Below are 64,635 nucleotides of genomic sequence, written 5' to 3' on the forward strand. Positions count from 1 at the left end.
GGGGCATTTAACATAGTATTCACCCATCAGGGTGGCTGTACAATAAAAAATCAGGTCTGGGGGTGCATTTAACATAGGAATCAGCCATCAGGGTGCCTGTACAATGTAAAATCGGCTATGATCGCGTTGCATCGCATCGCATGCCATTATAATGGCATACGATGCACCGCGATATTAAAATTGTACAGTCGGCCCTGAAAACCCTCAAATCGGGTCCCATTGTATACCATTGCATACCCTAATTAGTGGTATGCGATGCAATGGGTGCCCAGATAATACACAAGTACCGAAAAAAATGTTTTCCTGCCAGAGACTGCCAGCGGCCGCCAGGGGCGGATTGGCCTACCGGGAAACCGGGACATTTCCCGGTGGGCCGGTCTCCCCGCTGGCTGGGCCGCAGACCGCGCTACCACATTGGTTAGCGGCCGCAGCATCCCTCTCCTGCCCAAACCAAAAATGGCCGTGGACGTTACTGTGACAGATTTAAAGTGGCCGCGGGAGGAGCTGCAGCAGTCCTCCTGCGGCAGCAGCCCTCCCGGATCGTCTATCGCGGGTGACGTTGCCGCGCACCTGCAGTGCACACCAGCCTGAGCCGACTACAGGCTGCAGCGTGGGAAGACAGGCTGCAGCGTGGGAAGGCTGAGCGGCAGTGGGCAGACTCTTGAAGTAGGGGAAGATTCCTGGCAAGTTTTTTTTTTTTGTGTTCAATTGAAATGGAGATGTAAGGGGATCTCTTCATAAGTGTCAGTGCATAAGTTGCTGCCTGGGATGGAGTTTTGTGCCCCCCTCCCCCCATAAGTAAATATATATTTTTTAAGGGGGCACAAAACTCCATCACAGGCAATTACACTTGTGAAGAGACCCCTTTCCATGCCCCCCCCCCCCCCGCCAAACAGCATTAGTATTAACACAGTCCTGCACATTTAAGGTCAGCGTTTACATGAATCACTAACCGCTTGTTATTTGCAGGTATAAGGGTGCACTGGCTTTATATCCACACAAGCAGTAGTCATCTTTGCACTCACCCCATGCTGTGTTCAAAAAGTCTGAAACAGTCGCCCGTTTCACACCCACATGTTGCAATCTAGCTGGCACGCACTCCTTCAAAACTACTATGAGAGGGAACCATTCCATGTGCTAGCATGGCTACTGCACACAAACACATATTGGGGCAGATGTATGAAGGGTCGTTATGGGGGAGAAGGGGTATTAGCGCATGTTATGTGCACTGATACCGCTTCTCCCCCATGTATGAAGCGGCCGGGATGCGGTAATGGACAGGGGCGCTATGCGTTCCGCACGAAGCCTGCTTTGGCTTCGCCAGCATCAGGCTGGCGAAGCCCTATCTAAACAGCAGGGACAGCGCTGTCCCTGCTGTTAGGTCTGGGCTGCGCTGGGGATCTCGCGTGAACAGCGAGATCCCGCGCATGCCCAGTGCTGCCGGCCGGGGGACAGGAGATAGCGCATCAGTATTAACTGATGCGCTATCTTCAGAAAGGGACATCGCCGAAGGGGGGAGTTAATGCTCCCCCGCTTCGGCAGACAAGATGTTAATACATCTTGTCGATGTCCCTTCCTGCTTCGCCTCGCTATTGAGGCGAAGCAGGAAGTATCATAGCGGCGCGATAAGCGCTGCTATGATACATCTGCCCCAAAGTGTGGTCCAGCAGCGGACACCTCATTCTGTACACTCTGCAAATAGTAAACTATGTTGTAGCTCAAGAGAGGGACAGGGGGCATGGGCAACAACTCATAGAGCACTGGCATATCTGTAATGGGTATCATGGTGTGTGGCATATGTATAATGGAGCATCACGGTGTGTGGCATATGTATAATGGAGCATCACGGTGTGTGGCATATGTATAATGGAGCATCACGGTGTGGGACATATGTATAATGGTGCATCACGGTGTGGGACATATGTATAATGGTCATCACGGTGTGTGGCATATGTATAATGTGCATCACGGTGTGCGGCATATGTATAATGGGCATCACGGTGTGCGGAATATGTATAATGGGCATCACGGTGTGTGGCATATGTATAATGGAGCATCACGATGTGTGGCATATGTATAATGGAGTATCACGGTGTGTGGTATATGTATAATGGAGTATCACGGTGTGTGGCATATGTATAATGGAGCATCACGGTGTGGGACATATGTATAATGGAGCATCACGGTGTGTGGCATATGTATAATGGGCATCACGGTGTGTGACATATGTATAATGGAGCATCACTGTGTGTGGCATATGTATAATGGAGCATCACGGTGTGTGGCATATGTATAATGGGCATCACAGTGTGTGGCATATGTATAAAGGGCATCACAGTGTGTGGCATATGTATAATGGGCATCACAGTGTGTGGCATATGTATAATGGGCATCACAGTGTGTGGCATATGTATAATGGGCATCACGGTGTGTGGCATATGTATAATGGGCATCACGGTGTGTGGCATATGTTTAATGGGCATCACGGTGTGTGGCATATGTATAATGGGCATCATGGTGTGTGGCATATGTATAATGGGCATCACGGTGTGTGGCATATGTATAATGGCATCAGGGTGTGTGGCATATGTATAATGGGCATCACGTGTGTGGCATATGTATAATGGGCATCACGTGTGTGGCATATGTATAATGGGCATCACAGTGTGTGGCATATGTATAATGGGCATCACAGTGTGTGGCATATGTATAATGGGCAACACGGTGTGCGGCATATGTATAATGGGCATCACTGTCTCCCCTCCCTGCATCCTCCACCACTTTGTGACTCCCCTCCCTGCATCCTCTGCCTCTCTGCATACCCCCTCCTACCCTGCATCCTGTGCCACCATGCCCCCCTCACATTCTGCGTCCTGTGCCACCCTGCGTACGTCCTCCCTCCCTTCATTCTCAGCCACCCTGCATCTCCCCTCCCAGCATTCTACGCCACCCTCCGTCCCCCCTCCCTCCCTGCATCCTCTTCCACCCTGCCACTCTACTGTGTTGGGAGACCCCCTGTCACCCCCCCCCCCCCCTGTCTCTATCTCCCCAGCCCCACAGGCTGCAGAATAAACGATGTACGCATGCACCTATTCTGCAGCCTGAGGGACTGGGTACATAGCCAGCAGCTCAGAGAGCCACTAACCATGCCTAACAACGGCAAAAATTGGGCATGGCCTCGTTGAAATAGGCCACACCCCCACATTGCTAGGCCACGCCCCAAAAAAACAGGCGCGCCTTCGGCGCGCAAGAACTCTCCCGGCACACACCCCCCCGCCCCCCATGACGGCCCCCCGCATTAGGGCTGCCTCAAGATATTTCCCGGGCTGGTTTTAATTCCCAATCCGCCCCTGGCGGCCGCCCTCTCTCCCATGCCTCTGGCTCCAGCTAGGGATGGCCATCGACCATCGATGATTTTAAATCATTGATGGTTTACAGCCGATGTCGAATACTTTTGCCATTGATGTGGGAGAACCAGATGGTTTCCCTACATCGATGGCAAAGGAGAACCGATAGTTCCTTTTTTTTTTTTTTCAAGGTGCCGGGACACTGAGCATAGCTCCGATCCCCAACACCCGGAAGTCCTGCCCCCAGGTTTTGATTGGCCCAAGGGCCATTCAGTCATATATAATGGATGACCATCGATAGATAAAACTATCGATGGTTATCCATCAAATAGTTTACTACTATTATCGATGGCTGGGTGCAGAATCATCATCGATGGCAACCATCGATGGCGTCTGCACCGATGGCCATCCCTAGCTCCAGCACTCTGAGTCTTGCTGTGATCAGTTCAAGAGCCGTGCAGGCAATGTAGAGGCCACCCCTCCCTTCAGCTGTCTCCTTCTCTGGGGTCCTGAGCCTGTCACTCAGTTACAAGCCCCGCCCCCAGACTACACGAGGAGCTGCTGCTGCTGCATGAGGCTTGGGACTTTGTAAGTAGTTTAGTAGTGTATATACTGTATTTGTATGTATATATGTACTGTATGTGTGCAAATGTGGTGGTGTGTATCTGTGTGTATATATATATATATATGTGGTGTATGTATATGTACTGTATGTGTGTGTGTGCATGTATGTAAATCTGTGTTGTGTGTGTGTGTGGTGCATATATATGTACTGTATGTAAATGTGTGTATACTATATGTTTTTTTTATGTGTGTATGTATATGTGGTGTGTGTGTGTATATATGTATGTATGTATATATGGGGTTGTGTGTGTTTGTGTATGTGGTGGGGTGTGTGTATCTATGTGGTGGTACCACCTACCATCAATGGTTCCTGCTATCACTTAGCCGAACATGCGCAGAAGAAGGGGGCAGGCTACCGCGTCGCTGTGGGCGGCCCTGCCCCGCCAGGATGTGCGCGCATGCGCAGAAGAAACTGTAACTAGATATCCATGTAATGTTTCCTCTGTGCGTGCTGCACCTCCCAGCATCACCATTGACTAATGGACTTACTATATGAGACCAGTATATAATCTGCAATGAGTTTCAAGCTGCCGCAATGTCTTTGTGAAGTGTTAGGCCCCATACACACCAGAACGACCAGGATCGTCTAACGATCGGCTACCGATTTGGCGTGCACTTTCCTGGTGCGCTCTCCCGCTGCCGGTAAACGACTAGGGAACGATCATGTTCCCTGGTGCACACGATTAGCTAACGATCCGACATCGGTAACGATGGTCGTACGACCGTCGGATGTGCGGATCGTTAGTAAATCGCGAGTACAGTGGTACAGTCGTTTTTAAAATGTTAATAAGGGGCAGGGCTAGCATAGTGGGGCAAGGGGGAAGGAAAAAAGAAAACAAAGAATATGGGCTGGGCTAGCAGAGGGGGTACAAAGACTAGGGGCCATTTTGCAGGACCTCATTTCTGCTTTGTGACTAGTGAGGCTTGGTGTATACCTGCTGAACGCTGCACATTGCTATTTTTGGCTGCTTTGTTTTTGCTTTGCACTACAAAGTTTGCTTTTTGCTTTTCCCATACTGCTATTTGCGTTATGGATTCTGCCCAGCAAGATTTCCTGCTTTCCTACGCTGTGCTCAGGGTGAGGAGGATGAGGGCCCAGCGCAGGAAGGCTCGATCTTGCTGGACCAAGCAGTGGCTCCTGGGCCGACAGGCGCGGTCTCATATGCCCCTGCTGATGGAGATTCGCGAGAATAATCCCCAGGATTATCGGAATTTCCTTCGCATGGACGATGAGACCTTCCAGGAGCTGCTGCGTCTGGTCACCCCCCACATCCAGAAGCAGGATACCAAGTACCGGATGGCTATCCCTGCTGAGGACCGGCTGGTGGTGACCCTCCGTTTCTTGGCTACAGGACGATCGCTGGCGGACCTAAAGTTTGGATCCATCATTTCCCCGCAAGCGTTGGGACTCATCATCCCGGAGACCTGTAAAGCCATCGTGAAGGTCCTGCAGCATCAGTATTGCAAGGTAAGTAAAAATGTACTAGACACGTGTAGTGAAAATAACTGTTTTTTTATTAAATAAGTAAAAGACTGCAATATTTTTTTACAAATGTACTGAGGTAGAGACAATTTTTTGTTGTAGAAATATAAAAAAGGTACAAAAACAGTATTGCTACTATTACAGCTCTGTCCTGGCATGAGGTAGAGAAAAGTAAATTTTTTTGAAAAAAATGCACTTTTTGGCTACATCACGTGTTGCATAGTGCAGATGCAATGGTCCCGGCACCATTGATGTGCACTATGCACCACGTGAAGCTTTGAGGCATCTGCAATGCTGCACCCTGCATGCAGCAATGGTGACATCACGAATAAAATATTAGCAAAGTGCCCAAAAAAGTATAATACTGAACATACAACCAAACAGAAGTCACCTTGCCATGCGGTCACAGGTAGCATTGCAGATGCTGCATGTAGCACAGATCATAAAAACACCCTCATGCATCTGTGGTGCATAGAACAGAAGCAATAGTCCCGGCCCCATTGCTCTGAACTATGCACCACAGCTGCAGGAAGGTGTTTTCAGTATTTGTGCAACAAGCAGCATCTGCAATACTGCACCCTGCATGCAGCAATGGTGACATCACAGATAAAATATTAGCAAAGTGCCCAAAAAAGTATAATACTGAACATACAACCAAACAGAAGTCACCTTGCCATGCGGTCACAGGTAGCATTGCAGATGCTGCATGTAGCACAGATCATAAAAACACCCTCATGCATCTGTGGTGCATAGAACAGAAGCAATAGTCCCGGCCCCATTGCTCTGAACTATGCACCACAGCTGCAGGAAGGTGTTTTCAGTATTTGTGCAACAAGCAGCATCTGCAATACTGCACCCTGCATGCAGCAATGGTGACATCACAGATAAAATATTAGCAAAGTGCCCAAAAAAGTATAATACTGAACATACAACCAAACAGAAGTCACCTTGCCATGCGGTCACAGGTAGCATTGCAGATGCTGCATGTAGCACAGATCATAAAAACACCCTCATGCATCTGTGGTGCATAGAACAGAAGCAATAGTCCCGGCCCCATTGCTCTGAACTATGCACCACAGCTGCAGGAAGGTGTTTTCAGTATTTGTGCAACAAGCAGCATCTGCAATACTGCACCCTGCATGCAGCAATGGTGACATCACAGATAAAATATAAGCAAAGTGCCCAAAAAAGTATAATACTGAACATACAGCCAAACAAGAAGCTGCAACATGCAGCATCAGAAAAAATGCATAGCATCTTACGACAAATCCTGTAATAAAACAGGGGTGTCATCAGTCCCCGTACCCTCTTCCAGCAATGAAGAGTACAGATGGGTGTAGCGAGGAGGTGTGGTTGATATGCTAGAGGATTGTCCGCTAGTTGGTGTTGTTTCCTGCAACGAGGCAGGGATGGGCGATGTTAATTCGGTACTGGTGGATGGTGTATCTTCCCACGGTACAAGGCCGGCCAAATGCGTCTGAAATGACAAACGGCGAATGCGACCCATAAACACCAGCTCACTGCAGACACGTTCAAAAGCCATCTGTTGTGCGGGTTCCAATTGGCGTAAGCTCTCTGCCACATATTTCCCATATGTGTCAAAACGGTCTGGGGGCCTACGCAGCACCTCTTCAGCTCGCTGTAGCAATTCATCCTCTGGTTCATGGACCGGCTTACATCTTTTTTTTTTTCTTTTTTGGGTCGTTACCGGCGGTGTGGGTGTTTCTGGCACTCCGCTAAATGTACCTGAGGATACAGGGCCAGACTGTTCCAGGGGTGGGTTTGTGCAGATCTCTTTTTCTGTACTTGTGGTCTGTTGAAAAAAAAACACAAAGACATGTCAAACTAATGTTTTTTTTCTATTTCTTTTTCTCCCAGTTCCCCAACACCGTGCAAGAGTGGAAAGATATTGCTGCGGAATTTGAGGACACTTGGAATTTCCCTAATTGTGGAGGAGCTATTGACGGCAAACACGTGCGCATCAACCAGCCACCCCACAGTGGATCTTATTACTTTAATTATAAAGGGTACTTCAGCATAGTGCTGATGGCTGTGGTGAATGCCAATTATGAATTTATTTTTCTGGATGTCGGCAGGAATGGGCGAGCCTCAGATGGTGGAACTTTGAAGGACACAAAGTTCTACCACAGGCTCGTCTCCAACAGCATGCACTTGCCGACAGTCCAGGAAACCAAACATGGTCTGAATTTTGTGTTCGTGGCGGATGAGGCATTTGGACTTCATGAACACATCATGAAGCCATATGCCAAAAGGGGACTAGACCACGACAAAAGGGTCTTCAATTACAGGCTGTCCAGGGCACGGCGGCTTGTGGAAAGTGCGTTCGGTATCATGGCTAGCCGATTTCGCATTTTCCACACGGCCATAAACCTGCGCCTGGACAAAATAGATTGGGCCGTCATGGCGTGCTGTGTCCTGCACAATTTGTTGCGCCGGAAAGAAAGGCCCAATCGCCAAAGTGGACCAGCGCCTGATGAGGACCCAGAAGAGCCAAGGGAAGTAGCCCCAATCTCATCCCTGCAAACGCCGGCACTGCAGTATCGAGGGAGTGCGCGTGCCAAACAGGTCAGGGATGAGTACAAGGCCTACTTCAATGGAGTGGGTGCTGTCCCTTGGCAGGAGGACCACATATAATTGGCCGGCAAATGAATTTAAAGTGGAGACAAAAAACTGAAAAAACTTGTGTAATCAGTGGGATGGTACTTACCGATAAGGCCTGTGAACTTTCATCCTGTACTGGCACCACGTCATCTGTTTCGCTCTCTACCATGAGGCAAAGCCCCGTCCTTGGTAACTCCTGGCTCAAGGTGAAGCAAATCAGGTCGTAGTACCAAAGGGACGTTTCATAGACATCTGCTGCTCCTGCCCCTGATTTTTTGGACGCCTGTATCTTTTTGTGTTCCTTGAGGAACACAGTCCGCAGGTTTTGGATTTTCTTTTTGACCCATTCGGAGTTGGCATCTGGGTTGTGACTGCGGCTGAACTGGACAAGGTCCTCCAGGGCTTGACTGCGCTTTACTTTATTGCTGTAGTCCTTTGATTTGGTTTTCCAAAGGCACTCATGTTCCCTGTATTGTTCGATGAATGCCTCAATGAACTCTCTTTCTTTTTGTATGGCTTGTGACATGTCTGCCCAAAAAAAAAATATTTAACAATAAATATACATTCACACAATGAAGGAAAATTAAATGTATTATTATTTCTTAAAAGGACATTAGGAAGACAGTACAGTTGGGGTGGGCTGCTGTGTCCTAATTAGCAGGCCAGTGGATACACAGTACAGGTGGGGTGGGCTGCTGTGTCCTAATTAGCAGGCCAGTGGATACACAGTACAGGTGGGGTGGGCTGCTGTGTCCTAATTAGCAGGCCAGTGGATACACAGTACAGGTGGGTGGGCTGCTGTGTCCTAATTAGCAGGCCAGTGGATACACAGTACAGGTGGGGTGGGCTGCCTGTGTCCTAATTAGCAGGCCAGTGGATACACAGTACAGGTGGGGTGGGCTGCTGTGTCCTAATTAGCAGGCCAGTGGATACACAGTACAGGTGGGGTGGGCCTGCTGTGTCCTAATTAGCAGGCCAGTGGATACACAGTACAGGTGGGGTGGGCTGCTGTGTCCTAATTAGCAGGCCAGTGGATACACAGTACAGGTGGGTGGGCTGCTGTGTCCTAATTAGCAGGCCAGTGGATACACATTACAGGTGGGTGGCCTGCGGCGGCCTGTTTACATTGCTGCGCCTGGCACACTGTGCAACCTGCGGTGGGGCACCATTGGTGGACAGTGGGGACACATACAGGTGGGGTGGGCTGTGTTTGACCAACAAACAGTGGTGGGCAGTGGGGACACATTACAGGTGGGCACCATTGGTGGACAGTGGGGAAGGCTTTGTAGAGGGCTGCGTGCAGTTCACATACCTGTTTTTTGTTTTGGCAGCTTCCCACGCCGAGAACCTCCGTAGCTGTGCTGTCTGCGGCATCCACGAGGCAAAATGGCTGCGGTGGAGTGTCTTTATAAACAAGCCGGATTGGAACGACGGTCCGTACGACGGGAGCACACACAATGTGCTTCAGATGTGCATACAATCAGCACCCGACCTGCGGTCGGATTGGAGATTCTGCTGCAGGAGGCAAAATCTCAATGCGACACACGACGTGACGGGAGCGCGCATCCCGTCGCAAACGATCCTGATTGTGAGTGAAAAACGAACGATTGACCCACAATGCATGCACAACCGTCGTTACAACGGTCGAAATTAGCCCTAATCGTGAGCTAATCTTTCTGGTGTGTATGGGCCTTAGTGTCTTCCAGCCTCAATCAGTATTATGGAGTCGGAGACTGCAGGCAGTCAGTGTATGGTACAATGCATTATGGGGATTGTTGTTCAGCACTGCCCGAAGCCCTAAAATACACAGAGTGAGACAAGTGAGTAGTACACTACATAATTTCTTACCGGCATATATGAGAAACGGAGAGTGGTAGGTAGGAGAGACGGGACACAGGGACTGGGCAGGGAAAAAATCATTGCCATCGTCCATCGATGCCCAAAACAGCAAGCACTTGATCCCAACCGTCAATGTTTTGGGAACATCGATAGTCGATGACCATTCCTAATGTGGTGTGAGGTGTGTATATGTGTGTGCGGGGGGTGTACTGTGCGTGTCTGTGTACCCGGCTGCCGCTGTTTGGATGACACGGTGGCCGAACCTGGAAGGTCGACCCGGCGGTGCACGCGAGTGAACAACACGGAGGAGGGTAAGTGCACTGTATACCTATTTATTGTATGTTTGTTCCCTGTACACTGTGTTATTGTATTTGTCCTGAAGATGCGGCGTCTGAGCCCCGAAACGTAGACTCCCAGTAATAAAACCTGGTTCCACCTCTTCATCATCTACAAGCCTCCGAGTGCCTTTTATTTCATTTTGTGTACATATCTCTTATATATTTAGCCCAGTGTAGCCATCTCCAGTCCTCGAGAGCTACCAACAGTTCACATTTTCCAGACAACCTAGCTGCTGCACAGGTGCACTCATTACTCTCTGACACATTTTAAATGATCTACAGGTGGAGCTAATTACTTCACTGGGGATTCTGTGAGGAGATCTGGAAAACATTAACTGTTGGTAGCTCTCGAGGACTGGAGTTGGCTACCCCAGATTTAGCCCAGATCTGTCACTCATCCCCTGTGTATGTAACGTTCCCGCCCAGCGGATACACAAACCCTCCCCCCCCTAGGGAAAAGACCAGTGTTCTATGTGTATAACGTTCCCGCCCAGCGGGATACACCACCCCCTTGACATCACCTCCCCCGCCCAGCAAGGGCTACAGTACACACCCACCATCCACCATTACTCCACAGCCACCAGGTAAGGGGCCTCCCCCCTCCTGTGATTCTGGCCCACCCCATGCCCCCTCCCGCGATTCGCGGCACACCACCACACCCCCCATCCCTGGGACCCCCCTCCGCAGTTTGCGGTCCCCCCACGATTCGCGGGCCCCCCTGCGATCCCCCCTCCCGCGATTGGCGGCACCCCCCGCGACCCCCCTCCTGTGATTCGCGGGCCACCCCCTCCCGCGATTCGCAGCCCCCGCCAAACCCCCCTCCCGTGATTCAGCCCCCCTCACGTGATTCACGCCCCCCGCGACCCCCCTCCCAAAATTCGCCTGCACCCCCCCTCCCGCGATTCATGGGCCCACCCCCTCCCGTGATTCACGGCATCCCGCGATTCGCAGCCCCCCGCCTCCCGCGATTCTAAACACCACACTCTGCGCCCCCCTCCCTTGAGTCACGGCACCCCCCCGCGCCTCTCCCCGCGATTCAAGGCACCCCGCCCGCCCCCTCCCTCGATTCACGGACCCCTGCAACCCCCTCCCGCAGTTCACTGACACCCACACCCCCCTCCTGCAATTTGCGGACCCCCCCTTCCCGCAATTCACGCCCCCTGGCGCCCCCCTCCTGGAATTTGCGGACCCCCCTCCCGCAATTCCGCTGACCCCCCGCCCCCCCCCCCCCTCCCGCAATTTGCAGACCCCCCCTGACCCGCTTCCGCGCAATTCCACCCCCAGCGGACCCCCGCATTTCATGTACCCCCGTGACAATGGGGGATCCTGTACCGCCATAAGCAGGTGCCGCCCCTAGGTGGGAAATCCGGCCCTGGCTGCCGCACTGCAGGTTCCCCCACTGCCAGAAGTGTCCCGTCGGTCCTCTGCACCAGCGCCACAACTTTTATCAATGTCTTGCCCACATACCACTATTATACAGCCTCCTGCTCTCATGCACGCTCACTCCCTCCCAGTGGGAGGAGACGCTCATCCACTGCCGGGAGCTGCATACTGTCCCCCACCCTCCTCCAGTTCTAGGGATGCCCATCGACCATCAATGATTTCAAATCATCGATGGTTATGGCCGATGTTGAATCCTTTGACATCTATGTGGGAGGACCAGATGGTTTCCCTACATCGATGGCAAAGGAGAACCGATCAAGTTCAAATTTTTTTATGGTGCCGGGACACGGAGCATAGCTCCGCTCCCCCACACCCAAAAGTCCCGCCACCGAGTTCTTATTGTCCCACGGCCTATTCAGTCAGATATAATGGATGACCATCGATAGCTACAACAATCGATGGTTATCCAAGTAATATTTTACTACTATCGATGGCAGGTGCAAAATCGCCATCAATGCCAACCATCGATGGCGTCTGCACCAATGCCCATCCCTACTCTGCAACAGGCAAAAACCTTTACTACCCCTCATGCCCACACACCTCTATCACTGCCCTGCCTCCTGTTCTCCTGCCCCGTAACTTCCGCCAGTGGGGATCCGCTCACCGTGTGTTGCCCGCATTCCCCTATCATGCTTTACCACCCAGCCTCCTGCTCTCATGCACCCAAACTCCCACCCAGTAGGAGGAGATGCTGACTCAGGGCCCACCGTCCTGTGCTGCCACGCTGGACCCTCACCCACTGGCAGAAGCTGCACAGTGTCCCCCACCATCCTCTTTAGTCCCCCGTATGCCCACACAGCCCTATCACTACCCAGCTTCCTGCTCTCCTGAACCGTAACTTCCACCACTGGGGAGTCACTGACGCTGTGTTGCCCACATACCCCTATCATGCCTCATAGCCCAGCCTCCTGCTCTCATGCACCCTAACTCCCACCCAGTAGGAGGAGACACTGACTCAGGGCCACCGTCCGGTACTCCTGTGCTGCCACGCTGGACCCTCACCCACTGCCAGAAGCTGCACCGTGTCCCCCTTATGCCCACACACCCCTATCACTACCCAGCCTCCTGTTTTCCTGTGTCGTGACCTCCGCCAGTGGGGAGCCACTGACTCAAAACACCTTACTATACTATCACACACACACACTAAACAACACGCACCCCCCCCCCCCGCCACACACAAATGTCACTGTACCCTCCACACTATCAATGTACATCTAATACCCCATTCACACCAGCCTAAATTCCCGGTTTGAGTCCGGGAACAACCCGTACTACCTCTGGTGTGGAAGGTACCCGGGACAAATTACCAGGCTAATTTGCCGGCAATCCAACCCGGCTAGGTACCAGGGTTGTTCCCGGGTTCAACCCGGGGACCTGGCTGGTGTGAAAGGTACAGGGTATACTTACCGGGTTGCCGTGTCCTCCGTGTCCTGTCCGACGGGAATTAATGCAGGCGGCGGGTGCAAATGACAGGACAGCCGGTGGATGATGATGACGCAGCTCTCTGGCGGCAGTGAGGGCGCCGGAGAGCTGCGTCATCTTCATCCGCCGCCTGTCCCGTCATTTGCGCTGCCACCTGTGTGGATCCCTGGCCTGTGCGGAGGACCAGCAACCGGGGTGAGTATTCTCCCCACCTCCTGTCCACCTCCGCCGCCATCCCGCCGACTGCCCGACGTCATCCCGCCGACTGCCCGCCTCCTCCCCACCTCCTGCCGGCCTCCTTTCCGCCCCCTTCACACACCAGAAAATGCAGGGACATTTCTGGTGTGAATGGGTCCAAACCCGGGAATGTCCCTGAATTCCGGGTTTGTCCCTGCATTTCTGGTGTGAATGGGGTATTACTCTGTAACCGCTTTTTAATTAAACAAAACGGAGGCAGGGGTTAAAATGAGCCGGCTCATTTCCGGCTGGTTCCACCTTTACCAGCTCACTTGCCCAACCATGGGACTGTTTGTACAGGCAGCGCTGTCTGCTCTCTGTGAGCTGTGTCTTCCACAGACATAATTATGGATATAAGAGGCACTGCTACCTCAGGTATCAATATGTCTATAAGTGGCACTGCTAATGTGGGGCATTGTGTATAAGGGGCACTACTGTGTAGCACAGTGGTGTCAAACTCATGGCCCGCCAACTGTTGTGGAATTACATGTCCCAGGGTACTTGTTTCCTAAGCAGGCGCCCAGTACGCATTTAGCGTACTGGGCTATTCTCCGTAGTGGAATCGCATCTGATCACACAGCGTGTATAGTGCCGTGGGATGCGATGTCCATATTAAGTGCACAGGCTTGCTTATACAATGAAATATCGCATGGGATCGGAGGCACACTAGACAGGGTGCGATCCGATGCAATGCGATATTTCATTGTACAGGCACCCATGCGATGAGATGTGATGGGTGCTTACTATTAAAAGCACCTATGGCATTTTTTTGCGTCACCTCCACTATCGACGCCACCCCGAAGCGTGGCGAGTGGTGGCGGAACGCATCCTCGATCTTTTCATACCCCCACTATCCACGTCGGCGTGGAGTTGATTTTATATAGCCACCAAGCCCGAAGCGTGGTGAGCGGACGCGGATTGCTTTATATGTATTCCACGTCCCCTCGCGGGGCACGCTGCGCTCGCCACGCTTCGGGCTCGGTGGCTCGCTGCGCTCGCCATACTTTATAAAATCAACTCCACGCCGACGTGGATAGTGGGGTATGAAAAGGTCAGAGGACGCGTTCTGCTGCCCCTCGTGGGGCTCACTGCACTCGCCACGCTTCGGGGTGGCGTGGATAGTGGTGGTGTTTTAGGAACACATTCACACCTGCCATATCATACAGCTGACACTGTAATAGCGACATGCGTTAACGAATAAATGTAATTTACTTAACTCCTTCACTGAGAGGCGCATTGCGTGCCCATTCACACAATTCTGCGTCTAGCGGAAGGAGTTCATGCTCTTAGAAAAAGTGTATAGCCTCCTCCTCCGTCTGAGGCAAGCTAAAGATGTTCATCAATGCAGCCATTTCCAAAAACTTGATATAGTTCTGCGATAGTTAACCAGCAGCTCTGAGGGATGCTTCCAGTATTGTCAGAAAATCACCTCAGAATGATTTCTGAGAGGATCTGAGAAGGGGCGGGAATGACAGGGAAACGGGAGCGGTACTGAAATCGCATTGCACGCATCGCGTGCCACTATAACGTCATGCGATGCAATTTCAGTACGGTACCATACGTACTGAAATTGGGCACCCTGCTAGAAAACAAGTAACCATGCGCTGCCACAGTTTTAGCAATCCATTATATAAAATCTGTGGCAAGCCATGCTGGTATGTGTAGTTCCACAACAGCTGGAGGGCCATGAGTTTGACACCACTGCTGTAGCATATTGTGAATATGGGGCAGTACTGTGTGTGGTGTAATATGAAATAGGGGTGTTACGTGTGGAGAAATGTGTTTATTAAATACTGTAGCACAGCAAATTCTGTTGACAATAAGATTGTGTTACTTTTGAATCGGGAGTATTGTGTGATTACGCCACTTTGTGATACCACACTCCTTTTCTGTGCCATGTAAATTTTAGCTCCAGGCCCAAGTGCACCTTAATCTGGCACTGGATATAGGCAGGATTTTACTGAATGTACAGATGGCAGAGGGGTTCAATAACGACCCGTGGAGTGCAAATTGTTAATCAGCATATGAGTAAAGAAGATACCAACAATTTTTTTTTGTCTGTTTTTCAGCATTTGGGAGCAAACGGTTGATTGCATTGGCAGATCCAGGGGTTGGGCTGCAGCACAGTTAACAATTCAAATAGGGGAACAACTGCTATTCCAAACTGACTCACTGGCAGTGGGTGTGGCTCCCCTGTTTGAATTTTGACCTGTGCTGCAGCCCCACCCCATCTGCTTCTACCAGAAAGTTAAATCTCAAGCTGAGGACATACACCTATAGATTTATCTGTCCAATCTGTCTGGTGGGACCAAAAATGTATGTAGCAGGTCAGGACTGCCAGAGAGGAGTGGCCAGCCATTATAGGAGCCACATAGCATAGTAAATATAGGGGAAAAAAAGTGTCTTTCAAACAAGACCAGCGCCACTTATACAAATGTGGATAAAATAACTACAGAGATATAAATGTATATTAATCTTTAGAAAACTTTATACTGACATTGTTTTTAATAATATAATGTGAAAAAAGGGTAGTTTCTCACCCATTTATTTATTTATTTTTATCCCCTGAATGTATTAAAGGGGTTTTGGAACAGTTTTCATGAAAAACTGCTCAAATCCATTCATTCGCATTTTTTTTAAGTAATCAAATCGCATTTCGCATACTTATAATGGGAAATGCGATCTGAACAAATTTGTCTGATGGACACACGTGAGGAGTGGTGGGCAGTGTGGTGCCTGCTGCCGTGCAGGTGTAGCTGGACCACTTACCTGATGCCACACCCTCTCACCTTCAGGTGTGACTAACAATGGTCCTGGTAACTTGCCTGCACATTGACACGTGGATCTAGGAGGAAAGAGATAAGGTGAGTACAGTCCATTCCCGAACACAGATCGACGCGCCCTCCATCCTGCAATGTGCCTGCAAATCGTGTTTTGGGCTTACATGAAAGACATCCTCGGCACTGTTGGCCTCAGAGCCCAAATTATCACTTAACGGTACTCGCGCACAAGGTGAAAACTCAACCTTACACCTGAGTGCAAGGCCTACGGTCTGCCCAGAAGGAAGGGAGATAGACCGAGACAGTCACACAAAGGCAGATGGACAGAGATGTTACTCATTGACGCTTATCTTGCTCTTCTTCCACAACTCCCCTTACAGGTCCCTGTAGGGCAGGGGTGGGGAACCTCAGGCCCGGGGGCCGTATGTGGCCCCCTAAGCCTCTCTGAGTGGCCCCCTCACCCGCCCGGTGGCTTTGCCGGGAGACAAGAACAGGGGAATTCTCGCGAGAGGTCGGTAGTTCTCGCGAGATTCCTCTTAATCAACAGCAGCCGGAGACTGTCAGTCCTATTCAGCGGCAGCCGCCAGAGCATGGTACAGCTGCAGCAGGACAATTTGCAAGATACATTTTTACATATGGCCCCCGAAGGATTCTTTCCCCATACAAATGGCCCTTGGCACAAAAAAGGTTCCCCACCCCTGCTGTAGGGAGACAAGAAAACACTGCCGAGCAGGGCCTAACACTACCTAGTGTGACTCGCAACTATCTGATCGCAACTCGCAACTAAGCTGATCACTCACTGGTCATCTCACGGCTTGACTACTGTAATGCTCTCCTCACCGGCCTCGCTCGATCCCAACTGGCTCCTCTTCAATCTGTCCTCAACGCTGCAGCCAGGCTTATCTTCCTCTCCCGCCGCTCTAATTCTGCCACTCCCCTTCAACAAAATCTGCCCTGGCTCCCATTCCCCTACAGAATCCTCTTCAAACACCTCACACTCACATACAGGGCCATCTCTAATTCCATTGCTCCATATATCTCTAACCTCATCTCCATTCATACACCCTCCCGCCCTCTACGGTCGGCTGACGACTGTCGTCTCTCCTCCACCCTGATCACTGCTTCCCATGCTAGAGTACAGGACTTTGTCCGTGCTGCACCCCTTCAGTGGAACGCACTCCCTCGCTCCATTAGACTCTCCCCGACCTTGCAAAGCTTCAAACGGGCACTGAAAACTCACCTATTCACCAAAGCGTACCCTTCCACTGCATAAACCAGCTGGTTCTCCGACCCCTTGCCTGTTTACATCCTGCTATCTAACCTCCACCCACTTGCTTGCACCTCTTGTAATCTGTCTGTCTCCCCTTCCTACTAGATTGTAAGCTCCTCCAAGCAGGGCCCTCTTCCCTCCTGTTGTCAAAGCCCTCTTCTCTTCACATGTCACTCACAGCTCTTCCATACTCAAAAACTCAGTGACCATCTTCGTCTGCATACTCATCTCCATCATTGGCCTTAAGCCTCTTATAGTATGTTGATTGAGTCCTCACTACTTATATTAAAGCTGTAATGTGTATTGAACTGTGGCGCTCTTTATTTGTACTCTATTTTTGTTATTTATTCAATGTTATACCAAGTTTTGTCTCCCTGTATTGTTCCTTTGTACGGCGCTGCGAAACACTTGTGGCGCCTTCTAAATAAAATTATAATAAAATTATAATAATAATAATCTGAACTGAAACACAAAGCCCTCAAAGTGACAATGTGTGTGGTGTGGCACAAGCTCTGCCCTGCATGTAAAATAACATCCAGAATAATATCAAAGTGCAAAAACTAATGACGGGACTGCTCTTTAAATCGCTGCCAATTCTCTACTATAACAATCCTTACCTAGAGCTGGCCAGCCCATGGATGCTACCAATATTCCTACCCTAACTACTCACAGGGGAACTGGACCGCTCCTCCACCTGCTGATTATACTTGGAAAGGTGACAGCTGCACAGCCTGTCCACCTTCCAACGAATGCACCCAGGGAAACTCTCCTTCACTAAGTGGGCTCAAGCCTATGGGCCTGCCTAATTGGGACCTGTCTATGACTCGGGGTCACCTGTTATTTTCCTATGGAGGCTACACTACTAGGCCTAATGCACCGTAATCACTTGCAGGCCTACTGCATGATTTGCAGCTTCTGTCCAAGTACCAGCCTATAAGTGCCCAAGATGAGGTGACTTGGGCCTAGTGCCCAAAGTCACCTTTCTATGTGATCAGTAGGGGCACAACCTCCTAACTGCTCCCAGGCCTACTGCACGGCTATAAGGGCCCACGGGCCTAATGCTCTGATAAAGGGGCCCATGAGCCTATGGGGACTAGCTATTAGGGACCCACAGGCCTCATACCCGAACACATGGTGGTCTAAGGAGGGGGAAGGGTGACAGAGGGCCTACCTGTCCTTTTGGGAGAGTCTACAGGGGGATCTTCGTTCTCTCTCCTGCTTTCCGCCTCTTAGGCCGCTATCTTCCTTCTGCTATTGGCCTGTGCTGGTCAGCGGCACCTCTTCTTTTCTTCCACTGGCTGGCACCAGGAATCTTCTTTCTTGATCCTGATGTCTTCTGGCTTCTTCCATGGCCACCGGCACTTTTGTCGCTGCTTCCGACATCTTCCAGAACTGCTTTAGGCTCTTCGCTGTCAGATTTCTCTCTCCCTGCCTCCCGGCAACGTGTGATGTAAGACAGGGGTGGCCAAACTGGTCCTCGAGATCTACCAACGGTCCATGTTTTCCAAATCACCTAGCTGGTGCACAGCTGTAGTCAATACTAACGGTCACATTTTCAAACCTGCTGCATTCATTCCTACTCTAGATCCACAGGTTGCCTGGAAAACATGCACCGTTACTTGATTTGCTGTGGCAATTTCTTATTGGGAGCCAGTTCGCGAACCATGATTTGCTCTAAATTCAAAATGTTGGTGGCGGTATTCTTCTTTCTTTCTTTATTTCTTGGCGGTTGGAATGGCAAACATTTTGAAATGCTGCACTGGGCATGGGAACCAACAGATGGTCTTGGCCCCAGACACCCGCCACTCAGTCAACACAGGGATCAGACTGCTGATCTTTGTGCTGGTTGGAGCTGTGTCCTGCTTGAGTGGTGCAAATGTGCACTGTAGACACAACCGACCACATCCACCTGTTTCCATTTCACCTTCTTTTCGTTCCATGTGGCTGCACTTTTCTTTGTCCCTCTCCCTGTGCTGAACCATGTCCCATCCGTGGCATTTAGCCAACTCCTACCTGCCTGTTGTGGTCAGCACTAAGAGCGGTAAAACAGCAGGGGAGGGGGGTGGTGCCTGAATGTATCCAGCTGTGTCCGAGCAGGAGACTCCGACTCACTGCTAGCGCAGGTGCCACAGTTTCCAATATGGTGACAATTGGGAATCAGGGAATATCTCTCTTGAACAGTAAAATAGACCTATTTTATCTAAACGTAGGGCTATAACTAGTAAACATGCAATTTCTCAGTTCAAAACATAGATATAATGAAATTGCAACATGGATTATTATTCAGTAGACTAGCAAAAAACCTTGTCGGATCAGTCAAATTCTTATATCAGCTTCAAAGCTTTGTCATTGGACTATGCTTGTAATTGTTTGTCATTGTCCTATAACATGCATATGTATTTGTAGTCCACAATAGGTACAGGGATTAGCATCTAATATTGTTCTTGCCTAATACCAGAGAAGCAATAGCTTTTGGCTTTCCAATGATAATGTATATTAAACACCGTTCCACTTTCAATGGCACCATTTTCTTCAGCACTTCACAGTATCAATAGCTCTGTCCCAAAGTGTAATAGGACACCACCTAGTCTGGTGGTGTCCTTGACACAAACTGATATCCACACCTAGCCTTCTCCCATGGCATGCGCCACACCCCAGGAAACACAACAAACATTAAAACCACAACACCATTTAAATCACTTGTGGCCAATCAAGGATAAATTTAAAACCTGGGCTGTAGGGGTGCATTGACAAACATGTTGAGGACCTTTGCTGTAGTCCCTCCCAACTACTATCCTAACACTTTTGTGTCTATGACCGTACTGTTGTATTAAATTCTGTTTGTTCTTCTTTGTCTTTCCTAGAATGGCATCTGCAGAACTCGAAGCTGAGCTGAGCTGCTCCATCTGCCTGAGCCTTTATGCTGACCCCGTATCCCTGACATGTGGGCACAACTTCTGCCGGGGCTGCATTGTGAGGGCGTTGGACACACAGAAGGAGGTCGGTGGCTATTCCTGTCCAGAGTGCAGAGCAAAGTATCGGGAACGTCCAGAACTGGCGAGGAACAGGAAGCTGAATAATATAGTGGGAAGTTTCCTAAGTAGTCAGCCAGAGCTGAAGGAGAGACAGATCTACTGTACTTACTGTGATGCTCCGATATTGGCTACTAAAACATGTCTGCATTGTGAAGCTTCGTTTTGTGACAAACACCTGAGCAAACACCATAATTCTGCTGAACATGTTTTAACTGAGGCCACTGCTTCTTTTGAGCGTAGAAAATGCTCCGTACACAAGGAGATGGTGAAGTATTACTGCTATGAGGACTCCACTGCTATCTGTACATCCTGCTGGGTGGCTGGGGACCACCAGGACCACCATGTGGAACTTCTGACTGTTGCCTCTGAGAACAAAAAGGAGACACTGAGAGCAGTTACTGAGACCCTGAAGTCTGAAAGAGAGGAAGCTGAGAGGAGAGTGCAGTGTCTGCAGGATCACAGGAGAGAGGAGAAAGAGAGAGCCACCAGGGTCACGGAGAGAGCCACTGATCTGTTTCAAGACATCAGGAAGAAGTTAGACACCTTGGAGAAGGAAGTCGTGGGTGACCTCTCCAGGCAGGAGGAGCAGATGTCACTCTCTGCCTCTAATCTGATCACACAGCTGGAAAAACAGAAGGACGAGCTGTCCAGGAAGAGTAGTCGCCTTGAGGAGATTTGTAACATCACTGATCCAGTAGCAGTCCTGAAGAACGAACCAGGAGGTGATGTCATCAGTCACAGGAGCTGTGATGTCACCAGTGACGTAAATGTGGCTGGATGTGTGGATGAAGGAATAGTCTCACAGATGTTACACAGGGGACTTTTACACTTGGCTGAGAGTCTAATGGATCTACAGATAAAGAGACAGTTCTCAGTGATGGAGAAAGCTGATGTATTACTGGATATAAAGACAGCCTCTAATTGGATTATTATATCAGGGGATCGCAGATCTGCTTCTGGTACTGATGTAAATCAGAAGAGACCAGATGGACCGGAGATGTTCAGAATCCAGCAGGTTCTAAGTTCCTGTAGCTTCTCGTCTGGGAGACATTACTGGGAAGTGGATGTGAGCGAAGCACAGAAATGGCTGATAGGGGTGGCCGGTCACAGTATAGAGAGAAAGATTAATGGTGGTGAATCATACATCGGTCATAACAAGAAGTCCTGGAGCCTGTACCTTGTGAAATACTTTGGAGCATGTCATAATAATATCCATAAAAAAATAAAGGAAAGAGATCCAGGTTCTCGTGTGCAGATAGTGGGGATATACCTGGACTATGAGGCCGGGCGTCTGTCCTTCTATCAGATGTGTGACCCCATCAGACACTTACACACCTTCTCCGCCACCTTCACTGAGCCCCTGCACGCCGCCTTCCGTGTCTACATGAATTCCTGCATCAAAGTCATAAAGCCCTCTTAGGAATTTCTCCTTTCTTTATCTCACTCCATGATACGTGGAAACATTAAGCATGTTTAATACTGTAATACTGTACAGTATTTTTCTTTCAGATAAAAAAAATAATACAACCAATGAATTGTGTTGTGTGTTTTTGCAAGCAATTGTTGGGGCGCACTACACTCACACTAAACAGTGGTGGTAATCCAGCGGCATCCCTACCTATTACCTCACCTGGTTCGGCAGTATCTTACGTCCGCGTGACCTTTCAGGTTGTGGACGTCGCCACCACGTATTGCATACCACGTTGACTACATTTTTCTAGATTCATACTAAGTTGATCATATCAAGTTAATTCGGCACGAGCGGTCACTTACAAACCCATGTTGGTTCCCGCTGATTATATTATTTTGCGCTAAATACTGTATTCCTGGATACCATCTAAGTGTTTCCGCTAGGCTGTTTTAGCGGGGTGCTGCGCCCTGCCCGATTTTTAAAGTGCAAAATGCGCCCTGCCCCTCCGGCAGCGCCCCGCTAAAACATCCTGCCTTTGTCCCCTCTGTTGTGACCGGGGAAGCCCGACGTCGCTGTACATAGCGATGCCCGGCACTTCCCCGGCAGTGTACAGCCTTCCAGGTGGCCGGGTCCGCCCCCTTTGCATGACGCGGCCGGGCTCGCCCCTTTGCGTGACGCCGCCGGCCGGGCCCGCCCCTTTGCGTGACGCCGCCGGCCGGGTCAGCCCCTTTGCGTGACGCCGCCGGCCGGGCCCGCCCCTTTGCGTGACGCCGACGGCCGGGCCCGCCCCTTTTCGTCACGACGCGGCCCGGGCACGCCCAAAACAGTGACATCGGCGGGCCCGGTCCGACCCCCCCCCGCCCTGCCCGCTCTAGTTCCTAGAGGAACACTACATCTGTTACTATTCCCTCAAATATTTTTCCTACGACCGATGTTAGGCTCACTGGTCTTTAATTTGACAAGTCTTCTCTTTCACCCTTTTTTAAATATTGGTATCACTTCTGCTAATCTCCAGTGTCCAGTTCCTAGGTACCAAACCTGAGTAAAATGATTTATCAAATAAGGAATGCAAGAGGTTTGCTAACTCCTCCCTTAATTCTATCAGAATCCTCTGGTGAATTCCATTTCGTCCTGGTGTTTTATTGGTTTTTACATAGTTTGCAGAATATATGGACCTCTTCTGCAGGGAATTCTATATTATTGGGGTGCAGAGCTGTTGTGCTGCTCCTGGGTTCCAATTTCATCTGCAGTTCCTACACAGTGACAGGAGCCTGGTGGTGCACGGAATGTTACAGTACAAGGTACTTGTGTAGTTTCATGGCCCTACGTTCTCAGCGTAGGCCAAGCCACGTTGTCAGCGTAGGCCAATGGCAGCCCAGCGTAGTGTCCCCACTTCAGTCCTGCGTAGTCAATGTAGTGTCCCCATCAGGCAGCGTAATCACTGTTCTGTCCCTGGCAAGCCTAGTGAGCGCCTCTCATACAGCGCCGGTAACAGTCAGAACCCCTGCACTGGCGGACGCAGGCGGAGAGGCGCTCTTGCGGATGCCAGCTAGAGGTGCTCAATCTGCCTGGGACGCACGCAACTCATAGGCAAGTGCGTCTCAGTAATTCATGCGCCAGGGTATGGCAACCCTGCCCGTGCCCGCTTTAGGGAGACGGCCAGGGTTAGGGGTTTGGTCGCGAGTGCATCTCGTGCACAAAGGGGGGGGGGGGGGGGTGCGGTGTGCAAGTGCATTCAGTGCTCCATGTTACATACTGGCAAATGCCTCCATTTCAAACCTCCACTATCCACGTCAGCCTGAAGCGTGGCGAGCGGACGCGGTACGCAAACTCCCGACCTGTTCATACCCCCACTATCCATGTCGGTGTGGAGTTGATTTTCTAAAGTGCGCTCGCCACCACGCCCGAAGCATGGCGAGAGGACGTGGAAAATGAGCCCGAAGCATGGCGAGCGCAGGCGGATTACTTTACGTGTATTCCGTGCCTCCCCGCGGGGTTTGCTCCGCTCGCCACACTTCGGGCTCGGTGGCTTGCTGCGCCACACTTTATAAAATCAGCTCCACGCCAATGTGGATAGTGGGGATATGAACAGGTCGGGAAGACGCGTACCGCATCCGCTCGCCAAGCTTCGGGCTGACGTGGATAGTGGTGGTGTTTCAGGAACACATTCACACCTGTCATGTCATCCATCTGAAACAATAATGACGTGTGTTAACTGTCAAAAGGATATTACTGACATAAAGAAGTAAAACAATGAGCAATGTTAACTAATAACTGTGTAATGCTGACTGACTACGCTGTTAGCCACGAACGTACACACAGCCACAGGGACGCTGACTGCGGGAACACAATGCTGATGCTGATAGGAACACTGGCTGCAGGAACACAGCGCTGATGCTTACAGGGACACTACGCTGACTACGTATGTGATGCCGTGGAACAACACGACTACCCAGTACAGCACCCAGCTCCTGTTACTGAGCGGCAGGTGACACCTGTATGCAGCATGCACCCCCTAGTGATGCCATTGTGGTAATCCTATATAATGGTTTCTCTATGCTGGTAAATTGTACATAAGATTTTTCATTTAAAACCTATAGTGAGTTGTTCACCCAATTTATCTAGAAGGAGAAAAATCACATAGCGGTTTCTTTTCAATGACACGTCTAAAAGGTTAAGTGTACTCCAAACTTACGTTGATCTATACATCTATAGAACCCCTATACTTACAGAAAGCTTCCAAGAAAATTTGATTTGGACCATCACCTATGCACTTAATTTGAGAGATTTCTATAATTTAGTTATCCTTTTATCTAAAATCACACATTCTTAGCAGTGATACCTTCAGTTACATCTTAAAGCACACATTCCAAAATACTGTCAAACCCATGGCCCTTCATATTGCAGTCAGACACCTTTCTCATGGTGCTTTTTAGCTCCTGTATGTTGAAACGTGTGCTTTTAAATAAATGTGTGTGACTGAAGGTGTTTAGAGACAGGAGGGGGAGATGGGGTGCCGGACGGGGTCCCGACAGTCGGGATCCCGGCAGGCATTCACCTGATGTCGGGATCCCGACTGTCAAAACACAGACAGTCGGGTTCCCGACGGCCACTCGCTATTTTCCCTCGTGGGGGTCCACGACCCCCATAGAGGGAGAATAGAATAGGTGGCTCGCGTAGCATAGCGAGCCACCATGCCCGCAAGGGGCTTAGTTGCGCTCACCATGCTGTCTGGGTCCGGCCAGTCGGGATCCCGACTGTCGGATCCCTATACCACACCTGGGGAGATGGGGGCGAACAGGTAATGACTAGGTTTAAGAGGTGGCAGTTGCAAGTGAGATTGAGTAAAACAGAGATATTACAGGTGCTGCCGCACAGTGCCCTTTGCCAAGTGCACTCATTACCATTCCATCGCCGGTAATGGTAGGCTGCCAAAAGCCCAGCAGAGTACACCACCGAGGAAGGACACACAGCTGGACTTCCCTGTACTGTTAAATGCTGGCAGCATATTCATTGGTATCACTGTGGTACCAGAGGTGGATTTAGGGTTCAGTTCGAGGTTCAGACCCCCCCCAGCAGCAGTGATGGCTAGCTCTGCATAGACATTATGGCCCATGCTAGCTTAGGTTCATGCTGGTTGAGGATGAGCTGGTCCCGAGGCAAAAGACTCCCAGCAGACAGCAATTAGGCAGGTAGGCCCATCCGTTCCTACACCTCCTGCATGAGAATCACCGCCGTAACCCCACAGGCGTTTCGTGAAAAAATCAGCGGTTCTGATGCAGGAGCTGGGGGGAGGGTTGACAGCAGCCTGCTGTGCCACCCCTAGTAGTTGGTGGCACATGCCTCAAGTGCCTGGCAGAATCCACCACTGTGTGCTACTAAACAGAATATTAGGTATGATGCACTTAGCTTCTAAAGTGATAAAATGGAGAGTGATAAACAGCCAGCCAATCAGCTCATGCCTGACATTTTTCAAACACAGTCTGTAACATGTCAGGTAGGAGCTGATTGGCTGGCTGTTTATCACTGATCATTTTATCACTTTTGAAGCTTAGTGCATCTGGCTCGAAATCTGGTAAACATAGTTAGAGCCCATTTATGTAACCACACTCCTCCTAAAGGCAGCAGCTAAGATTGCATAATAAGGGGAAACCATATACTTTGTCCTCGCCGCACATCACTGCTGGGTGCTCTAACACATACATGCGTCCTCTTACATCTTTGCTTTTAGCACGGCATTCAAGTGTCCTAGCCGCAGCATGTACATAGCGGTGTTGGTGTGCTAAAACACAAGAGAATCCATGCCAGGCAATACACAGCTTGACCACTGGGTGGCGCATGCTTCACTGAGTCATACTACAGTACTGAATCCAATATTGTAGCAGTGGATGGAGATCCCTACTGCAGTGTTCACACAACTAATTGCTGTAATAATACCGCACAAGTCGCCGTCCCGTCTGGCTTTGCCGTTTCTCACTACAGACACTATCGCTAGCAAGATGGCACTAATTGGTACACATACTGTAACACGGAACTAGCGCTGGTGTAAAGACGCCCTTTCAGCTATCAATTAAAGGAGCACTTGTTAGTGTAGTGTATCACAGCATGTGTGCGTCTTGGACGGGTATCAGACTAGTCTGGTCACATGCAGCACCCCTTATGAGGTTGATAGTGTAAAATAAGGGTTATACTGTATTATCAGTTACAGTAGGATACTACAGATCCCAGCCAGCCTGCAGTGGCATCTTGGCTCTTCAAATACCACAAATGTGAATAGTAATGGGCAGCTGGCACCTGTACAGTACTACCAGTATATAGCAAATACAGGACTCCCACACAGAATGATTTCTTTCTTTATGACACACTCACACTACTATACTGTACTTACTCACCTAGGGGTAGATGCACGGAGCAGTGATAAGGGAGAAGTGATACTGTGTCTGGTACTTTATAACCGGCCAATCAGCTCCTGACTGTTAAGTTACAGGCTGGGTTTAAAAAGGGACAGTCAGGAGCTGATTGGCCGGTGATAATGTACCAGGAACTTTATCACTTCTCTTCCCTTATCACTGCTTTATACTGTACATCTGCCCCTAGTCCTTTGCCAGTGCTCAGTACCATTTCCTTTCTTTTAGTATTTATCCGTCAAATAACAATAAACTGCAGCTCTTCATCCATTATGGACACGATGTCCTGAATAGGGATGACCATTGACGATTTGAAATCATCGATGGTTTATGGCCGATGTTGAATACTTTTACCATTGATGGAGGTGAACCAGATGTCACAGCAGAATCAATGTTTTTTTCCAAGGTTCTGGGACACTGAACAGAGCTCTGCACCCCGACAACCCTGAAGCCCCGCCCCACGTTCTGATTGTCCCGTAGGCCAGTCAGTCAACGAAAATGGATAACCATCGAAAAGTATCAGTGGTTATCCATTACATAGTGTGTTACTATTAATGGCTGGTTGCAGTATCACCATCGATGGCGACTGCACCAATGGCCATTCCTAGTCCTGAAAAGCATCCTGAATTACACATGGTTCTGTCAACCAATAAGCCTTCGGAACCACAGAAACTACAGTGGCAATTTGACGCATACATAGTCCAGTTAAGAAAAAGCGACATCTTGTGGTTAGAAAGTAGTATTGCACTCACTACCTTTTCTTGCTTCTCAGTGCAATGTGATTCAATACACCATGATGCAACCTACTGCGCCAAGATGTGATCTGGCAGGGCACACTACATGTCATATGGTTACCCTGTTTGTTGTATCACTGTCTCCTTTGTAAAGCGCAACGAAATATGCTGCGCTATATAAGAAACTTAATAAAATAAATAAAAATATGGTTGCTGGATGTAAGAGGCACATCTGTAAGTGGGTAAATTACAAAACCATTAGCACATGCCTGCTTTCCATCACAAAATAACAATAGTAGCCATTTAAATGAGATTGCAGCCTATCCACTCCCCAGGAACTAGTGACATCACTGTTGCATCAGACACTGCATGACTCCCTGCTTAGGGATGTCATTTTTAGGGAATTGATGGGCTGCATATTGGTTAAGCACATGCGTTGGAAGACTCCGCTGTGTGTGTAGGAGATGGGTCCATCTAAATATATTTCACTTCCCTACAAAATATTTAGGATATTATAATACTCATAATGCTGTCTTGATGGATATTACTCCAGGTTTACTCACTTGCCTACTATTTACACCGGCCCCCTGGGGGATGCGCAGACAAGGTAAAACATATAATATATTAATTGCATATGTAATTGTTACGCGTCTTCCTAATATCCCGGAAAATCTCACTACCAATGCTGTCCGACAGCCCTATTCTCTCGCACTCTATTACACCTGCCATCTATACCCGCATATATTCTTACTTGTAATCGTTCATCTCTACCAACCGCAGCAGCCCCTGGTAGTATTGTACTAATGTGTGCCCTATGTACAGCGCTGCCCCTGGTAGTACACGGACACCTCCTCTGCTTCCCTACATCCCAGCTGTATTGTGTACTGAGCATTGTGCTGCTGTTACCTGTGCTGTTGTAGTGTCTCAGTCACTGTAATGTTCTGTGTCCCCTGTATTGCACTAATGTGTGCCCTATGTACAGCGCTACCCCTGGTAGTACACGGACACCTCCTCTGCTTCCCTACATCCCAGCTGTATTGTGTACTGAGCATTGTACTGCTGTTACCTGTGCTGTTGTAGTGTCTCAGTCCAGTGGCGTAAGTTTGTCCATGTCGCCCGGAGGCAAGATAAAAGTTGGTGCCCCCCATAGATAGATAGATAGAGGGTGAATGATAAATAGGGGGGGGGGGGGGGGGGAGAGAGATGCATCAGGAAAAGTGAGTAAATTAGAGGGGATAGCGACAGAGTGTCAGGGATAGAGAAGGGTCAGGTACAAAGAGAGAGGGTAGGTCATGCAGAGAGGGGGGTTACGTGAGAGAGGGGGGTCAGGCAGGAGCGAGGGATGGGGTGAGGGGGGTTAGGCAGAGAGATAGAGGGGGGGTTAGGCAGAGAGAGAGAGAGAGAGAGAGAGAGAGAGGTCAGGAAAAGAGAGATGGGTGACTGGGGTCAGGCAGAGAGGGATTGGGTGGGAGGGGGGGTCAGGCAGAGAGGGATTTGGTGGAAGTGGGGGTTAGCAGAGAGAGTGGGGGTCAGGCAAAGAGTGAAGGGTGACAGTGGGGTCTGGCAGAAAGAGAGGGGTCATGTAAAGAGATATGGGTGACAGTGGGGCCTGGCAGAGAGGGATAGGGTGACTGGGGTCAGGCAGAGAGAGAGGATAGTCCGGCAAAGAGATGGGTGACAGTGGGGTCAGGCAGAGGGAGAGGGGGGGTCAGGCAAAGAGAGATGGATGACAGTGGGGCTGGCAGAGAGGGAGAGAGGGGTAAAGGTACCTTCCATGTCCTTGGGTTGGAGATTCTCCTGACGGTGGTGCATATAGTCCCCAGGGCCTCAATCAGTCCTGCTCACTGCTTGATCTTGGCTGCAGCCTGGACGTTTTTTCCGCAGGTGGTGGGGAGAGAGCGCAGGAAAGCCGGCAGCAGGGATATTTGCGCACTTAGGATGCCAGTGTTGGTGGAAGGCGCGGTGGGATGCTTCTCCCCAGGGGCCCTCAATGGCTGCTGTAATGATAGGCGGGGCTGACACCTGGCCGCTGACACCCCGCATGGCTGCTGGATCTGTGCGCTCAGGGCTGCCGGGGAAGCTTGTATGGTGTGCGCAGGGAAGGAGTCCCCCCCCCCGTCCCTGAGTGGCACTGGCTGCAGAGTCCCCTGCCGTATCTCGCGGCTCCTTGCCCGACGACTCCCGGCTCTCCACTTGCTAAGGCAGCTGTCACTCAGTGAGTACAGCCGCAGCCAATCAAGTGGCAGGGAGCAGAAGCAGGAAGGGGGTGGGGGTGGGACGCCGCTGCTTACAAGGGTACTACCGAGAGGGGGGGGGGGGGGGGGCGCCGCTGCGTACAAGGGTATTACCGGGCACCACCTCTAAAAGTGATCAGAACATCGGAGGCAATGGAGCCAGTGCCCCCTTTAAGGCTGGCGCCCGGCGGCAGATGACTCCATTGCCTCCGGGAGTTCCGCCACTGTCTCAGTCACTGTAATGTTCTGTGTCCCCTGTATTGTACTAATGTGTGCCGTATGTACAGCGCAGCCCCTGGTAGTACACGGACACCTCCAATGCTTCCCTACATCCCAGCTGTATTGTGTACTGAGCATTGTGCTGCTGTTACCTGTGCTGGTGTAGTCTCTCAGTCACTGTAATGTTCTGTGTCCCCTGTATTGTACTAATGTGTGCCCTATGTACGGCGCTGCCCCTGGTAGTACACGGACACCTCCAATGCTTCCCTACATCCCAGCTGTATTGTGTACTGAGCATTGTGCTGCTGTTACCTGTGCTGGTGTAGTCTCTCAGTCACTGTAATGTTCTGTGTCCCCTGTATTGTACTAATGTGTGCCCTATGTACGGCGCTGCCCCTGGTAGTACACGGACACCTCCTCCTCTTCCCTACACCCAGCTGTATTGTGTACTGAGCATTGTGCTGCTGTTACCTGTGCTGGTGTAGTCTCTCAGTCACTGTAATGTTCTGTGTCCCCTGTATTGTACTAATGTGTGCCCTATGTACGGCGCTGCCCCTGGTAGTACACGGGCACCTCCTCTGCTTCCCTACATCCCAGCTGTATTGTGTACTGAGCATTGTGCTGCTGTTACCTGTGCTGTTGCAGTGTATCAGTCACTGTAATGTTCTGTGTCCCCTGTATTGTACTAATGTGTGCCCTATGTACGGCGCTGCCCCTGGTAGTACACGGACACCTCCTCTGCTTCCCTACATCCCAGCTGTATTGTGTACTGAGCATTGTGCTGCTGGTACCTGTGCTGTTGTAGTCTCTCAGTCACTGTAATGTTCTGTGTCCCCTGTATTGCACTAATGTGTGCCCTATGTACGGCGTTGCCCCTGGTAGTACACGGACACCTCCTCTGCTTCCCTACATCCCAGCTGTACTGTGTACTGAGCATTGTGCTGCTGGTACCTGTGCTGTTGTAGTCTCTCAGTCACTGTAATGTTCTGTGTCCCCTGTATTGCACTAATGTGTGCCCTATGTACGGTGCTGCCCCTGGTAGTACACGGACACCTCCTCTGCTTCTCTACATCCCAGGTGTATTGTGTACTGAGCATTGTACTGCTGTTACCTGTGCTGTTGCAGTGTCTCAGTCACTGTAATGTTCTGTGTCCCCTGTATTGTACTAATGTGTGCCCTATGTATAGCAGCTGCCCCTGGTAGTACACGGACACCTCCTCTGCTTCTCTACATCCCAGCTGTATTGTGTACTGAGCATTGTGCTGCTTTTACCTGTGCTGTTGTAGTGTCTCAGTCACTGTAATGTTCTGTGTCCCCTGTATTGTACTAATGTGTGCCCTATGTACAGCGCTGCCCCTGGGAGTACACGGACACCTCCTCTGCTTCCCTACATCCCAGCTGTATTGTGTACTGAACATTGTGCTGCTGTTACCTGTGCTGTTGTAGTGTCTCAGTCACTGTAATGTTCTGTGTCCCCTGTATTGCACTAATGTGTGCCCTATGTACGGTGCTGCCCCTGGTAGTACACGTACACCTCCTCTGCTTCCCTACATCCCAGCTGTATTGTGTACTGAGCATTGTGCTGCTGTTACCTATGCTGTTGTAGTGTCTCAGTCACTGTAATGTTCTGTGTCCCCTGTATTGTACTAATGTGTGCCCTATGTACGGCGTTGCCCCTGGTAGTACACGGACACCTCCTCTGCTTCCCTACATCCCAGCTGTACTGTGTACTGAGCATTGTGCTGCTGGTACCTGTGCTGTTGCAGTGTCTCAGTCACTGTAATGTTCTGTGTCCCCTGTATTGTACTAATGTGTGCCCTATGTACAGCGCCACCCCTGGTAGTACACGGACACCTCCTCTGCTTCCCTACATCCCAGCTGTATTGTATACTCAGCACTGTGCTGCTGGTACCTGTGCTGTTGTAGTGTCTCAGTCACTGTAATGTTCTGTGTCCCCTGTATTGTACTAATGTGTGCCCTATGTACAGCGCTGTCCCTGGTAGTACACGGACACCTCCTCTGCTTCCCTACATCCCAGCTGTACTGTGTACTGAGCATTGTGCTGCTGTTACCTGTGCTGTTGTAGTGTCTCAGTCACTGTAATGTTCTGTGTCCCCTGTATTGTACTAATGTGTGCCCTATGTACAGCGCTGCCCCTGGTAGTACACGGACACCTCCTCTGCTTCCCTACATCCCAGCTGTATTGTGTACTGAGCATTGTGCTGCTGTTACCTGTGCTGTTGTGGTGTCTCAGTCACTGTAATGTTCTGTGTCCCCTGTATTTTACTAATGTGTGCCCTATGTACAGCGCTGTCCCTGGTAGTACACGGACACCTCCTCTGCTTCCCTACATCCCAGCTGTACTGTGTACTGAGCATTGTGCTGCTGTTACCTGTGCTGTTGTAGTGTCTCAGTCACTGTAATGTTCTGTGTCCCCTGTATTGTAGTAATGTGTGCCCTATGTACAGCGCTGCCCCTGGTAGTACACGGACACCTCCTCTGCTTCCCTACATCCCAGCTGTATTGTGTACTGAGCATTGTACTGCTGTTACCTGTGCTGTTGTAGTGTCTCAGTCACTGTAATGTTCTGTGTCCACTGTAATGTGATAATGTGTGCCCTATGTACAGCGCTGCCCCTGGTAGTACACAGACACCTCCTCTGGTTCTCTACATCCCAGCTGTATTGTGTACTGAGCATTGTGCTGCTGGTACCTGTGCTGTTGTGGTGTCTCAGTTACTGTAATGTTCTGTGTCCCCTGTAATGTGATAATGTGTGCCCTATGTACAGCGCTGCCCCTGGTAGTACACGGACACCTCCTCTGCTTCCCTACATCCCAGCTGTATTGTGTACTGAGCATTGTGCTGCTGTTACCTATGCTGTTGTAGTGTCTCAGTCACTGTAATGTTCTGTGTCCCCTGTATTGTACTAATGTGTGCCCTATGTACAGCACTGCCCCTGGTAGTACACGGAGACCTCCTCTGCTTCCCTACATCCCAGCTGTATTGTGTACCGAGCATTGTGCTGCTGTTACCTGTGCTGTTGTAGTGTCTCAGTCACTGTAATGTTCTGTGTCCCCTGTATTGTACTAATGTGTGCCCTATGTACAGCGCAGCCTCTGGTAGTGCACGGACACCTCCTCTGCTTACCTACATCCCAGCTGTATTGTGTACTGAGCATTGTGCTGCTGTTACCTGTGCTGTTGTAGTGTCTCAGTCACTGTAATGTTCTGTGTCCCCTGTATTGTACTAATGTGTGCCCTATGTACAGCGCTGCCCCTGGTAGTACACGGACACCTCCTCTGCTTCCCTATATCCCAGCTGTATTGTGTACTGAGCATTGTGCTGCTGGTACCTGTGCTGTTGTAGTGTCTCAGTCACTGTAATGTTCTGTGTCCCCTGTATTGCACTAATGTGTGCCCTATGTACGGTGCTGCCCCTGGTAGTACACGGACACCTCCTCTGCTTCCCTACATCCCAGCTGTATTGTGTACTGAGCATTGTGCTGCTGGTACCTGTGCTGTTGTAGTGTCTCAGTCACTGTAATGTTCTGTGTCCCCTGTATTGTACTAATGTGTGCCCTATGTACAGCGCTGCCCCTGGTAGTACACAGACAACTCCTCTGCTTCTCTACATCCCAGCTGTATTGTGTACAGAGCATTGTGCTGCTGTTACCTGTGCTGTTGTAGTCTCTCAGTCACTGTAATGTTCTGTGTCCCCTGTATTGCACTAATGTGTGCCCATGTATGGCACTGCCCCTGGTAGTACACAGACACCTCCTCTGGTTCTCTACATCCCAGCTGTATTGTGTACTGAGCATTGTGCTGCTGTTACCTATGCTGTTGTAGTGTCTCAGTCACTGTAATGTTCTGTGTCCCCTGTATTGTACTAATGTGTGCCCTATGTACAGCGCAGCCTCTGGTAGTGCACGGACACCTCCTCTGCTTCCCTACATCCCAGCTGTATTGTGTACTGAGCATTGTGCTGCTGTTACCTGTGCTGTTGTAGTGTCTCAGTCGCTGTAATGTGCTGTGTCCCCTGTATTGTACTAATGTGTGCCCTATGTACAGCGCTGCCCCTGGTAGTACACGGACACCTCCTCTGCTTCCCTACATCCCAGCTGTATTGTGTACTGAGCATTGTGCTGCTGTTACCTGTGCTGTTGTAGTGTCTCAGTCGCTGTAATGTTCTGTGTCCCCTGTATTGTACTAATGTGTGCCCTATGTACAGCGCTGCTCCTGGTAGTACACGGACACCACCTCTGCTTCCCTACATCCCAGCTGTATTGTGTACTGAGCATTGTGCTGCTGTTACCTGTGCTGTTGTAGTGTCTCAGTCACTGTAATGTTCTGTGTCCCCTGTATTGTACTAATGTGTGCCCTATGTACAGCGCTGCCCCTGGTAGTACACGGACACCTCCTCTGCTTCCCTACATCCCAGCTGTATTGTGTACTGAGCATTGTGCTGCTGGTACCTGTGCTGTTGTAGTGTCTCAGTCACTGTAATGTTCTGTGTCCCCTGTATTGCACTAATGTGTGCCCTATGTACGGTGCTGCCCCTGGTAGTACACGGACCACTCCTCTGCTTCCCTACATCCCAGCTGTATTGTGTACTGAGCATTGTGCTGCTAGTACCTGTGCTGTTGTAGTCTCTCAGTCACTGTAATGTTCTGTGTCCCCTGTATTGCACTAATGTGTGCCCTATGTACGGCACTGCCCCTGGTAGTACACGGACACCTCCTCTGCTTCCCTACATCCCAGCTGTATTGTGTACTGAGCATTGTGCTGCTGGTACCTGTGCTGTTGCAGTGTCTCAGTCACTGTAATATTCTGTGTCCCCTGTATTGTACTAATGTGTGCCCTATGTACAGCGCCACCCCTGGTAGTACACGGACACCTCCTCTGCTTCCCTACATCCCAGCTGTATTGTATACTCAGCACTGTGCTGCTGTTACCTGTGCTGTTTTAGTGTCTCAGTCACTGTAATGTTCTGTGTCCCCTGTATTGTACTAATGTGTGCCCTATGTACAGCGCTGCCCCTGGTAGTACACGGACACCTCCTCTGCTTCCCTATATCCCAGCTGTATTGTGTACTGAGCATTGTGCTGCTGGTACCTGTGCTGTTGTAGTGTCTCAGTCACTGTAATGTTCTGTGTCCCCTGTATTGCACTAATGTGTGCCCTATGTACGGTGCTGCCCCTGGTAGTACACGGACACCTCCTCTGCTTCCCTACATCCCAGCTGTATTGTGTACTGAGCATTGTGCTGCTGGTACCTGTGCTGTTGTAGTGTCTCAGTCACTGTAATGTTCTGTGTCCCCTGTATTGTACTAATGTGTGCCCTATGTACAGCGCTGCCCCTGGTAGTACACAGACACCTCCTCTGCTTCTCTACATCCCAGCTGTATTGTGTACAGAGCATTGTGCTGCTGTTACCTGTGCTGTTGTAGTCTCTCAGTCACTGTAATGTTCTGTGTCCCCTGTATTGCACTAATGTGTGCCCATGTATGGCACTGCCCCTGGTAGTACACAGACACCTCCTCTGGTTCTCTACATCCCAGCTGTATTGTGTACTGAGCATTGTGCTGCTGTTACCTATGCTGTTGTAGTGTCTCAGTCACTGTAATGTTCTGTGTCCCCTGTATTGTACTAATGTGTGCCCTATGTACAGCGCAGCCTCTGGTAGTGCACGGACACCTCCTCTGCTTCCCTACATCCCAGCTGTATTGTGTACTGAGCATTGTGCTGCTGTTACCTGTGCTGTTGTAGTGTCTCAGTCGCTGTAATGTGCTGTGTCCCCTGTATTGTACTAATGTGTGCCCTATGTACAGCGCTGCCCCTGGTAGTACACGGACACCTCCTCTGCTTCCCTACATCCCAGCTGTATTGTGTACTGAGCATTGTGCTGCTGTTACCTGTGCTGTTGTAGTGTCTCAGTCGCTGTAATGTTCTGTGTCCCCTGTATTGTACTAATGTGTGCCCTATGTACAGCGCTGCTCCTGGTAGTACACGGACACCACCTCTGCTTCCCTACATCCCAGCTGTATTGTGTACTGAGCATTGTGCTGCTGTTACCTGTGCTGTTGTAGTGTCTCAGTCACTGTAATGTTCTGTGTCCCCTGTATTGTACTAATGTGTGCCCTATGTACAGCGCTGCCCCTGGTAGTACACGGACACCTCCTCTGCTTCCCTACATCCCAGCTGTATTGTGTACTGAGCATTGTGCTGCTGGTACCTGTGCTGTTGTAGTGTCTCAGTCACTGTAATGTTCTGTGTCCCCTGTATTGCACTAATGTGTGCCCTATGTACGGTGCTGCCCCTGGTAGTACACGGACCACTCCTCTGCTTCCCTACATCCCAGCTGTATTGTGTACTGAGCATTGTGCTGCTAGTACCTGTGCTGTTGTAGTCTCTCAGTCACTGTAATGTTCTGTGTCCCCTGTATTGCACTAATGTGTGCCCTATGTACGGCACTGCCCCTGGTAGTACACGGACACCTCCTCTGCTTCCCTACATCCCAGCTGTATTGTGTACTGAGCATTGTGCTGCTGGTACCTGTGCTGTTGCAGTGTCTCAGTCACTGTAATATTCTGTGTCCCCTGTATTGTACTAATGTGTGCCCTATGTACAGCGCCACCCCTGGTAGTACACGGACACCTCCTCTGCTTCCCTACATCCCAGCTGTATTGTATACTCAGCACTGTGCTGCTGTTACCTGTGCTGTTTTAGTGTCTCAGTCACTGTAATGTTCTGTGTCCCCTGTATTGTACTAATGTGTGCCCTATGTACAGCGCTGTCCCTGGTAGTACACGGACACCTCCTCTGCTTTCCTACATCCCAGCTGTACTGTGTACTGAGCATTGTGCTGCTGGTACCTGTGCTGTTGCAGTGTCTCAGTCAATGTAATGTTCTGTGTCCCCTGTATTGTACTAATGTGTGCCCTATGTACAGCGCTGCCCCTGGTAGTACACGGACACCTCCTCTGCTTCCCTACATCCCAGCTGTATTGTGTACTGAGCATTGTGCTGCTGTTACCTGTGATGTTATAGTGTCATAGTCACTGTAATGTTCCGTGTCCCCTGTATTGTACTAATGTGTGCCCTATGTATGGCACTACCCCTGGTAGTACACAGACACCTCCTCTGCTTCCCTACATCCCAGCTGTATTGTGTACCGAGCATTGTGCTGCTGTTACCTGTGCTGTTGTAGTGTCTCAGTCACTGTAATGTTCTGTGTCCCCTGTATTGTACTAATGTGTGCCCTATGTACAGTGCTGTCCCTGGTAGTACACGGACACCTCCTCTGCTTCCCTACATCCCAGCTGTACTGTGTACTGAGCATTGTGCTGCTGGTACCTGTGCTGTTGTGGTGTCTCAGTCAATGTAATGTTCTGTGTCCCCTGTATTGTACTAATGTGTGCACTATGTACAGCGCTGCCCCTGGTAGTACACGGACACCTCCTCTACTTCCCTACATCCCAGCTGTATTGTGTACTGAGCATTGTGCTGCTGGTACCTGTGCTGTTGTAGTGTCTCAGTCACTGTAATGTTCTGTGTCCCCTGTATTGCACTAATGTGTGCCCTATGTACGGTGCTGCCCCTGGTAGTACACGGACACCTCCTCTGCTTCCCTACATCCCAGCTGTATTGTGTACTGAGCATTGTGCTGCTGGTACCTGTGCTGTTGTAGTGTCTCAGTCACTGTAATGTTCTGTGTCCCCTGTATTGCACTAATGTGTGCCCTATGTACGGTGCTGCCCCTGGTAGTACACGGACACCTCCTCTGCTTCCCTACATCCCAGCTGTATTGTGTACTGAGCATTGTGCTGCTGGTACCTGTGCTGTTGTGGTGTCTCAGTCAATGTAATGTTCTGTGTCCCCTGTATTGTACTAATGTGTGCCCTATGTACAGCGCTGCCCCTGGTAGTACACGGACACCTCCTCTGCTTCCCTACATCCCAGCTGTATTGTGTACTGAGCATTGTGCTGCTGGTACCTGTGCTGTTGTAGTGTCTCAGTCACTGTAATGTTCTGTGTCCCCTGTATTGCACTAATGTGTGCCCTATGTACGGTGCTGCCCCTGGTAGTACACGGACACCTCCTCTGTTTCCCTACATCCCAGCTGTATTGTGTACTGAGCATTGTGCTGCTGTTACCTGTGCTGTTGTAGTGGCTCAGTCACTGTAATGTTCTGTGTCCCCTGTATTGTAGTAATGTGTGCCCTATGTACAGCGCTGCACCTGGTAGTACACGGACACCTCCTCTGCTTCCCCACATCCCAGCTGTATTGTGTACTGAGCATTGTGCTGCTGGTACCTGTGCTGTTGCAGTGTCTCAGTCACTGTAATGTTCTGTGTCCCCTGTATTGTACTAATGTGTGCCCTATGTACGGTGCTACCACTGGTAGTACACGGACACCTCCTGTTTCCCTACATCCCAGCTGTATTGTGTACTGAGCATTGTGCTGCTGTTACCTGTGCTGTTGTAGTGTCTCAGTCACTGTAATGTTCTGTGTCCCCTGTATTGTACTAATGTGTGCCCTATGTACGGTGCTACCACTGGTAGTACACGGACACCTCCTGTTTCCCTACATCCCAGCTGTATTGTGTACTGAGCATTGTGCTGCTGTTACCTGTGCTGTTGTAGTGTCTCAGTCACTGTAATGTTCTGTGTCCCCTGTATTGCACTAATGTGTGCCCTATGTACGGTGCTGCCCCTGGTAGTACACGGACACCTCCTCTGCTTCCCTACATCCCAGCTGTATTGTGTACTGAGCATTGTGCTGCTGTTACCTATGCTGTTGTAGTGTCTCAGTCACTGTAATGTTCTGTGTCCCCTGTATTGTACTAATGTGTGCCCTATGTACGGCGTTGCCCCTGGTAGTACACGGACACCTCCTCTGCTTCCCTACATCCCAGCTGTACTGTGTACTGAGCATTGTGCTGCTGGTACCTGTGCTGTTGCAGTGTCTCAGTCACTGTAATGTTCTGTGTCCCCTGTATTGTACTAATGTGTGCCCTATGTACAGCGCCACCCCTGGTAGTACACGGACACCTCCTCTGCTTCCCTACATCCCAGCTGTATTGTATACTCAGCACTGTGCTGCTGGTACCTGTGCTGTTGTAGTGTCTCAGTCACTGTAATGTTCTGTGTCCCCTGTATTGTACTAATGTGTGCCCTATGTACAGCGCTGTCCCTGGTAGTACACGGACACCTCCTCTGCTTCCCTACATCCCAGCTGTACTGTGTACTGAGCATTGTGCTGCTGGTACCTGTGCTGTTGTGGTGTCTCAGTCACTGTAATGTTCTGTGTCCCCTGTATTTTACTAATGTGTGCCCTATGTACAGCGCTGTCCCTGGTAGTACACGGACACCTCCTCTGCTTCCCTACATCCCAGCTGTACTGTGTACTGAGCATTGTGCTGCTGTTACCTGTGCTGTTGTAGTGTCTCAGTCACTGTAATGTTCTGTGTCCCCTGTATTGTAGTAATGTGTGCCCTATGTACAGCGCTGCCCCTGGTAGTACACGGACACCTCCTCTGCTTCCCTACATCCCAGCTGTATTGTGTACTGAGCATTGTACTGCTGGTACCTGTGCTGTTGTGGTGTCTCAGTTACTGTAATGTTCTGTGTCCCCTGTAATGTGATAATGTGTGCCCTATGTACAGCGCTGCCCCTGGTAGTACACGGACACCTCCTCTGCTTCCCTACATCCCAGCTGTACTGTGTACTGAGCATTGTGCTGCTGTTACCTGTGCTGTTGTAGTGTCTCAGTCACTGTAATGTTCTGTGTCCACTGTAATGTGATAATGTGTGCCCTATGTACAGCGCTGCCCCTGGTAGTACACAGACACCTCCTCTGGTTCTCTACATCCCAGCTGTATTGTGTACTGAGCATTGTGCTGCTGGTACCTGTGCTGTTGTGGTGTCTCAGTTACTGTAATGTTCTGTGTCCCCTGTAATGTGATAATGTGTGCCCTATGTACAGCGCTGCCCCTGGTAGTACACGGACACCTCCTCTGCTTCCCTACATCCCAGCTGTATTGTGTACTGAGCATTGTGCTGCTGTTACCTATGCTGTTGTAATGTCTCAGTCACTGTAATGTTCTGTGTCCCCTGTATTGTACTAATGTGTGCCCTATGTACAGCACTGCCCCTGGTAGTACACGGAGACCTCCTCTGCTTCCCTACATCCCAGCTGTATTGTGTACCGAGCATTGTGCTGCTGTTACCTGTGCTGTTGTAGTGTCTCAGTCACTGTAATGTTCTGTGTCCCCTGTATTGTACTAATGTGTGCCCTATGTACAGCGCAGCCTCTGGTAGTGCACGGACACCTCCTCTGCTTACCTACATCCCAGCTGTATTGTGTACTGAGCATTGTGCTGCTGTTACCTGTGCTGTTGTAGTGTCTTAGTCACTGTAATGTTCTGTGTCCCCTGTATTGTACTAATGTGTGCCCTATGTACAGCGCTGCCCCTGGTAGTACACGGACACCTCCTCTGCTTCCCTATATCCCAGCTGTATTGTGTACTGAGCATTGTGCTGCTGGTACCTGTGCTGTTGTAGTGTCTCAGTCACTGTAATGTTCTGTGTCCCCTGTATTGCACTAATGTGTGCCCTATGTACGGTGCTGCCCCTGGTAGTACACGGACACCTCCTCTGCTTCCCTACATCCCAGCTGTATTGTGTACTGAGCATTGTGATGCTGGTACCTGTGCTGTTGTAGTGTCTCAGTCACTGTAATGTTCTGTGTCCCCTGTATTGTACTAATGTGTGCCCTATGTACGGTGCTACCACTGGTAGTACACGGACACCTCCTGTTTCCCTACATCCCAGCTGTATTGTGTACTGAGCATTGTGCTGCTGTTACCTGTGCTGTTGTAGTGTCTCAGTCACTGTAATGTTCTGTGTCCCCTGTATTGCACTAATGTGTGCCCTATGTACGGTGCTGCCCCTGGTAGTACACGGACACCTCCTCTGCTTCCCTACATCCCAGCTGTATTGTGTACTGAGCATTGTGCTGCTGTTACCTATGCTGTTGTAGTGTCTCAGTCACTGTAATGTTCTGTGTCCCCTGTATTGTACTAATGTGTGCCCTATGTACGGCGTTGCCCCTGGTAGTACACGGACACCTCCTCTGCTTCCCTACATCCCAGCTGTACTGTGTACTGAGCATTGTGCTGCTGGTACCTGTGCTGTTGCAGTGTCTCAGTCACTGTAATGTTCTGTGTCCCCTGTATTGTACTAATGTGTGCCCTATGTACAGCGCCACCCCTGGTAGTACACGGACACCTCCTCTGCTTCCCTACATCCCAGCTGTATTGTATACTCAGCACTGTGCTGCTGGTACCTGTGCTGTTGTAGTGTCTCAGTCACTGTAATGTTCTGTGTCCCCTGTATTGTACTAATGTGTGCCCTATGTACAGCGCTGTCCCTGGTAGTACACGGACACCTCCTCTGCTTCCCTACATCCCAGCTGTACTGTGTACTGAGCATTGTGCTGCTGGTACCTGTGCTGTTGTGGTGTCTCAGTCACTGTAATGTTCTGTGTCCCCTGTATTTTACTAATGTGTGCCCTATGTACAGCGCTGTCCCTGGTAGTACACGGACACCTCCTCTGCTTCCCTACATCCCAGCTGTACTGTGTACTGAGCATTGTGCTGCTGTTACCTGTGCTGTTGTAGTGTCTCAGTCACTGTAATGTTCTGTGTCCCCTGTATTGTAGTAATGTGTGCCCTATGTACAGCGCTGCCCCTGGTAGTACACGGACACCTCCTCTGCTTCCCTACATCCCAGCTGTATTGTGTACTGAGCATTGTACTGCTGTTACCTGTGCTGTTGTAGTGTCTCAGTCACTGTAATGTTCTGTGTCCACTGTAATGTGATAATGTGTGCCCTATGTACAGCGCTGCCCCTGGTAGTACACAGACACCTCCTCTGGTTCTCTACATCCCAGCTGTATTGTGTACTGAGCATTGTGCTGCTGGTACCTGTGCTGTTGTGGTGTCTCAGTTACTGTAATGTTCTGTGTCCCCTGTAATGTGATAATGTGTGCCCTATGTACAGCGCTGCCCCTGGTAGTACACGGACACCTCCTCTGCTTCCCTACATCCCAGCTGTATTGTGTACTGAGCATTGTGCTGCTGTTACCTATGCTGTTGTAGTGTCTCAGTCACTGTAATGTTCTGTGTCCCCTGTATTGTACTAATGTGTGCCCTATGTACAGCACTGCCCCTGGTAGTACACGGAGACCTCCTCTGCTTCCCTACATCCCAGCTGTATTGTGTACCGAGCATTGTGCTGCTGTTACCTGTGCTGTTGTAGTGTCTCAGTCACTGTAATGTTCTGTGTCCCCTGTATTGTACTAATGTGTGCCCTATGTACAGCGCAGCCTCTGGTAGTGCACGGACACCTCCTCTGCTTACCTACATCCCAGCTGTATTGTGTACTGAGCATTGTGCTGCTGTTACCTGTGCTGTTGTAGTGTCTCAGTCACTGTAATGTTCTGTGTCCCCTGTATTGTACTAATGTGTGCCCTATGTACAGCGCTGCCCCTGGTAGTACACGGACACCTCCTCTGCTTCCCTACATCCCAGCTGTATTGTGTACTGAGCATTGTGATGCTGGTACCTGTGCTGTTGTAGTGTCTCAGTCACTGTAATGTTCTGTGTCCCCTGTATTGTACTAATGTGTGCCCTATGTACAGCGCTGCCCCTGGTAGTACACAGACACCTCCTCTGCTTCTCTACATCCCAGCTGTATTGTGTACAGAGCATTGTGCTGCTGTTACCTGTGCTGTTGTAGTCTCTCAGTCACTGTAATGTTCTGTGTCCCCTGTATTGCACTAATGTGTGCCCATGTATGGCACTGCCCCTGGTAGTACACAGACACCTCCTCTGGTTCTCTACATCCCAGCTGTATTGTGTACTGAGCATTGTGCTGCTGTTACCTATGCTGTTGTAGTGTCTCAGTCACTGTAATGTTCTGTGTCCCCTGTATTGTACTAATGTGTGCCCTATGTACAGCGCAGCCTCTGGTAGTGCACGGACACCTCCTCTGCTTCCCTACATCCCAGCTGTATTGTGTACTGAGCATTGTGCTGCTGTTACCTGTGCTGTTGTAGTGTCTCAGTCGCTGTAATGTGCTGTGTCCCCTGTATTGTACTAATGTGTGCCCTATGTACAGCGCTGCCCCTGGTAGTACACGGACACCTCCTCTGCTTCCCTACATCCCAGCTGTATTGTGTACTGAGCATTGTGCTGCTGTTACCTGTGCTGTTGTAGTGTCTCAGTCGCTGTAATGTTCTGTGTCCCCTGTATTGTACTAATGTGTGCCCTATGTACAGCGCTGCTCCTGGTAGTACACGGACACCACCTCTGCTTCCCTACATCCCAGCTGTATTGTGTACTGAGCATTGTGCTGCTGTTACCTGTGCTGTTGTAGTGTCTCAGTCACTGTAATGTTCTGTGTCCCCTGTATTGTACTAATGTGTGCCCTATGTACAGCGCTGCCCCTGGTAGTACACGGACACCTCCTCTGCTTCCCTACATCCCAGCTGTATTGTGTACTGAGCATTGTGCTGCTGGTACCTGTGCTGTTGTAGTGTCTCAGTCACTGTAATGTTCTGTGTCCCCTGTATTGCACTAATGTGTGCCCTATGTACGGTGCTGCCCCTGGTAGTACACGGACCACTCCTCTGCTTCCCTACATCCCAGCTGTATTGTGTACTGAGCATTGTGCTGCTAGTACCTGTGCTGTTGTAGTCTCTCAGTCACTGTAATGTTCTGTGTCCCCTGTATTGCACTAATGTGTGCCCTATGTACGGCACTGCCCCTGGTAGTACACGGACACCTCCTCTGCTTCCCTACATCCCAGCTGTACTGTGTACTGAGCATTGTGCTGCTGGTACCTGTGCTGTTGCAGTGTCTCAGTCACTGTAATATTCTGTGTCCCCTGTATTGTACTAATGTGTGCCCTATGTACAGCGCCACCCCTGGTAGTACACGGACACCTCCTCTGCTTCCCTACATCCCAGCTGTATTGTATACTCAGCACTGTGCTGCTGTTACCTGTGCTGTTTTAGTGTCTCAGTCACTGTAATGTTCTGTGTCCCCTGTATTGTACTAATGTGTGCCCTATGTACAGCGCTGTCCCTGGTAGTACACGGACACCTCCTCTGCTTTCCTACATCCCAGCTGTACTGTGTACTGAGCATTGTGCTGCTGGTACCTGTGCTGTTGCAGTGTCTCAGTCAATGTAATGTTCGGTACTTGTTTCCTAGAACGGCCACAATCGTGAGTGATCGTGGCTCTTAATTAAGGGACACGATCCTCACGATGTGGCCGATTTTTTACAATTTTTTCCATTTGATTGACAGAAATCGGGTCAATCGGTCGGTCGCGACCAATTAAAATCGGCCGCGATGCGACCGACCGATTGACCCGATTTTTCCATAGACTTCAATGTTAAAAAATCTTTTAACATTGAAATCGGTCGGTCTTGTGCCATTATAATGGCACAAGATGAGATGGACTTGATTAAGTCCATCTCACATAGGAAAAAATGATAAAAAAGGTGAAATGGGCCAATATGACCCATTTCACATTTTTTATGTGCCCGCCATGACCCCACGATAGACGTGAACCCGAAGCGTGGCGAGCGCAGCGAGCCCGCGAGGGGCGGCGGTGCGCGTCCTCCGACCTTTTCATTCCCCTACTATCCACTAGGGCGTGGAGTGAGAATATAATAGTGTGGCGAGCGCAGCGAGCCACCGAGCCCGAAGCGTGGCGAGCGCAGCGAGCCCCGCGAGGGGACGCGTATACCTGTGAAGTTAGACGCGTCCCCTCGCGGGGCTCGCTGCGCTCGCCACGCTTCGGGCTCGGTGGCTCGCTGCGCTCGCCACACTATTATATTCTCACTCCACGCCCTAGTGGATAGTAGGGGAATGAAAAGGTCGGAGGACGCGCACCGCCGCCCCTCGCGGGCTCGCTGCGCTCGCCACGCTTCGGGTTCACGTCTATCGTGGGGTCTAGCACACTTATTAACATTTGGGGGGGCAATTTAAACAAATCTGTTGAAAAAAAAAAAAAATCGGGTGAAAAATCGGTCGATCGGATCGGTCGCATCGTATGCGACCAAATCGCATGCGATGCGATCGATCCGATTTTTTATCTTACGACCACAACGATCTAAATCGTTGTGGCCGTTCTAGGAAACAAGTACCTAATGTTCTGTGTCCCCTGTATTGTACTAATGTGTGCCCTATGTACAGCGCTGCCCCTGGTAGTACATGGACACCACCTCTGCTTCCCTACATCCCAGCTGTATTGTGTACTGAACATTGTGCTGCTGTTACCTGTGATGTTATAGTGTCATAGTCACTGTAATGTTCCGTGTCCCCTGTATTGTACTAATGTGTGCCCTATGTACGGCACTACCCCTGGTAGTACACAGACACCTCCTCTGCTTCCCTACATCCCAGCTGTATTGTGTACCGAGCATTGTGCTGCTGTTACCTGTGCTGTTGTAGTGTCTCAGTCACTGTAATGTTCTGTGTCCCCTGTATTGTACTAATGTGTGCCCTATGTACAGTGCTGTCCCTGGTAGTACACGGACACCTCCTCTGCTTCCCTACATCCCAGCTGTACTGTGTACTGAGCATTGTGCTGCTGGTACCTGTGCTGTTGTGGTGTCTCAGTCAATGTAATGTTCTGTGTCCCCTGTATTGTACTAATGTGTGCCCTATGTACAGCGCTGCCCCTGGTAGTACACGGACACCTCCTCTGCTTCCCTACATCCCAGCTGTATTGTGTACTGAGCATTGTGCTGCTGGTACCTGTGCTGTTGTAGTGTCTCAGTCACTGTAATGTTCTGTGTCCCCTGTATTGCACTAATGTGTGCCCTATGTACGGTGCTGCCCCTGGTAGTACACGGACACCTCCTCTGCTTCCCTACATCCCAGCTGTATTGTGTACTGAGCATTGTGCTGCTGGTACCTGTGCTGTTGTAGTGTCTCAGTCACTGTAATGTTCTGTGTCCCCTGTATTGCACTAATGTGTGCCCTATGTACGGTGCTGCCCCTGGTAGTACACGGACACCTCCTCTGCTTCCCTACATCCCAGCTGTATTGTGTACTGAGCATTGTGCTGCTGGTACCTGTGCTGTTGTGGTGTCTCAGTCAATGTAATGTTCTGTGTCCCCTGTATTGTACTAATGTGTGCCCTATGTACAGCGCTGCCCCTGGTAGTACACGGACACCTCCTCTGCTTCCCTACATCCCAGCTGTATTGTGTACTGAGCATTGTGCTGCTGGTACCTGTGCTGTTGTAGTGTCTCAGTCACTGTAATGTTCTGTGTCCCCTGTATTGCACTAATGTGTGCCCTATGTACGGTGCTGCCCCTGGTAGTACACGGACACCTCCTCTGTTTCCCTACATCCCAGCTGTATTGTGTACTGAGCATTGTGCTGCTGTTACCTGTGCTGTTGTAGTGGCTCAGTCACTGTAATGTTCTGTGTCCCCTGTATTGTAGTAATGTGTGCCCTATGTACAGCGCTGCACCTGGTAGTACACGGACACCTCCTCTGCTTCCCCACATCCCAGCTGTATTGTGTACTGAGCATTGTGCTGCTGGTACCTGTGCTGTTGCAGTGTCTCAGTCACTGTAATGTTCTGTGTCCCCTGTATTGTACTAATGTGTGCCCTATGTACGGTGCTACCACTGGTAGTACACGGACACCTCCTGTTTCCCTACATCCCAGCTGTATTGTGTACTGAGCATTGTGCTGCTGTTACCTGTGCTGTTGTAGTGTCTCAGTCACTGTAATGTTCTGTGTCCCCTGTATTGTACTAATGTGTGCCCTATGTACGGCGCTGTCCCTGGTAGTACACGGACACCTCCTCTGCTTCCCTACATCCCAGCTGTATTGTGTACTGAGCATTGTGCTGCTGGTACCTGTGCTGTTGCAGTGTCTCAGTCACTGTAATGTCCTGTGTCCCCTGTATTGTACTAATGTGTGCCCTATGTACAGCGCTGTCCCTGGTAGTACACGGACACCTCCTGCTTCCCTACATCCCAGCTGTATTGTGTACTGAGCATTGTGCTGCTGGTACCTGTGCTGTTGCAGTGTCTCAGTCAATGTAATGTTCTGTGTCCCCTGTATTGTACTAATGTGTGCCCTACGTACAGCACTGCCACTGGTAGTACACGGACACCTCCTCTGCTTCCCTACATCCCAGCTGTATTGTGTACTGAGCATTGTGCTGCTGTTACCTGTGCTGTTGTAGTGTCTCAGTCACTGTAATGTTCTGTGTCCCCTGTATTGTACTAATGTGTGCCCTATGTACGGTGCTACCACTGGTAGTACACGGACACCTCCTGTTTCCCTACATCCCAGCTGTATTGTGTACTGAGCATTGTGCTGCTGTTACCTGTGCTGTTGTAGGGTCTCAGTCACTGTAATGTCCTGTGTCCCCTGTATTGTACTAATGTGTGCCCTATGTACAGCGCTGTCCCTGGTAGTACACGGACACCTCCTGCTTCCCTACATCCCAGCTGTATTGTGTACTGAGCATTGTGCTGCTGGTACCTGTGCTGTTGCAGTGTCTCAATCAATGTAATGTTCTGTGTCCCCTGTATTGTACTAATGTGTGCCCTATGTACAGCACTGCCACTGGTAGTACACGGACACCTCCTCTGCTTCCCTACATCCCAGCTGTATTGTGTACTGAGCATTGTGCTGCTGTTACCTGTGCTGTTGTAGTGTCTCAGTCACTGTAATGTTCTGTGTCCCCTGTATTGTACTAATGTGTGCCCTATGTATGGTGCTACCACTGGTAGTACACGGACACCTCCTGTTTCCCTACATCCCAGCTGTATTGTGTACTGATCATTGTGCTGCTGTTACCTGTGCTGTTGTAGGGTCTCAGTCACTGTAATGTTCTGTGTCCCCTGTATTGTACTAATGTGTGCCCTATGTACGGCGCTACCCCTGGTAGTACACAGACACCTCCTCTGCTTCCCTACATCCCAGCTGTATTGTGTACTTAGCATTGTGCTGCTTTTACCTGTGCTGTTGTCGTGTCTCAGTCACTGTACTGTTCTGTGTCCCCTGTATTGTACTAATGTGTGCCCTATGTACAGCACTGCCACTGGTAGTACACGGACACCTCCTCTGCTTCCCTACATCCCAGCTGTATTGTGTACTGAGCATTGTGCTGCTGTTACCTGTGCTGTTGTAGTGTCTCAGTCACTGTAATGTTCTGTGTCCCCTGTATTGTTCTAATGTGTGCCCTATGTATGGTGCTACCACTGGTAGTACACGGACACCTCCTGTTTCCCTACATCCCAGCTGTATTGTGTACTGAGCATTGTGCTGCTGTTACCTGTGCTGTTGTAGGGTCTCAGTCACTGTAATGTTCTGTGTCCCCTGTATTGTTCTAATGTGTGCCCTATGTATGGTGCTACCACTGGTAGTACACGGACACCTCCTGTTTCCCTACATCCCAGCTGTATTGTGTACTGAGCATTGTGCTGCTGTTACCTGTGCTGTTGTAGGGTCTCAGTCACTGTAATGTTCTGTGTCCTCTGTATTGTACTAATGTGTGCCCTATGTACGGCGCTACCCCTGGTAGTACACCGACACCTCCTCTGCTTCCCTACATCCCAGCTGTATTGTGTACTGAGCATTGTGCTGCTGTTACCTGTGCTGTTGTAGTGTCTCAGTCACTGTAATGTTCTGTGTCCCCTGTATTGTATTAATGTGTGCCCTATGTATGGCAGCTGCCCCTGGTAGTACACGGACACAACCTGTTTCCCTACATCCCAGCTGTTTTGTATACTGAGCATTGTGCTGCTCGTTCCTGTGCTGTTGTAGTGGCTCAGTCACTGTAATGTTCTGTGTCCCCTGTATTGTACTAATGTGTGCCCTATGTACAGCGCTGCCCCTGGTAGTACACGGACACCTCCTCTGCATCTCTACATCCCAGCTGTATTGTGTACTGAGCATTGTGCTGCTGTTACCTGTGCTGTTGTAGTGTCTCAGTCACTGTAATGTTCTGTGTCCCCTGTATTGCACTAATGTATGCCCTATGTACGTTGCTACCACTGGTAGTACACGGACACCACCTCTGCTTCCCTACATCCCAGCTGTACTGTGTACTGAGCATTGTGCTGCTGGTACCTGTGCTGTTGTAGTGTCTCAGTCACTGTAATGTTCTGTGTCCCCTGTATTGCACTAATGTGTGCCCTATGTACAGCGCTGCCCCTGGTAGTACACGGACACCTCCTCTGCTTCTCTACATCCCAGCTGTACTGTGTACTCAGCATTGTGCTGCTTTTACCTGTGCTGTTGTAGTGTCTCAGTCACTGTAATGTTCTGTGTCCTCTGTATTGTACTAATGTGTGCCCTATGTATGTTGCTGCCCCTGGTAGTACACAGACACCTCCTCTGCTTCCCTACATCCCATCTGTATTGTGTACTGAGCATTGTGCTGCTGTTACCTGTGCTGTTGTAGGGTCTCAGTCACTGTAATGTTCTGTGTCCCCTGTATTGTACTAATGTGTGCCCTATGTACGGCGCTACCCCTGGTAGTACACCGACACCTCCTCTGCTTCCCTACATCCCAGCTGTATTGTGTACTGAGCATTGTACTGCTGTTACCTGTGCTGTTGTAGTGTCTCAGTCACTGTAATGTTCTGTGTCCCCTGTATTGTACTAATGTGTGCCCTATGTATGGCAGCTGCCCCTGGTAGTACACGGACACAACCTGTTTCCCTACATCCCAGCAGTTTTGTATACTGAGCATTGTGCTGATCGTTCCTGTGCTGTTGTAGTGGCTCAGTCACTGTAATGTTCTGTGTCCCCTGTATTGTACTAATGTGTGCCCTATGTACAGCGCTGCCCCTGGTAGTACACGGACACCTCCTCTGCTTCTCTACATCCCAGCTGTATTGTGTACTGAGCATTGTGCTGCTGTTACCTGTGCTGTTGTAGTGTCTCAGTCACTGTAATGTTCTGTGTCCCCTGTATTGTACTAATGTGTGCCCTATGTACGGCGCTGCCCCTGGTAGTACACGGACACCTCCTCTGCTTCCCTACATCCCAGCTGTATTGTGTACTGAACATTGTACTGCTGTTACCTGTGCTGTTGTAGTGTCTCAGTCACTGTAATGTTATGTGTCCCCTGTATTGTACTAATGTGTGCCCTATGTACGGCGCTGCCCCTGGTAGTACACGGACACCTCCTCTGCTTCCCTACATCCCAGCTGTATTGTGTACTGAGCATTGTGCTGCTGTTACCTGTGCTGTTGTAGGGTCTCAGTCACTGTAATGTTCTGTGTCCCCTGTATTGTTCTAATGTGTGCCCTATGTATGGTGCTACCACTGGTAGTACACGGACACCTCCTGTTTCCCTACATCCCAGCTGTATTGTGTACTGAGCATTGTGCTGCTGTTACCTGTGCTGTTGTAGGGTCTCAGTCACTGTAATGTTCTGTGTCCTCTGTATTGTACTAATGTGTGCCCTATGTACGGCGCTACCCCTGGTAGTACACCGACACCTCCTCTGCTTCCCTACATCCCAGCTGTATTGTGTACTGAGCATTGTGCTGCTGTTACCTGTGCTGTTGTAGTGTCTCAGTCACTGTAATGTTCTGTGTCCCCTGTATTGTATTAATGTGTGCCCTATGTATGGCAGCTGCCCCTGGTAGTACACGGACACAACCTGTTTCCCTACATCCCAGCTGTTTTGTATACTGAGCATTGTGCTGCTCGTTCCTGTGCTGTTGTAGTGGCTCAGTCACTGTAATGTTCTGTGTCCCCTGTATTGTACTAATGTGTGCCCTATGTACAGCGCTGCCCCTGGTAGTACACGGACACCTCCTCTGCTTCTCTACATCCCAGCTGTATTGTGTACTGAGCATTGTGCTGCTGTTACCTGTGCTGTTGTAGTGTCTCAGTCACTGTAATGTTCTGTGTCCCCTGTATTGCACTAATGTATGCCCTATGTACGTTGCTACCACTGGTAGTACACGGACACCACCTCTGCTTCCCTACATCCCAGCTGTACTGTGTACTGAGCATTGTGCTGCTGGTACCTGTGCTGTTGTAGTGTCTCAGTCACTGTAATGTTCTGTGTCCCCTGTATTGCACTAATGTGTGCCCTATGTACAGCGCTGCCCCTGGTAGTACACGGACACCTCCTCTGCTTCTCTACATCCCAGCTGTACTGTGTACTCAGCATTGTGCTGCTTTTACCTGTGCTGTTGTAGTGTCTCAGTCACTGTAATGTTCTGTGTCCTCTGTATTGTACTAATGTGTGCCCTATGTATGTTGCTGCCCCTGGTAGTACACAGACACCTCCTCTGCTTCCCTACATCCCATCTGTATTGTGTACTGAGCATTGTGCTGCTGTTACCTGTGCTGTTGTAGGGTCTCAGTCACTGTAATGTTCTGTGTCCCCTGTATTGTACTAATGTGTGCCCTATGTACGGCGCTACCCCTGGTAGTACACCGACACCTCCTCTGCTTCCCTACATCCCAGCTGTATTGTGTACTGAGCATTGTACTGCTGTTACCTGTGCTGTTGTAGTGTCTCAGTCACTGTAATGTTCTGTGTCCCCTGTATTGTACTAATGTGTGCCCTATGTATGGCAGCTGCCCCTGGTAGTACACGGACACAACCTGTTTCCCTACATCCCAGCAGTTTTGTATACTGAGCATTGTGCTGATCGTTCCTGTGCTGTTGTAGTGGCTCAGTCACTGTAATGTTCTGTGTCCCCTGTATTGTACTAATGTGTGCCCTATGTACAGCGCTGCCCCTGGTAGTACACGGACACCTCCTCTGCTTCTCTACATCCCAGCTGTATTGTGTACTGAGCATTGTGCTGCTGTTACCTGTGCTGTTGTAGTGTCTCAGTCACTGTAATGTTCTGTGTCCCCTGTATTGTACTAATGTGTGCCCTATGTACGGCGCTGCCCCTGGTAGTACACGGACACCTCCTCTGCTTCCCTACATCCCAGCTGTATTGTGTACTGAACATTGTACTGCTGTTACCTGTGCTGTTGTAGTGTCTCAGTCACTGTAATGTTATGTGTCCCCTGTATTGTACTAATGTGTGCCCTATGTACAGCGCTGCTCCTGGTAGTACACGGACACCTCCTCTGCTTCCCTACATCCCAGCTGTATTGTGTACTGAGCATTGTGCTGCTGTTACCTGTGCTGTTGTAGTGTCTCAGTCACTGTAATATTCTGTGTCCCCTGTATTGCACTAATGTATGCCCTATGTACGTTGCTACCACTGGTAGTACACGGACACCACCTCTGCTTCCCTACATCCCAGCTGTACTGTGTACTGAGCATTGTGCTGCTGGTACCTGTGCTGTTGTAGTGTCTCAGTCACTGTAATGTTCTGTGTCCCCTGTATTGCACTAATGTGTGCCCTATGTACAGCGCTGCCCCTGGTAGTACACGGACACCTCCTCTGCTTCCCTACATCCCAGCTGTATTGTGTACTGAGCATTGTGCTGCTATTACCTGTGCTGTTGTAGTGTCTCAGTCACTGTAATGTTCTGTGTCCCCTGTATTGTACTAATGTGTGCCCTACGTACGGCGCTACCCCTGGTAGTACACGGACACAACCTGTTTCCCTACATCCCAGCTGTATTGTGTACTGATCATTGTGCTGCTGTTACCTGTGCTGTTGTAGTGGCTCAGTCACTGTAATGTTCTGTGTCCCCTGTATTGTACTAATGTGTGCCCTATGTACAGCGCTGCCCCTGGTAGTACACGGACACCTCCTCTGCTTCCCTACATCCCAGCTGTATTGTGTACTGAGCATTGTGCTGCTGTTACCTGTGCTGCTGTAGTGTCTCAGTCACTGTAATGTTCTGTGTCCCCTGTATTGTACTAATGTGTGCCCTATGTACAGCGCTGCCCCTGGTAGTACACGGACACCTCCTCTGCTTCCCTACATCCCAGCTGTATTGTATACTCAGCACTGTGCTGCTATTACCTGTGCTGTTGTAGTGTCTCAGTCACTGTAATGTTCTGTGTCCCCTGTATTGTACTAATGTGTGCCCTACGTACGGCGCTACCCCTGGTAGTACACGGACACAACCTGTTTCCCTACATCCCAGCTGTATTGTGTACTGAGCATTGTGCTGCTCGTACCTGTGCTGTTGTAGTGGCTCAGTCACTGTAATGTTCTGTGTCCCCTGTATTGTACTAATGTGTGCCCTATGTACAGCGCTGCCCCTGGTAGTACACGGACACCTCCTCTGCTTCTCTACATCCCAGCTGTATTGTGTACAGAGCATTGTGCTGCTGTTACCTGTGTTCTGTTGTAGTGTCTCAGTCACTGTTTTGTTTAATCCTGTGTACCCTGTATTGTTCTAATGTGTGCTATATGTGCGGCGCTGCCAACCCCTTGTGGCAACTTATAATTATAAATAACATGTAATAATAATAAAAATAAGACTATATTTAAATGGTCAATGAGAAAAAGAAGGGAAGAGTAGAGAATTGATGGGTGCACACTGCAGACAGCTGTATAGGGCGTCCAACTGATACCAACAAACTTAAAAATTAACTTTTATTCGATATATTAGTTTAAAAAAGAAGTGTGCTAATTACATCTTCTTATTAGTATGATAGTAAGAAAGTGATTAAAGTTTTGAAAAAGTGATTAAAATATTCGTGATAAGGATGCTCTTTAGTACTTGTGTTTCACTGACTCCTAAAGTCTCTTCTCTCTATTATTGGAGGGAGAGGGTACTGCTAAGTATATACTTCTTAAGCTTTAACTCTGACTTTATTGTTTCATCTGTCTATTCCTTCTGCATATTACTATTCCCAGCAAAATGCCTGGTACTGGTCTGTGTGCAGTATCCTGTTACAAAGTTATCCTACTTGTATTAGTGGAAACTTTGTTTAGAGTTAATTGGATACAGTTATGTATCACTTGTGGTCAGATGTGAGTTATTTTCAGAGTCCCAACTTGCACTGTCAGTTTTTATCGTATTCTACTGTCTCATAATATTTCTATTCAAATGTGATCTTTATTGTCCCACAGTGATGTCTCTACAGTTTCTAGGGAGGGTGGATATTTATTTTATATTTATTTTGAATACCCAATAATAATTGGTACTCTTACATGCAATCCGATTTTATTCAGTGTTATATGCCCTTATGATGTGTCACTCCATATTCAGGCTTTTTGGTGGCTATAATGGTCAGATATGTCTGCACTTTCTCTCTTGTCACTTGTTGGGTGTTTGTAATATGCTGCTAATACACACTATCCAATCTCCTGCTTATGCAATTTTATTTACATTTAACCCTCAGTATGTTCATGGGTTAATAGTATTTATTATCTCATATCAGATTAATATTAAGACCTTCTCATCCAATGTAGTCTGAGAGTATTAGTCAGTTCTCTGATGTTAGTGCTGTTTGACAGACAAAGCCGTTTTATACAGCTTATGTGGTCACTTCTGAATATTTGTCTGCATGCATTCGTTTTGGATATTCACAGTGTGTATTTCAGCTCCCATTCAGGGTGAATTGTATGTATAGCCACCTATTATATGCCTTTCTATCTAGAGGCTAATGTTGGTCATTATATTAGGGCTTACAACTGTTTGCCGCATATAGTATTTGCTGATCTCCTCGTTCACCACATACAATGTGTGAGCGCCGGCTATTCCTCCCGATGTCAGCAAAACAGTCTCAGTTGTGCAAGTGGGATTGGTATCTTCCGTATCAGCATGTATAGAGTACAAAGATCATTTGTCACACATTCTGCTTTAGCCATTCATCACGTATAGTGTGTAAGTACCAGCCACTTCTTTTAATATGGATAGAGCGATCTCAGTGTGTAAACGGAGTTGGCAGTGATAGTTTTATTCCCAGCATATGTGGAGTGTAAAATTCATTTACCATACACTATATTCCTGCCGTTCATACATGTAGCGTGTGAGCACCGGCCATTTATCCTGATATTGGTAGCGCGGTCTCACCGTACATATGAGGTTTGCGACAATGCTTTTATTTCCAATGTATATGGAATACAATATTCATTTACCATACATTATATTTCTGCCATTAATACATGCAGCATGCGAGCACCGGCCACCTATACTGATATTGGCAGCACGGTCTCGCTGTGCACGTGGGGTTTGTCACAATGATTTTATTTCAGTATGTACGGAGTACAGTAATCAGAGATCGCACATTCTATTCCTGCTGCTGATCACATAGACAGTATCCTCACAGTACTTTAGAGGAAACTGTCTCTAATGGAGATCGTAGCGTTATTATATCTAACACATATGCCGTTCACCACGTGCAGTGTGTGGACGCTGGCCGCTTGTCCTAACGCTGACAGTGCGGTCTCAGTATTCAAGTGGGACTCGTGATAGTATATTGATTTAGAACATATATGGAGTACAGTGAAACATTTTCAACATTCTAATGGTAATATTCCTATATTACTAGAGCTATCCTATATCACGCGCCTATGCGCATTTCACCGGCATAGCCGGCTTCCTCAGGACAAGCCGAATTGTCCCTCAGAGAGGATATTTATGCTACTTCCTTAGTGACCGTTGTCATGGGGCGTATCGTGGATTTTCTGATGTTATCAGCGACGTCATTGTGAATTGGATCGTGTGTTCACATTTATTCCTATTTATTTGATTATCATGGTAATAGTGTTTTGTTTCGTTTGTGATCATTCTGAAATTATCATTTTATACTCATATATTTAGATTTATTTGAATCCATTTACTGCTTCATCTTTTTTTGTTTTATTATTTATTTGTTTTTTATTTATTTTATTTTTTATTTTTTGTCATTATTCAAATTTATTATCCACTTGCATGTAATTTTTATTTTTATTTTTATTTTATATATTTAGCATTTTTGGTTGTCACTTTTTTGGTTATAGATGGCTCATTTCATTTTCCCTAGTTTTTTCATATTATTCCTATCATTCATTTCAAGGAAATATTCGTATTTTTACTATGTATGTCCCTTTTAAGGGGAATATTTCAATGGTTCTTGCAATCCACGTTATTAATCATAACTGTTCCCTCAATCCAGTTATTCAAGAGGGTCATTGTAAGAATCTCTCATGCATTGAATAATCAATAAATGAATTCATAGAAATGTGTGAATGGAGTCCCATATTATTTATTTTCCTATTTTCATTATGGTTCCTCCTTCCATACAATTAGGGAGTTGTGGGATCTTTTCAATTTTTTCTTTTTTCATTATTGTAGAGCATGAATTCATTCTACATTGGAGTGATTTAGTGTGGTGATAAATACTTAAAAATCGATTAATAAGTGGTGACAGTGTTAGCATCTCCTAATTTTGTGATTCCACTGAGTGGTTTACCTCATGGGATTTTTACTGTGTATTAATATTTTGATAATACTAATTGATGGTAATCTTAAATATTAAAATTATATATAATGTAAGGAGATTGGGAAATGCCCTTTCTCGGCTGTGTAAATTAATTCAAAGTGCAAGGAAAAAGAAAAAGAAAAGGTGCAAAACAATCTAATATTTAGGTTGCCGATTTGTGATTTTAGTAAATTACAGTGCTGTGTCCATAATAATATATTTTGGTGTTTGCCTCCAACTTTGTGGTTATCCATGTCTCATATTGTTCTCATATTATTTATTTATTTATTTATTTTTTGTCCCATTCCTTGTCTTCTAGTTTTATTGTTTCTTTTTTTCTTCTTGTTCTATCAGTTAATGTCATTTTTTGTTATTATTATTGTATTTTTTATTGTTTATTTATTTATATTATTTTTTACTCATTTTATTTCCTTTTTTCAGAATTATTCCTGTATCACGTCCCAGACCCAGTGGATGTCCCTTCATCCATAGGTAAGTATCTTCATCATTGTCTGTTAATTCATGGTTATGTTAAATTTTTCATTACTTTACTTATAGAAGGTTTCTTGTATATTGATTCTCTAGGCTTCTCCCTTAGTAAGAATCCTTTCTCTTGTGTATTCGTATATACATCTTTTTGTATCCCACTAGTATGTTTCCCAGTGAGGGGTATCTTTGGAGTCAGGTTGTTATCATATGTGGGTTTATTCCAAGAAGGTCATGAAGTTGTTATTCTCATTCATGCCTTTTGGTATGATGGTATCCATTTGGAAGATCATTCTAGTTTCTTTTTTGGCCAATTCTTGAATGGAATTGCCTCCTCTTATTCCCATTTTGATCTTTTCTAGGCCATAAGCTTTTAGATGATTTGGATTGCAATCATGCATTAATTCAAAGTGTCGGGCCACACTGGTGAGTTGTTTAAATCTAGCACGATCTTTCTTGGCATTCTTGATATTGTTGATATGCTCCAAGATTCGCACTTTTAGTTTTCTGTTTGTCATGCCTATGTATTTTTTAGGGCAGCTACATTGTAAGCAATATATGACTCCCATTGTGTCACAATTAATGTAACCCTTGATTTCATTGATTTTTCCAAATCTGTCCTGATAAGTTTTAGTCTTAAGCATGTACTCACAAGCCTTACATTTCCCACACATATAGCTTCCATCTGCTATATCTTTTTGGGTTTTGTTGGAAAAGTGGCTGTTCACTAATCGGTCCCTTAGGTTAGCCGATTTCCTCCAACTCACGTTGGCTCTGGTTCCTATTTGAGAAGCCAGCTGCTCATCAGTGAGGAGTATTCCCCAGTGTCTCTGTAGGATACTCTGTATTTCTTCAGCTTGATTGCAATAAGTACCAATAAAGCGAGTTTTATTGTCATTATCCTTTCCAGATTTCATCTTGGGTGTTAGTAGTTGTTGTCTGTCAATCCTTCTTACATTCTTCCGATGTTTCCTGATGTTTTTCCTGCTATATCCTCTTTGTATGAGCCGTACCTCCAGTTCTTCTGATCTTTTTTCGAAGGTTTCTGTATTCGAGCAGTTTCTCTTGATTCTGAGCAGTTCTCCTTTGGGGATATTTCTCTTTGTAGCTGGGAAGTGTGAGCTTTCAGAATGAAGAATGCTATTCGTAGCAGTATCTTTTCTGAACAGGTCTGTTTCTATTTCTCCTGTTTCAGTGATCATTATGGTGAGATCTAAGAAAGTTACTTTAGTCTGACTCATCTCTGTTGTCAACTATAAGTTCCAGATGTTATTATTCAGTGTTATGATGAATTCTTTGAACAGGTCTTCTGGTCCCTCCCAGAGAATCAGCAGGTCGTCAATGTAACGGTACCATGCATTTATGTGTTGGGTATATTTTTCGTACTTTTCACTGAATACGTGCTCCTTCTCCCACCACCCGAGGTACAGATTCGCGTAACTGGGTGCACACGTAGTTCCCATAGCTGTACCCCGGGTCTGTAGGAAGAAGTGGCCATTGAAAACGAAGAAGTTTTTGGTCAGAATAAATCTTAGTAGGTCACTTAAGAAGTTGTTATGTTCTGTTCTTTTTCCCATACTTAGGAAGTATTCTGTTGCTCTTATTCCCACTTCATGCTCTATGCTCGTATACAATGCCTCGACATCACAGGTACAGAGCCAGGTGTTCTCGGTTGTGGTTACATTCTCCAGTTTGTTCAGAATGTCCATGGTATCCCTGGTGTGGGATGGTAGTTCTGTAACGAATTTCCTTAAGTAAGAATCTACATACATGCTTGCCTTTTCAGTCAAGTTACCAACTCCAGACACAATTGGTCGTCCTGGGGGTTGTTTAGCGTTCTTATGTATCTTGGGGAGTACATATATTGTAGATATTTTAGGGTACTCTACCCATAGGAAGTCCTGGTCTTGTTTATTGATAATGCCATCCCGGAATGCCTTGGTAATGATATCTTGGTATTGTTTTAAGAAATCAGGTAATGGGTTGGTTAAAAGTCGTCTGTAGCAATTTTTATTTCCCAATTGTTTGTTTATTTCTTTCACGTAGTCATCTTTTGACCATAGGACGACATTCCCCCCCTTGTCTGAGGGTTTTATTACAACTTCATCCCATTTCAATATTTCATTTAGGGCTTTCCTTTCCCCTGGTGTCATATTATCTTTTCTGAATTGGTGGGATGGATTGTGTTTCCCCATTAATGTATCCAGGTCTCTTGATACTAGGTTCTGATACACCTGTATCGGTGGACATATGTTCATTTGAGGGGTAAATCTCGATTTCTTTTTTAGTTTTTGACTCCTTGTGGGGATCTCCCTTGATTCCTCATCCAGATCTTCTAAGGCTCTCAGTGCTTCTTTTTCTTCCTCGCTCCAAAGCTCATCCTCTGTGGTTCCATCATTAGTTTTGTAAAAGAATTTTTTGAGTAGTAATTTTCTTGTGAACAGTTGCAAATCCTTCTCCACTTCAAATCTGTCCATATTTTTTGCCGGTGAAAAACTGAGACCTTTAGATAGTACCTTAATCTGATCTTCAGTGAGTATTTTCTCTGTTAAATTAATGATTTGTAAACAGTCTCCCTCCGCCTCTAATATCTTTTGTGATTTTTGTATTTTCTCTTCACTGGTTTGTCCTCCCATTCTCTCGTTTCTCTTTTCTTTTGATTTCTTTGATCCCCTTCTGGTTTTCTGCCTGGTCCATTGGGATTGTCCCGGCCTCCACCTAAAAAATGTGATCTATTTCGTTGGAAGCGGTTACTGATTTCTGGAGTTTCTCCTTCGGACGATTCCATTTCAGATGTACTGTATCCAGAGGCACTTTGTTCCTCACCACGTGGTTTTCTGAGATTCCATCTAAAAATTCTATTGTTTTGGAAATCATTTTTGTCTCTCATAAATTTCCGTTGTTTTCTTTCTTTTAGAATTTTCTCAAAGTTATCCACATCCCCTCTGAATTTCTCGTACATATTTCTAAACTGCTCTGAGTTCTCATGATCTTTTAATTTCTCAGTGATCTTATTCATATCCTTGGTTACTTTCTCCATTTTTCGTGTTTCTTGCTTAATTAGGATCTGTATCAGTTCCCTTGAACACTTTAAAAGTGACATTTCCCATTCTTTGCCCAGGTCTTCATCTATCTCATATGCAGGGGCTATTCTTGGTCGTAATCCTCTGGGGACAAGTTGTTGTTTTACATAATTTTCCAGTGTGATTTTACTCCAGATAGTTTTGGTTTGCTTGTACATCATATCTTTTAGGGCGAATAGGTCTTCTGTCCATCTATTTGGTTGGGTTATTTGTTCTCCACTAATTCCTTCCCCAAACAGATTCTCAGTTTCACCTGACCAACGATCCCTCCGACTGTCTAGGTCTTTGCTTAAACTGAAGGATGTCATTTTTTCGGCTTTGTTAATCTTTTTTATATGTGTATTAATCAGTGGACCGTCTTATTTCTTATAGGATTTATATTCTAGGGCTTTTATTGCCCCCTATATCTTGTATATATAGAAAATATTCCTGTAATTCGTGCTGGAACTATAATCTGTGACAGCCACAGATAAATTCAGTCAAAAAAATAAGGAAAAGGGGAAAGGGGAATAGGTTCCGCACTGATATCCTTTTGTTCGCTTTTAATAGGCTATATCTGCTTTCTCTTTTGATTCTTAAATTGATTTCAATTGTTTTATTCTTAACAAGAGTGGTGGTGCTACCCTTCTCTAAATTTTAAATATACAATGAGAAAAAGAAGGGAAGAGTAGAGAATTGATGGGTGCACACTGCAGACAGCTGTATAGGGCGTCCAACTGATACCAACAAACTTAAAAATTAACTTTTATTCGATATATTAGTTTAAAAAAGAAGTGTGCTAATTACATCTTCTTATTAGTATGATAGTAAGAAAGTGATTAAAGTTTTGAAAAAGTGATTAAAATATTCGTGATAAGGATGCTCTTTAGTACTTGTGTTTCACTGACTCCTAAAGTCTCTTCTCTCTATTATTGGAGGGAGAGGGTACTGCTAAGTATATACTTCTTAAGCTTTAACTCTGACTTTATTGTTTCATCTGTCTATTCCTTCTGCATATTACTATTCCCAGCAAAATGCCTGGTACTGGTCTGTGTGCAGTATCCTGTTACAAAGTTATCCTACTTGTATTAGTGGAAACTTTGTTTAGAGTTAATTGGATACAGTTATGTATCACTTGTGGTCAGATGTGAGTTATTTTCAGAGTCCCAACTTGCACTGTCAGTTTTTATCGTATTCTACTGTCTCATAATATTTCTATTCAAATGTGATCTTTATTGTCCCACAGTGATGTCTCTACAGTTTCTAGGGAGGGTGGATATTTATTTTATATTTATTTTGAATACCCAATAATAATTGGTACTCTTACATGCAATCCGATTTTATTCAGTGTTATATGCCCTTATGATGTGTCACTCCATATTCAGGCTTTTTGGTGGCTATAATGGTCAGATATGTCTGCACTTTCTCTCTTGTCACTTGTTGGGTGTTTGTAATATGCTGCTAATACACACTATCCAATCTCCTGCTTATGCAATTTTATTTACATTTAACCCTCAGTATGTTCATGGGTTAATAGTATTTATTATCTCATATCAGATTAATATTAAGACCTTCTCATCCAATGTAGTCTGAGAGTATTAGTCAGTTCTCTGATGTTAGTGCTGTTTGACAGACAAAGCCGTTTTATACAGCTTATGTGGTCACTTCTGAATATTTGTCTGCATGCATTCGTTTTGGATATTCACAGTGTGTATTTCAGCTCCCATTCAGGGTGAATTGTATGTATAGCCACCTATTATATGCCTTTCTATCTAGAGGCTAATGTTGGTCATTATATTAGGGCTTACAACTGTTTGCCGCATATAGTATTTGCTGATCTCCTCGTTCACCACATACAATGTGTGAGCGCCGGCTATTCCTCCCGATGTCAGCAAAACAGTCTCAGTTGTGCAAGTGGGATTGGTATCTTCCGTATCAGCATGTATAGAGTACAAAAATCATTTGTCACACATTCTGCTTTAGCCATTCATCACGTATAGTGTGTAAGTACCAGCCACTTCTTTTAATATGGATAGAGCGATCTCAGTGTGTAAACGGAGTTGGCAGTGATAGTTTTATTCCCAGCATATGTGGAGTGTAAAATTCATTTACCATACACTATATTCCTGCCGTTCATACATGTAGCGTGTGAGCACCGGCCATTTATCCTGATATTGGTAGCGCGGTCTCACCGTACATATGAGGTTTGCGACAATGCTTTTATTTCCAATGTATATGGAATACAATATTCATTTACCATACATTATATTTCTGCCATTAATACATGCAGCATGCGAGCACCGGCCACCTATACTGATATTGGCAGCACGGTCTCGCTGTGCACGTGGGGTTTGTCACAATGATTTTATTTCAGTATGTACGGAGTACAGTAATCAGAGATCGCACATTCTATTCCTGCTGCTGATCACATAGACAGTATCCTCACAGTACTTTAGAGGAAACTGTCTCTAATGGAGATCGTAGCGTTATTATATCTAACACATATGCCGTTCACCACGTGCAGTGTGTGGACGCTGGCCGCTTGTCCTAACGCTGACAGTGCGGTCTCAGTATTCAAGTGGGACTCGTGATAGTATATTGATTTAGAACATATATGGAGTACAGTGAAACATTTTCAACATTCTAATGGTAATATTCCTATATTACTAGAGCTATCCTATATCACGCGCCTATGCGCATTTCACCGGCATAGCCGGCTTCCTCAGGACAAGCCGAATTGTCCCTCAGAGAGGATATTTATGCTACTTCCTTAGTGACCGTTGTCATGGGGCGTATCGTGGATTTTCTGATGTTATCAGCGACGTCATTGTGAATTGGATCGTGTGTTCACATTTATTCCTATTTATTTGATTATCATGGTAATAGTGTTTTGTTTCGTTTGTGATCATTCTGAAATTATCATTTTATACTCATATATTTAGATTTATTTGAATCCATTTACTGCTTCATCTTTTTTTGTTTTATTATTTATTTGTTTTTTATTTATTTTATTTTTTATTTTTTGTCATTATTCAAATTTATTATCCACTTGCATGTAATTTTTATTTTTATTTTTATTTTATATATTTAGCATTTTTGGTTGTCACTTTTTTGGTTATAGATGGCTCATTTCATTTTCCCTAGTTTTTTCATATTATTCCTATCATTCATTTCAAGGAAATATTCGTATTTTTACTATGTATGTCCCTTTTAAGGGGAATATTTCAATGGTTCTTGCAATCCACGTTATTAATCATAACTGTTCCCTCAATCCAGTTATTCAAGAGGGTCATTGTAAGAATCTCTCATGCATTGAATAATCAATAAATGAATTCATAGAAATGTGTGAATGGAGTCCCATATTATTTATTTTCCTATTTTCATTATGGTTCCTCCTTCCATACAATTAGGGAGTTGTGGGATCTTTTCAATTTTTTCTTTTTTCATTATTGTAGAGCATGAATTCATTCTACATTGGAGTGATTTAGTGTGGTGATAAATACTTAAAAATCGATTAATAAGTGGTGACAGTGTTAGCATCTCCTAATTTTGTGATTCCACTGAGTGGTTTACCTCATGGGATTTTTACTGTGTATTAATATTTTGATAATACTAATTGATGGTAATCTTAAATATTAAAATTATATATAATGTAAGGAGATTGGGAAATGCCCTTTCTCGGCTGTGTAAATTAATTCAAAGTGCAAGGAAAAAGAAAAAGAAAAGGTGCAAAACAATCTAATATTTAGGTTGCCGATTTGTGATTTTAGTAAATTACAGTGCTGTGTCCATAATAATATATTTTGGTGTTTGCCTCCAACTTTGTGGTTATCCATGTCTCATATTGTTCTCATATTATTTATTTATTTATTTATTTTTTGTCCCATTCCTTGTCTTCTAGTTTTATTGTTTCTTTTTTTCTTCTTGTTCTATCAGTTAATGTCATTTTTTGTTATTATTATTGTATTTTTTATTGTTTATTTATTTATATTATTTTTTACTCATTTTATTTCCTTTTTTCAGAATTATTCCTGTATCACGTCCCAGACCCAGTGGATGTCCCTTCATCCATAGGTAAGTATCTTCATCATTGTCTGTTAATTCATGGTTATGTTAAATTTTTCATTACTTTACTTATAGAAGGTTTCTTGTATATTGATTCTCTAGGCTTCTCCCTTAGTAAGAATCCTTTCTCTTGTGTATTCGTATATACATCTTTTTGTATCCCACTAGTATGTTTCCCAGTGAGGGGTATCTTTGGAGTCAGGTTGTTATCATATGTGGGTTTATTCCAAGAAGGTCATGAAGTTGTTATTCTCATTCATGCCTTTTGGTATGATGGTATCCATTTGGAAGATCATTCTAGTTTCTTTTTTGGCCAATTCTTGAATGGAATTGCCTCCTCTTATTCCCATTTTGATCTTTTCTAGGCCATAAGCTTTTAGATGATTTGGATTGCAATCATGCATTAATTCAAAGTGTCGGGCCACACTGGTGAGTTGTTTAAATCTAGCACGATCTTTCTTGGCATTCTTGATATTGTTGATATGCTCCAAGATTCGCACTTTTAGTTTTCTGTTTGTCATGCCTATGTATTTTTTAGGGCAGCTACATTGTAAGCAATATATGACTCCCATTGTGTCACAATTAATGTAACCCTTGATTTCATTGATTTTTCCAAATCTGTCCTGATAAGTTTTAGTCTTAAGCATGTACTCACAAGCCTTACATTTCCCACAC

The 64,635-nt window shown here is 47.5% G+C and overlaps 1 protein-coding gene across 1 annotated transcript; it reads left to right on the forward strand.

Annotated features, from left to right (window-relative positions):
* Window positions 1–3,886: 3,886 nt before the first annotated feature.
* On the forward strand, window positions 3,887–21,926 carry LOC146021404 (E3 ubiquitin-protein ligase TRIM39-like). Its single transcript, XM_083155191.1, has 2 exons — window positions 3,887–3,935; window positions 20,270–21,926. The coding sequence occupies exons 1-2, from the start codon at window positions 3,919–3,921 to the stop codon at window positions 21,858–21,860; spliced, it is 1,608 nt and encodes a 535-aa protein (XP_083011317.1). The 5' UTR covers window positions 3,887–3,918; the 3' UTR covers window positions 21,861–21,926.
* The last annotated feature ends 42,709 nt before the right edge of the window (window positions 21,927–64,635 follow it).

Source organism: Crinia signifera, chromosome 7 (assembly GCF_055691185.1).
Source record: "Crinia signifera chromosome 7, ASM5569118v1, whole genome shotgun sequence".
Lineage (NCBI taxonomy): Eukaryota > Metazoa > Chordata > Amphibia > Anura > Myobatrachidae > Crinia > Crinia signifera.